At 53.6% G+C, this 69,583-nt stretch overlaps 2 protein-coding genes across 4 annotated transcripts in view; one reads left to right on the top strand and one right to left on the bottom strand.

Annotated features, from left to right (window-relative positions):
- Positions 1-14,004, bottom strand: part of NTN1 (netrin 1) — a 44,733-nt gene extending 30,729 nt beyond the window's left edge. The window contains exon 1 of the mRNA XM_015879925.2: positions 12,759-14,004. Coding sequence (XP_015735411.1) covers positions 12,759-13,782 — 1,024 coding nt within the window. The 5' untranslated portion in view covers positions 13,783-14,004. The remainder of the gene's footprint in view (positions 1-12,758) is intronic.
- Positions 14,005-24,737: 10,733 nt separating this feature from the next.
- On the top strand, positions 24,738-66,024 carry PIK3R5 (phosphoinositide-3-kinase regulatory subunit 5). 3 transcript variants are annotated; one of them, XM_015880160.2, is made up of 19 exons: positions 24,738-24,844; positions 46,404-46,513; positions 51,391-51,488; positions 52,371-52,439; positions 53,207-53,345; positions 55,259-55,328; positions 56,688-56,862; positions 57,116-57,269; positions 57,743-57,826; positions 58,553-59,306; positions 59,672-59,825; positions 59,950-60,075; positions 60,285-60,410; positions 60,858-60,951; positions 61,726-61,802; positions 61,957-62,050; positions 62,978-63,060; positions 63,289-63,401; positions 64,064-66,024. In XM_015880160.2, exons 2-19 carry the CDS (start codon positions 46,417-46,419, stop codon positions 64,203-64,205), a joined length of 2,649 nt encoding a protein of 882 aa, XP_015735646.1. In that variant the 5' UTR covers positions 24,738-24,844; positions 46,404-46,416; the 3' UTR covers positions 64,206-66,024. The 3 variants fall into 3 exon arrangements, with proteins under 3 accessions (XP_015735646.1, XP_015735645.1, XP_015735644.1); XM_015880159.2 differs by having other exon boundaries at positions 51,388-51,488; positions 63,292-63,401; XM_015880158.2 differs by having other exon boundaries at positions 51,388-51,488.
- The last annotated feature ends 3,559 nt before the right edge of the window (positions 66,025-69,583 follow it).

Raw genomic sequence — 69,583 nt, 5'->3', positions numbered from 1 at the left:
CTGAACCCACAGTCCAGACAAGAGACCTCAGAGCTCCTTCCCAACCTTTGTGTCCATGACTCCATAACGACATCAGCTTGGGATGGGGAGCAAGGATGGCAGAAGCCATTCAAAAGCAAGGGTTAATTGGAAAACTCATACCCTGCAAGCATTCTAGGATCACAAAATAGGAGATCCCCCAGCTGCAGGAAGGGGACTGCAGGCTCCTGGGTGAAGGAGCAGCACTGAGCAGCTACAGTATGTCATGCCCATACAGCAAACCTTGGATGGCCATGTGCCTTCCTGATCAACTCATGAGGATAGAAGCATTCCCCAGCCCTGCTCCTGTGGCATCCCCATCTGATTTTTATAGCTTATTGTCTGCTTCAGATCCAGACACCCTGCGAATGCAGTGGAGGTGGGTCTTATTGCTGCAGCTGGGGCCAGAAGCCTCCTCTTCAGATTGAACAGCGATAAGGGGTGACTGGGGCTCTTTATGACATTGCTTAATGAGCTGATGACATTTTTACGAATGAAGAAAGCCCCGAGATGATTAGACCTGTTGATTCTTCAGTGATGCCAAGACTCGTCCCTGACTAACAAACCCTGCTCACATTCTTCTCCACAGATGAAATCTTTGCAGCACATTTCCTCTTCCTTCCCTCCAGCAAATTGTCCCTTCCCAAGCAGCTCCCTTTTTTTTGGCTCATCCATCACACATTGTATGGGACCGGGGTGCCCATGACCTGAGATGGGGCACAGATCTGGCTGTTGGTTGATTTTTCCTTAAGTTCAGGAGAGGGATACAGGGTGAGGTGTGCACAAAGCCATCACTGTGTATGGCTCTGCAAGAGCCAGTCCTGCCTCCTTAGTGGATAAGATGGCTTTGAAAGAGCAAGTTAAGTGTGCCAGGGTATATGGAGACTTTGTCAGGGGCTTTTCTAAAATCCCACACAAGAGGCTGCTAAAGAAACCTGGTAACCAGGGGATAAGAGGCAAATTCCCATCTTAAAACCAGGCTTGGGTGGCAGAGACAAAGGGTTCAAGCCCTGCAGGACTTGGCATGCAGGGAGGTGAACGGTGCCCGGGGCATCCTCATAATTAAAAATAATAACAGTGAGCATTTTCAAAGCGCTCGGTAAACATGATTAACTAATTAGTCAACTCTTTACTAATTAACCAGTCACAGGACCAGTATGGCTCAATATGCTTAATGATCCGGAGAGCGGCTGAATAGCTGGGGGCAACGTCTGCAGAGCGGGAGCTGTGAAGGGATGGAGGGACGGATGGGGATGCTGGGATGTGCTCACAGCAGGGCTGGGGTGGGAGGGACCGTGGGCACAGCCATGCCCTGCTCCTCTTCCCCTGCCTTGCTCATGGGAAGGATTGTCTGTGCTCCCCCTGCCTGGTGGCTGCAGCACCACGCTGAGCCCTGCAGGTCACCTCCACACCTTCCCCTGCCTGCTAATGTCAACTGCTGGGGGTGACTTCAAGTAATTCCTGGCTTTCCAGGAGTCTCCTGTAACAGATGGGTACAGCTGTGCCCATGGTTGCTATTACAACACCAAATCACACACAGTCTTCAACCCAGCCCTAAAGGACTTTGCCAGGATGGATGTTTTCCATCAGCTGTCCCCAGCAAGGCACCGGAGCAGGACCTGGTGGCTGTGCAGAAGGTGACAGCACCAGGTTCTCTGTGTGTGGACATGGAGCAGCTCCCTGGATCTGCCACATCTGGAAAAAGGATCCCCTCTGCTTGAATGAAGTCCCACCAGTGGGTGAGCAGCCCCCTGCTGCACCGCCAGCTTGCCGCTGGGGTAGCGAAAGGATCCGACAGAAACACTTGATTCTGCATTACCAAGAGAGAAAGAAAGAAAATTCTCCCATGCAGAACAGTGTTTCAAGGTCAATAGAGAAAACCCTGTGGGCTGAATACCCAATCTGGGGAGGCTGGCAGGGAGGCTTGGGGTCTGGGTGTCTGCGCTGTCACACTTGTAGCCAGGTTACCATGGCTCATCGCAGTGCATCCACACCCTGGGGGGCTGCTCCTTGCCTGCATTCAGCTCCTCCAGCATTGAGGAGGACAGTTGATTTGCAGGAGAAAAAAACAACCCTTAGTGGTCCTGTCATGTCATCACCCCGGGGGTCCACAAAGGACCAGAGGGGTGAAGCCCAGGAGGGAGCTGAGCACATGGCCCTGGGCACAGAGCCCACCCTCCTGCAGGGCTGGGACCTGAGGCACAGTGGGTGCTGGATGGTGAGGATGGCTATGGGTGGTGAGGTTACATATATGGCCGTACTGCCTGATACGCATGGGTCAGCAGCATCACCCCACACCCAGGGCACAGGTACCACAAGGAGGTGTATGGGGGTGTGTGTGAGTGCAGGTTTCCTGCTTTTGGGGGTTTTCTTTCCAAACCAAGGCAGGGTACCCAGTGGGGATCCTCAGGCTGCACTCAGCTCTCTGAGGCTCCCTGTGCTGTGCTGGGGTATTCCCAAAGGCAATGGTTGCAGCTGGGGGAGGGGACCTGGGCACACACCCCCTCCTCCCAGGGGAAGGGGACTGAAAGAAAAGCTGCATTTCTTTAGAAAGCAATGCCTGACTATGGGAAGGGTCCCTGTATCCATGCAGCCTCCCAGTCCCCTTTTAGTAATCTCACTTCTGGGCCCGCATTCATTCAGACTCTGCAGAGGATTAGCTGACCTTTCTTTCAGCGGTTGGTAAGCCGGGGATGTTAAGACTTCCCAAAAATGAAGCTCTCAGGGTGCTGTCTCACAGGAGGGAACCCACGGGTCTGTTCAGACAGACCTCGTGCTGTCTCCCTGCTCCTAAACACAGAGGTTTGGGGATGCCAGGTGACATTAAGCAGCACTGCAATAGTGATGGGGTGGCACTGGCACACAGGACAAGCTGCTCCTGCACTGTGAGGGAGTGTTCACTCTGAAACCTAACAACGACCGGTGCCTTGGCCAGCGCTTTGCGGCAGAAAGGGCTCAAGCTGGGTCTGAGCATGAGGATTTGTGTTAAGCTCCCGAGCTCAGACGTGATGGAGTGACACACAAAGTGCTTCCCGCAGAGGGGGAATGTGCACGCGGCGGGGCTGCGCTCCCCCAGCCAAGTGGATCTGAGCACGGAGCAGCTGCTGGCGGTTCACCGAAACCCCAATGGGAGAACAAATGACACAGGGGGAAAGCAGGGCTTCATCCAAAGCAGAGGAGCTGGAAATCATTTCTCCTCCTCCTTCTTGCTTTCTCTCTTCCTTAAGTTTGAATTGAGACACTGGAGAGGCAGAAATAACTAAACAAACCCGAACACCGCAGCAGAAAGCTCTGAGCCGGACACAAGCAAAGCCATTGCTGTTTCTCTACTCTTTTCATCCAGCCCAACTGTTATTTCACAGAAGCTGCAGTGGGGTCAGGGCAGGGGATGCTGTTGTGATCCACTTAAATTGCTCGTTTCAATGGGCAGCCGGCTGCTAACGGGACTAATTTTATAGGCACCATAACCCGCCGTGAGAATCTGCTTTACGACCCTCCAACTCCCCCTGACTCGAGCTGGAGCACGGCTGCATCTTCAATGCAACACAGAGCCGCTGCTTGCACGGCCAGCAACATCGCTAATTCAGAGAATAAAACTGTCTTATGAGATATAAATTAGGTTATTGCTCAGGAGATGAGCCGCTCTGCTCAGCTGCTGTTGGAGAGCATCTGTTGCAATTGCAATAGTGGGTAGTTCCGGCCCCACTCAGTGCAAGTGACATCCCACATATTTTGGTGGCTCCTTTAAGTGCTCCATGTCCTGCACCCACTGTGCCCTGCTGTTGGCTGGGACCTGCACCCAAGGACACAGCAGGGGACCAGAGACACTGGGCAGAGGGTGAAGCCCAGGCTGTCCCATTGTGCTGGAGGCTTTAGGTTTGCAGGCCGCAAAGCACACCTCTAGTGCTGGAGCGGCGGTATTAGCAGCCCACAAGAGGAAGCATATAATCAGCCTGTGTAATTACACAGAAACTACCAAGAGAAATTAATTCCAAAAGGTGAACATATGGGTTGCAACTGGTTTTGCCTCTGGTTGCCGACACTCATAGCCGAGGGCAGAATCAAAGCCAAAACTGTGACTTCTCAGTGGTTTATTGCACCAAAGCGTGGCTGGTGCTGATAGCTTCACTGCACTGGACCCCAGGAACCTCACCCTGTGAGTGGGGATCCTTGTGCTCCATGATCCAACCACAGTTATGCTCCCAGTGGGATCCAACCCCACTTCTGAGGATACTCCTTCCTGCTCCGACCTGCTGTGTCCCAGCATATGAATGGACACACGGCAGTGGGACGCGTCTGAAGTGAGCAGGTGCAGGAAGCCAACTGGTAGCACAGGGACCCCACGGCCCCTCCTTGCCAACACAGGGCCACCGGTGGGAAAGCAGCAGGAGATGGCCGCGTGCCACGGCCGAGCCCCTCGGGAACTCATTGTCATGCCAGCGTGGTAGCTGGGTGCTGTGAGACACAGTGGGAGCATGTCAATGCCTCTCGGGCTTCTGTACGGCCCAGATCCCCGTGGGGAGCACACCAGGAAAAGGGGGGACCCCATGTAGCAGGTGACATAAAGAGACCTCAGGTCCCAGGGGTGGAAAAAAGACAGATCTCAGCACATGGCACCTGGAGGTGAATGTGAGTGAATGGGACCTGCTCACTGCCCAGGACCTGAGCACAAACAGCATCACCCCGGTCAAGGCAAGCCAGCCCACTAACTGGCAATAGGTGCATTAATTCCAAATGTACACCCACTTTGTATCCCTTTATATCAGACAGCTGCTCCAAGGGGCTGCTGGAATAAAGGAAAAACAAAGCCTGCGTGCCTTCATGCCTCCCCGCTTCCCTTAGCTGAGCTGCCGCTATTGGCGTTGTTGTTATTATTATTGTTATGATTATATGCATTTCGTTCTCTACTCAGTAATGAATAATTTATGGCTCCGTCTCCATCCCCTTTTCAATGGATTCACTATCCGGGGAGACTCGCTGAATAATTTGGATCATTCGTTTTCAAGTGCGTGGGCTGCCGACAAATTGTTTGCCTTTCATTCCTGGGGACGTCCATTGGTCACCAATGGGGATTTCTTTGGCCGCCCCACACACGTGATGGCCCGTCTGGGATTTTGTGGCAATGGGGTTTCTTTATTGATTGGGTGGAACGTGCTGAAGTGGAGCCTCCATGGGGGGAGGCCGCATTGCTGCAGGGATGGGTTTGCCAAATCGCCATGAGCGATGGTGGCTCTATGGAGGCTTGGGAGGAATGAATGCTATGGTTAAGCACTGTGTAATGTTTTAGAAGCTTGATTTGATCAAAACTATGATGCAGTGGATTGCTAAGCTTCCACAGTGCTAACTGCAATCCTGGGAATAGATGGGTTTTTAACAGGCTTGCACTGAGCATGGCTTTGCCTTAGAAAACAAGTGAGCATCAGGTGCGCTGTTAGCCCTGCTCTGCATACCTGGGCCATCTGATGGCCTGGTGATACCGGACTGCAGTCCATCACAGTGTGCAGCAGCTAAGTCCAGCTCCTCACCCAGTGCTGGGGCTCAGGGTGGAGCCATCCCCACAGGTACCCACAGTTTATCCCAGTGGTCATCCCCCAGACTTGCTGCCAGCACCCACAGCTCCACAGAAACAATTGGGATATGCAACACTTGGCTGCGTGATGAATCGATATCACTCCCCACTCCCTGCCTCATAACACCCCCGATAACCTCACAGCCCCTCCTGCCCCACACTGCTGCCCACCCCGATTTACGAGCAGCGTGCAAAGGACACAACAGGCTGCTGGGCTGAACCATGCGGGAATATCAGCTGAGTTACAAAAACAAACAAACCAAACCCCACCGGGAGCCCGTTTCATTTATCTTCTTTTGTCCAGCTTTGCTTCAGCGTGAAAGTCGCCCTTTCAATCCCAGCGGTTGTGTTCCAACCCCAGTGAGCAGCTGATCCAAAGCGCTGCACCGCGAGCTTCCCCGCGGCATGTTTGCACAGTTCAATTCATTTCTAAATATTCAGCAGTGTTTCCCTCCCTTCAACCCTCCCAGGACTTTCTGCCCGAGAGCCGAGGGTGTAAAGCACAGTGCTGGGGATCCTGGTGCACAGAGCCTTTGTGTGCAAACACAAGCTGCTGTTTGTATTTGCCTTCACACTGTCAGAGCCCAATTGTGCGCGTTGCAGTGCTGGCTAGCAGGCTGCCTGCAATATCCGCTCGGCTGTCCCTGCTGCCAGAGGGACGCTCCCCCTCCCCGGGATGCTTTGAAGCAAAGTGATTTCATTTCATCAGGCTTTTGTTAATCGCGGTACGATCTCCAACATTAAGCAGAACCAACTCCCTGTTGCAAGAGGATGGGAGGGTTGATGGGGAAACAGCCGGGCTGGGGGGTCCCGCATCCCGAGGATGCTCTGCTGCATCTCAGCACTGCAAAGGGAGGTTTATAAAAGCACCCCATTCCTCCCATCTTCCCATTTCCCCACTATCTTCCTGCAGGAGCGAACCAAGGTGCTATACTGGGCTGCTGGGTGTCAAAAATCCCCTTTTCCCATCAGAAGAATTGTGTCCAATCCCTGCACCCACTACATCCAGTTTGGACTCTAAACATCCAGGTGGTCGGCATTAAGGGACACTAATTCTTCCCTCGCTGCTGCCATGAAAATCAAGTCATATTTGGTTGAAATAAAGCAGGGATGGTGATGGTTCTTGTGGTCCTGCAGCACACAGCCCAATAGGGATCAGCTGTTGAAGTGACACAGGGAAGGTGGTACAAGCTCTGCATCTTTCCACCCAAATCCATGAGCCCAGTGTTCAAATGTGTGTGTGTTGGGGGGCAGTTGGTATAAGGGCAGGGATAGGGCAGAGCAGATGGGCAGCAGCTCAGTTTCTCTGCAACCAGAAAGCACTTTCCATCCCAGCACTTTCCATCCCAGCACTTTCCTGCCGCAGGTCAGGATGGATTCGTGCCACTCCACCCTGCAGAGCTCAGCTGCTCACAGCCTGCCTCACTGCAAGGCTCTGCTGCTCCTCACACTGCATTTACCATTTCCAGGTGAAACTGAAGTTCTCACCTGCACTGTCTCTGCCTATGGAGCTGTGTGCAGGATGTGGCAATGGGCTTTTCCCCTGCTTTTCTGCTCACTGCACTCTGGAGTGATGTATCTCCAAGGGCAGTGGGAAGGTAACTTTGCACAGGAAGGGCACAGCAGCAGTTTAGGCTCTGCTGGTGCCTTTCAGTGCAGCCGGACTGCCTGTGCCAGAGGAGACACTGGGAGCTGAGCACCATCCCCAGCACACAGCAATCTCCAGGTCACTCCATCAGTTCTTAAATTCTGGGCACCAATGGAACAAATCCATAAATCCACAGATCTATAAAGCTGCGTGCCTTCCCCATCCCTGCCCCCTTCCAACACAGATCCTCATGCCTTCCCAGCTCAGAACCCTTTCCCTCAACTGATATTCTGTACAATACTACATTCTCTCCCTGCAGGAGCGCAGAGCTGAGGGTGTGTGTGGCAGAGCTGCGCAGCTCCATCCCCAGCAAGCTGCAAGCTGACACAGGAACAGCCTCACTGCCTCCTTATCAGTCCCCAGGGCATCCTAATCCCCCTATAAATGAAAGCTATTACAGAGAGATCTCCTTAAGAGCCTGCCTGTCACCTCTCCATTGGGAGATGTCTTGGTGCATGGTTGGAAGGGAGAATTGTTGTGTGCTCAGGCTGTGTGTCCATCCCTTGTGTGCTTGTTCGGTGCAGTCAGGAAGATGCCAGAGACAGATGGGGTCGAGCCTGGGGATGGTGAAGCTCACTTGCTTGCTAAGAGCTTGACTCTGCAGGCAGAGCTGTCAGTGCTCGCTAGGAGAGGTTCACTGTGCTACCTTGTGGTCCTGGGGATGGTTTGGGTTTATTTCTGCAGTTTGACAGCAATATGGGGCTCACCCTGACCTGCACCTCCTCCACCCTGCAAAGCTGGCTGCAAAAACCTATCACAGCCCCAAACCCAAGGCCAGGGGATGGGCTCTGAGTGCTGACAGATCTGTGGTGTCCTCATTCAGTGCAAGGAGTGTGACCAGATGGCCTCTAAGGGTCCCTTCCAACTCCAGCCATCCTGTGATTCTATGATACATTTGCAACACAAACATCCTAAGCACTCACAGCCCAGCAGGAAGGTGTGAGCCTGGGAGAGCTTTCCATAGGGCTGTGTGCTTCTCGCCCTGCAGGGCTGGGAGCGCGTCCCTCCAGGCGGTCACAGGGAGACTGCACAGCGAGGACACTGCTGGCTGAATGAGGATGACATGCGTTGGCCCAGAAAGAGAAGGGCAGAGATTAGCCGTGGACAAGCTCAAGGGAAGGCAAGTGTCCAACCCTGAGTGCCAAGCCTGGTTTTGTTTTAGCCTTAACTGCGCTTTTTTGTTTGTTTGTTTGTTGGTGTAAAAACCTTTCTGTTGGAAATCAGTTTAACTTTAAGCTTCCTGAGAAGAAAAGCCTGTGAGAAAGCTCTGCCCATGCCTGGCTTGCTTGGGAGGCTACAATGGGAGTCTTGGTTGCTTATGGGCTCATATTTCTATGGCTACGGCACCCAGTGTGATTCCCCATGCAGAATGACCCATGAGAGCTGGGCACTGGGATGGGAGCAGGGTGCAGACCATGGAGGCTGCGTTCCAGCTGCTGGGGAGTGCAGGGATGCTGTGCTGCTGCTTCACACCTTTCCTGCACACACAGCCGTGCTTCGGTCTCATGGCCAGGGGAAACTGAGGCAAGGGGGAATAAGACAAATGGATATGAGGAATGCTGGGCATCCATTGTATCCTCTGAATGTAACAGGAGGTTTGGGCACAGAGCACTCCAAAACCAGCCTGCAGTTTACTAAGACCATTAGGGCTGAGCACAGCACAGGACTGTCCCGGCATCCCCAGGGAACATCTGTCAGCACCAGTTGTCTACTCATCCCATTGAGCGGCCAGTGGGAACAGGAAGGCCTTGGAGGGTTTGATTTCCCTGGCTGTAGTGAGGATGGAGGGGAGCCCAGAGGCTTCTATAGGTAGGACTGCCCACAAATCTCTCCCTGAGCTACCACTGAAATGAGAACGGTCCACCCCAGGTCTGCCTAGAGTTTCCCACTGGGAATGCAGCAGCCTGGTCCCTGGCAATTCCCAGTCCCAGAGATGATGTTTCCCTTCAGCAGGAGGAGAGGCTGGCTCACAAACCACTCTGACACAGGCACATCACAGCCTGGGATCCCACCACCGTGCACACCACAGAGCACAGCCTGACACCAGCTCCGTGCGCCGGGTGCCAAATCCCATATCTGAACACACAATATGTTTCCTTTTTCTCACTGCAGCCACACTCATTATTACTCAGTGCTCTCCAGGCATAACACAGGGCCAAAATCCGAGATGAGCCCAGCACCTGCAGACCCCATTGACGTCAGAGCCATGTGCAGGTGCCGGTGCATCTCCCCACGAAGTGCTCGGGGCGGCACTGGGAACAGCGTTGGGAAGAGGTTCCCAAAGCTCCTTCAGCCCGTGCCGGCTGGAAAATGCACTAGTGGCACTTTGTGTAAGCGAAAGGGGGGTTTCTGAAGGGTTTCATGGCAGTTCTCATCTGCATCATGAACGGCCCGTGAGAAATTGTGGGGAGGTGTTGATTGCATTGCATGGATTTCCCTAAATCTGGTTGAAGTCTGCATCCCTGGCTGCATCTGGTGCATCTGCGCCAGCTCACCAGCAACCGAGCTCTGAAGGCATTTCAGCTCAAGCCTTTCCCAGCTGCAGGCTCCTCTCATGGGGGACACAAAGTGTTGGCCGCAACCTGGGCTTTGGGCTGAGCACTGTGCAGGGGAGAGGGAGGACACAGAGCACAGCTCCCTGCCTGACAGTGATTGCAGCAGCTTCTCTCCAAGCCGTGTCCTCTCTGGAGTCCGCTGGCTGCCAGGCACCCAGCCAAAGCTGTGCTCAGAGGCCAAGCTCTTCATGGAGCAGCTATTTGCCAGGTAATGCTGATGGGAACCTGCCATGGTACAGAGTGCTGCAGGCAGGGCTCCTTCTGCCCATGGAGGACATCTCCTTGGGCCAACCCTTGCCCTGCATGGGGCTCTTGTGGGCAGCAAGAGGTGATACAGGAGAATTCAGTCTGGCTGTCGAGAAATGTTCCCGTGGGAAATTTTGACTTCTCATCACAAACTGCAGCATGTTTCTGTTTCAGCCCCCAAAAAAGCATGAATGGGAACAAAGGTTCCATTTTGGCAGGGAAAGGGGCTCACTGAAGTTAACACCCCAATCTTCAAGCAAAGCAGACATGTTCTGCCATCGTTCTCTTTGCTTGGAAACTCAATTTGTGCCCCCCAAAAAAGAGCAAAATGAAAGGAAACACCGTAACCAGTTCTCCCTTGATGGGCTGGGGGCAAATTCAGCACGTTTGGTGAATTCACCTCCTCCTTCAGCACAGGGCTCCTCTGTCCGTGCTCCCTTTGTGGGCTGAAGATTCCCCCACTGTGAAGGTCACCACCAGCCCCAGTCCCTGCCTGACACCCGAGGGTCAACGAAGGCTGATTTCCCTCTGGGTTCGGGAGAGAAACCAGGGTGGGCCGATGGTCATGAGCAAGTGGGTGGGAGCTGAATGGGTTTATTGTGATCTTTATCTAGGAGGATTATTCCAGGCAGTGTGGGCTTGGCAGGGCCATGCAGTTGTTTGGCTGCTGTTGGTGTTGCAGACTGATAGGTACGGCCCCAAGGAATTTGCAGCAGAAATGGGTGATGGAAAATGGTTTTACGGTAGTCTTGCCATTGTAAAACATTCGTATCCCAGCAAAACGTGAGGAAAGGGAAGCAAAGTCAGTGATTTTCGTTTGCAAAAGTCTGACCTGTGCATGGAATGCACGGCAGAACCTGGCACAAAGTCCTGCTTAACTGGAAACTGGGAACCAGACTGGAAATCAAGTGGAAGTGTGGGAGACGGTAGGTGTGCAGGGCCGGCACAGTGACTGAACAGATACATTCCGGAGATCATTTTGGGGCACTGCGGGGTAGCCCAGGGACCCAACAGTGCCCACGGGACGCTGAATTTCACAGCATGTTTTCTGCAACCAAAGAACCTGCCCCGGGCTGTGAGACAGGAGGTGAGAACGGTGCGAAACTGCTCTATCGGCTGCCGGACAGAGGAAAGCAAACCCGGAGACAAACGTGGCTCAGCGCTGTTTGCACACCCGGACACCTCTCTACGCCCCACACCTTCCCTACCCCGGCCGCTGCGAAACGGCCGCTCCCCGGAGCGCCCCGACGTGAGCCGCAGCCGAGCGCTGCCGGGCACCGGGACACGGCCGGGCGGACTCATCCCCACCCGATCCCGGTAACCCGCGGTCGCTGCCAGCTTTGGCCGAGCCTCCGCGTTGAAGGCGCCGGCGAAGAAATTACCCTCTGTGCAAGGGACACATCTGATTGTGATTTGGGGAAATAAAAAACAATAAAATAAAGAGGAAAAAAAAAAAAAAAGTCCAAGTAATTCGGCCGCTCGGTTTGGGGATTTCTTGGTTTCTCTTTTTTTGTTTTGTGTTGGTTTTGTATGTGTGTGTGTGTGTGTGTGGACTTTTTGTTCCCTATCGTCGGAGCTGCGAATGTTTGGGGAGACGGAGCCGTGTGTTCCGCGTTAACAAGGCGGCTGCGGGCGGCGGGATGCGGGGCACGCGGAGGGATGAACCGAGCCGAGCCGAGACGAGCCCGAGCCGCTGCCCAGAGCCGCAGTGGGTCACCCCGAGCCCACGGCACACGCAGGGACCGCCACGGCCCCATAATACGAGGAACGGCGGGGAGCCGGCAATCGGGGATGCAGAGAAACAGCCCCAATCCCCAGCCCTGCCCAGGGACACGCCGCCTCCCTTCGTGGACAAACCCGGAGTTCACTCTCAGCCCGGACGGAGCGGATTCTTCTCCCGAAACGGAGCGCACCCGCTCGGCCCGGCGCTGTCCGTTGGCCCCAGGGCCGGTTCCCGTCTCACCGCCGCCTCCCGCACCCGGGTGGGCGGCTGCACCGGGCTCGGGGCCGCGGAGTCTCTGCGGAGCCGTGCCGGGGCTTGCGGGCACCTTCCGCTTCTCGCAGCGACAGGAGCCGCTGCCCGCTCCGTGCCGAGCTGCGGATCCTCGTATCCCCCGGCCCAGCCGGCGCCCCTCCGGGCCGCTTTGCTTACGGACGGGTTTTTGACCGCTGTCCTCCGACTCCCCGCTCCCTGCGCTGATCCTTCCCGAGTCCCCTGCCCTGCTCCTCCCTCCGCCCGCTGTCCCTTGCTCTGCTCCCCAAGTGCCGCCAGCCGTGCTACCTCCCGGCCGCCCGGTGCCCTCGACCCGGCGCTCCCGGGTCCTTCCATACCCCCCGCCTCACACTGAGGGACCGTCGCTGTCTCTTGTCCCACACCGTCCCACATTCCCTTCCCCCGCCGTCCATCCACGCTCTCCCGAGGTCCCCGCTCTACACCCCTGGTCCCGCAGTTCCTCACCATTCCGCTCCCGGTTGCGGTGCTTCCATCCCTGCGCTCCCGATCCCCCGCTCCTCTCGCGTGTCCCCGAGCGGCCCCTCGGCGTCCCCTCCTTTGCCCCGCACTTCCGCTGCTCGTGTCCCTGGTTGTCCCCACGCCTCCCGCTCCCTTTGCCCGGCGGATCCACGCTGGGTCCTCCCCTCCCTCCCTCCGTCCTGGGAAGCCCCGCGCCCCGTCCCCGACCCCGTCCCGGTCTCCGTCCCCGCGCTCCCGGCCGCCACTCACCCACGCATTCGTTGGCCTCTCGGGCGGTCGCCCGCTGCCACGGCCGGTCGTAGTGGAAGGGTTTGCAGCGATCGCACTCGGGCCCGGCCGTGTTGTGTTTGCAGTCGCACACCAGGTTGTCGTCTCGGTCGCGGACGCAGCGGGACGCGTGCCCGTTGCACTTGCAGCGCCCGCCGACCTGCAGGTCGGACACGGCGTAGAAGTAGGAGTCGCGGGCGAGCTCGGAGTCGTCCTCGTTCTCGTCGCCGAAGGTGTGCAGGCGGCTGAAGGTCACCTTGATGTCGGTGGCCGTCACCCAGTCCTGCAGCACGGGGCTGCTGTCGAAGTCCTGAGCCGAGGGCCGCCCGTCCAGCGTGCTGAATGCGATGAGCCCGCCGGTGAGCGGGTAGAGGTCGGTGAGGCCGTCGGTGCACAGAGCCTCCTGCTCGTTCTGCTTGGTGATGGCGGCGCGGCTCGGCTTGTTGTAGATCTTACGGCACTGCGTGGAGTAGTACTGGAAGGGCACCCACGTCTTGCCGTAGTCCATGGACTTGTAGATGGCCATGGACTCCGGCCGGGGTGAGCAGAACTGGAGGCTGACGTAGGTCACCTCGAACTTCTTGCCGAGGGACAGCGTGAGGGTGACGTTGTGCGGGTACTGCACGTAGCTGTCGGACTGCCAGCACGTCAGGTTGTGCGGGTTGTTGAGGTCGGTGAGGAAGGAGGGCGGGTGGGCGCGCTTGGGGTCGGAGGCGTTGCAGAGGTGGCACGAGCGGACCTGCTCGTCGCCCTTCTCCGTCACCACGCAGTACCTCGACGGCGGCTTCCCGCAGGTGCTCGACACCTTCACCTCCTTCCCGAAGGCCGAGTTGACAAAGTCGGGGATGCAGCGGCGGGGCAGCCCGTGCTCGTCGTAGCAGGGGTCGGGCTGCGCCGTCTGCACGGCGAACATGTTCAGCCCGGGGTAGCCGCCTCGCAGCGGCTGTGCCAGCCACGCGGCCGCCAGCAGCAGAGCGAGCGGCCCCTCCGCGCCCCTCCGCGGCATCGTGCGGGGCTCTGAGCGGGGCGGCTCGGCCGGCGGAGGCGGTGCGCGGTGCGCGGCTCACGGAGCGCGGAGCATCGCCCGCCCCGCGGCCAAACCCCGCGGAGAAAGGGAGAGCGGAGAGGCGACGGCCCCACAAAAGTGCCGCTGGCGGCGGGGCTGGGTCCCGCCTGCCTCCCGCCCCGGCTCTCGCACGGAGAATGACTGGCGGTCCCAGCCCCCGCCGCGTTTGAGGTCATGCTAAAGGAGTGACATTGCGCTCAAGGAACAGAACAACGACATCCACTGGCGGCTCAGCCAGAGACACGCACAGGCGTCGGGGTGTGTGTACGGGGGGGGGAAGGGGGAGAAGGGGGGGAGGAATGGGAGTGAGACGCAGCCCGGGGGGCCTCCTCGACTCCACGGCGATGGGCGCCCCGAGGGAGCGGGGATGGGCCCGGCTTCTCTCTCGCCGCGGGTCCCCCCGCTCCACGGTTCATCCTGAACCCCGACGGTGCGGGGAAAGTCCGGGGCTGCACGCTCCGGCAGCTGGAAAGGATTTGGGAGGGACGCCGGGAGGGACGGGACGGGGCCTTCTGCCCCTCACGCTCAGCAGGATCCTCACTTCTCCCCGACCCCGGGACACAACGAACCTGAGACCTCTCAGCACGGCGGGGTCTACTCATGAACAGACTGAGCGCTGCCGAAGCCCTCCCCTTGCAGGTGCCCAGAGCTGCTCTCGGGGGCCTCCCGTCCCGGCGGGTCCCTGCCCAGAGTCTGGGAAATAAAACACTTACCGACCTTCCCAGCTCGACCCCGGGTGCTGGGAGACCCCGAGCCCCCCGCCCCCAACAAGCTCGTAGCCCCCCGCCGCCCTGACGGGCCGACGCGGAGCTCCGGGAGCAGCAGAGCATCCCTGAGAGCGGCCGCCCTGCTCGGCCCCCTGCCTCCCGCAGCCGCTCCCCTTCATTAAAAGGGCACTTTTATTTTTCCAACGGAGGTGCCCTTTCTCGGAGCGCTGCCCACGTCGTGTCACTCAAGCGGCCGAGTCCTGGCACGGCGACGCGGTCCCTCCGCTGCCAGCCCCGACGGGGCGGCCTGAGGGGACGGGACTGCCCGAGCAGCGGTGAACCCCACGCCGGCCTCCGCCCCCTCCCCTCCGCCCGCCCCTCTCTCCGCTTTGAATTCCTTGCCACCGAGCTGAATAAAAGTGGTTGTTGTAAATTGAATTAGTGCCTGATTAATCTGCTCCCGGGCCTGCTAGCCCAGCGGGGCGTCTTTGGCAATGCAACCGCCTTCCCTGCAGGGCAGCGGGGCTCCGCAGCCTCCCTGCCCCCATCGCTCCCCGTGCCCCCCCCCCGGCAGCCCCGCTGCTGCTGGGATTTGTTAACTCTTCCTCGGAAAGCGGCCCCTCTGCTCCCGACTCCCTCTCTCTGCTCCGGACCCCTCGAACCCACCGGGGTTCCGGAGCCGTCGGGGCACCCTCGGGAGGCGCTGCCCGGCTGCCCCCGCCAGAGCCGAGGTTTCCCACCTCCCCCTGTCTGCACTCTATGGGCGTCGTGCCTGTGTTTCGTGCCCGGAGCTTCTCCATCCACGCGTATCTGAGACCTTCCCCTCCGCCCCGGCACGCTGTGCGCTGTGTGTCCTACACCCCGGCGGACCCGGGAGCGGCCTGAGAGCACAGCAGGTGCCCCTCCGACGGCTGTCCGACCCCCACGGCCCGCGGTGCCTTCCAGTCCCATTTCCGGGCTGTTCATTTAACATTAAATCGTTGCCGAGCCGATGTCCCCGGTCGCGAAGCGCCATCCTGCCCGTCCCCATCCTCCCCGTCCCTCCGCGTGTATTCAGCGTTTCACAACCACCGGCGTTTCTAATGGCTCTTGAGGTCATTAACGTGATTTAAAGAGGCTTTCTTCTAATTACCTCTCCCTCGAGCTATTAAATACGGGTAAGCAGCGCGGCGGAGATCGAAGCACGTTCCCTGGGGCCGCTTCTGATGCTGCAGCACCCTCGGGGCAGGGAAGCCGGGGCCGAACCCACCGAGCGATGCTCGGGAGGGGCGGGCCGTGCCCCAAAACCCAGTTTGGGATTGGTTCTTTCCATCGTTAAGAACCAGTGCGGGGAACGCGGAGCTTCATAGACAGGAGAATCCCTGGGATCGGGACCGGGAGCCCCGACGGGACGGTCAGGGCTAAGCGGCCTTTTCCCCCGGGTTTGTCTGGGAGAAACCTGATGAAAAAGTGGGGCCAATGGTTTTATTTCGGCCAGGAAATGTGGAGATTGGAGCCTGTTTTAAAAGTCAAATCGCTTCGGATCCCTGAGCTCGTCCACATCCTCGGGAACAATGCGCTGCCCCGGGCCCACTCCCCCTGCCGCCGCCCGGCCCTCGACTGGAGGAGGGGAGGGGAGGTGGAAGCCGAGCGGTTCTTCTTCCCCTCCCCAATATCTGGGGCCGTCCCCCCGGCGGGATCGGGAGCGGCTGGAAAGGCAGAGGAGACCCGGGTTGAAATAATCAGGAGCGATTTATTCCCCCGGAGTGACAGTTCTTTTGAGCGGTTGCCGAATGGCAGTTTCTGTCTTTCTGAAAGCTTTTCTTCCAGATTCTGTTCAGATTAGGTTGGGGAGATGAATGAGGCCATTATCCAGCCCAGTAGCTATTCTGAAATGCCAAATTAATTACCAAGGGCTAAATCAAGGCCCTGGGGGCTGGAGGGGAGGGGTGTGTGTGTGGGAGGGTCGGGGGGGCCGATTGGGGGGGGAGGGGAAGCGTCGATTTGAGGTGTGAAAATATCTCAACGATCTTTGAATGCCGGGTACCGGGACACCCCGCCCTGCGTTACACCGAAGCTGCTGCACCGGGAGTGACCCTGGTGGGCTCATCTGTGCCTCCGGCCACTCCATCTGGCCCGGTCTCCTTCACCTCCGCTGCTCCCGGGGGAGAGTAGAGCCGGAGCCGCCTGTCCCGTCCATCCCGTCCCATCCATCCTGTCCCATTCTTCCCGTCCCGTCCCACTCTGGCCCAGGTGCTCACACTCCGAGCCGTGCCCTTGTAGAGGTGTGGAGATCCTCCTGCAGCGCTGCCAGGTGGGCTCACCTGGAGATGTGGCAATAAGGTGCTTCCTCGTGGCCCCACCAGCACAGTCTGCTCGTGGCATTTAGATCCCTCCAGTGAAAGCTCTTTGGCAGTTATTGTTATTACTACTGCTCTGATATTTACGCTTCTCTCCCAAGCAAATATCATTTGCACATAAGCCCTCGATCACATTACAGGTTCTCATCCCATAATCCACTTTTCTCTTCGGTTCCCAGGAAAGCACACCTTTAGCTCCTCTCACTTAAGCAGAAATCACTCTATTTAGGGAACAGTGCGTTCACCTTGACTGCAGGCAGAGATGGGGGTATGGCTGACACTAAGCCAAGGGCACACGGCTGGCACATCCCGGGTCAGCCTGCTGAGACCCTTAGCAGAGTGCTGGCAGCAGGGAAAGCAGAGCCAGGCAAGGCTTATCCCTAACCTACACAGTCCTTGCGAATGGGGAATAAGCAGCAGAGAGATTTCCCATGGGCTGAGAAGTGGGCTGTAGAAGGAATCAAGCCTTTAATGTAAATTGGCCGTGGCTGGCAGAGCCCACTGAACACTGGGCTATTCAGCATCGCTGTGAACCTCTAATGACCAACTTGGATTTCAATTATACACCCAGAATTGCCACCAAGTGAGATAAGCCCCTGGAATACTATATTTTCTCTTCAGACTGGAAAGCTCTGTGTGCTATACGTGATTTATTTGGGACTGAACAGGCTGACATGCAGTAGCTGAACCCTGTGGCTGAGCCCAGGGACTGGCAGGTGGGTTTGGTCCTTACAGGTACTGCCACAGTGCAGGCACCAAATGGACCCATGGGAACAGCAGGAGGTGGTAAAACTGCTAAGCCCTGTGATTTAGCTGTATGCTCCCCAGCAGATGCAATTAATCCATTTGGGTGGTTGCAGGTGCAGCAGAGCAAAAAATAATGCAGAATAGCCTGGAAATCGTGGCTGTCTTCTGCACATTGGGCATGTCACTGAGGTGCTGTCAGGTTGAAAAAGCAGCTGGGAGCTCAGCCTGCTGGGAATGCCCCAGCACTACCTGGATCTCAGGGAGCTGGGTGCAAGCCCACCCTTGGCAAAGGATTTTGCAGCCTTTGGACTTGCTGCTTGGTGCTGCTTGGAGCCCTGCATCACACCAGAACTTCCCAGTGCTCCCTTAAAATAGCCCATTGGGGTGGAGACAGCTCCTCACCGGTGTTGCAGGATGATCTCTGGGTACTATGAGGCTGGTAGCAGCTCAGTGTGTGTGTCTTTGGCTCTGGTGTAAGGAGGTGGCCCACATAGGGGCTTCTGAGTGCAGCGGGGGCCATCCAGGAGACCCTGAGGCCACGATTTCTTATGGGACCCAGGAAAGGCCAGGGAGCTGACACACAGTTCTGGATGGGGATTTTCCTCCCCGCTGAGTCAGAATAGAGTCGTGAAAAGGAATTTGATCTCCTTAAGCCGATGTCAGGCAGAGATCAGCCCTGGGCAGAGCTCTGGGTGGGAGGGGGCTGTGTGGGGCCGGACAGGAGGAGCAGAGTGGTTCATGGAGCGGGGTTATGGCAGTGTGCATCCCCACAGCTCCCTCCAGCATTTGTGCCCAGTTTGCAGAGTGAGGCTGCTGAGGGTGGCAATGTCCCCATGCACAGGGCTAGGGGTGACAAGGCCAGATGACCCACAGGACAGCAGGACATGGGTTTTTGCAGTGCTTTACAGCAGTCACTCTCTTTTTGGCAGCCATCCTAGCCTAATTATAATTAAGTATGTATTAAGCGGGTTGAAGTGGCCTTCAAGTGGCTATAACCTTTTAATAGGGGAACCTGTGGGAGGGCAGTAGGAATGCACTCTGGCTGAGCAGTGAGGTGCTGGGTCAGCCCTGGGCATGGCTGGGAGCATCTTTCAGAGACACCTGCCTTGCTCCAAGGGGCTGCAGCCCCCAAACCCAGCCATGTTCCCCCTACCTTAAGGCAGGTAAGGGACTGAATTCCCCAGATGCTCAGTAGGGCAATGCTGCTTGTACCCTGGGCAAGATTCTCTGATGTCTGCAGCAGGAAAGTCTGTGACAGGCATATGGCAGGTGGGGGCCACATTCCTCATTCAATCTATACCCACCACACTCTACCCTACCTACTTTCTGCCTTTCTCCCTTTCTTCATTTTTTTTTTCCTCTCCCTCTCCCTTTCCCTCTCCCTTTCCCCCTTCCCCTTCAGTTTTTCTCTTCCCCTTCTCTTCCTTTCCCCTTCCCCTTTTAATTCTCTCTTCTGTTATCATCACATTTAAAGATGTAGATTTGCAAATCCAAGTCTACAAATGCTGATGGGACCTGGGAGGATTTTCCAAACACAGAACGGCTTTAAAATAAATGGGAATTAGAGCACCAGAGTGAAACTTATCCCTGGGGGAGGTGGAGTAAAGCAACATTTAAGGATTTATGTAGGGCAGAACAGCCAGGGGGTTCTCCTGCCTGGAGGTCTCATGTTTGCTCTGATCCTCACCCAGCGCTGCCCTGTTTGCCCCTCACCCTTCCCCTCCTGCCCTGTCCCCCCTTGCATGGCTCAGGAGCTGCTCCTGGTGCTGTGCTGGGTCACCTGCACATTGCCTGGCACAGACAGCTTTCAGCTACAAAAGCTCCCAGTGCTGTGTGATCCCTTACAGTGTATTTTTGTAGCCTGCAAGAAATGTTGAATAGTGTTTCCTCTGCCAGAAGAAAAAAAAAATCCAACTCTTTTGTTCCTTCCCAGTTTGGGCCACAAAAGGCTCATATGGCACCTCCCCACCTTCCTGGCTTGTTTTGCAACCTGCCCTGGAACCTGAAAGGGAATCACAGGATCATAGAATCACCAGGGTTGGGAAGGAGCTCCAGAGTCACCCAATCCAGCCTCTACCATTTCCAACTAAACCACAGCCCTCAGTACAAAATCCAAACTCCTCTTGAACTCCTCCAGGGATGGTTCCATCTCCCTGCCACACCTCCTGCAAGAGGACAGTAGGTAGCAATGCCTTCCCAGCTCAGCACATCTACCTTTCCCCATCTACATCCTTAGGAGACATGTTGGCTGTCTGCCATTCCCTGTGTCAGCCACCACCCCTAATCTCACCCCCATCTCTATCCTTCTCATCATCTCCATTCCCGTTCCCATTCCCATCCCCATTCCCTGCCCTTCTCTTCTTCCCCTCCTTCTCCAGGAGCCGCTGGATCTGATGGAGATGAGCAGACTCTGGTGGCCCAGTTCGGCTCCTTTGCCGGAACCATCCGTGTCTGGTGCCGGCAGCGGGATGGCCCCAAACCTTTCCCATCGCAGCAGAGACCTCAGGTGACATCGCTCTGCCGCGCCCCCAGCAGCGCGGTGCGGACCCGCTGTCCTTCTGTCCCCTGCTGCCATCTGCCGGTCCATCCGTCTTAAAATGTGCATCCCGAACGTTCTTCTTTAGGGGTAAAGAAATGACGGCAGCATTCAGACACCTGTCCCTGGTGACTGTGCGGGGTTGGGGGCCAGGCAGGGGGCACTGATGGGAAATCAGTGATCCCATGAGCTGGTGCAGAGAGCTGCAGCTGTTCTTGCACAACGAACTCAAGGCTCGGAGCACCCTCCGGCTGCATCTCTCCTTGCACGAAGGCTCAGGGCATCCTGCAGCCGAGGGACTCATCGAGAAGTGTGGGTTCTAGGACACGGAGGATGATGGGGGCTCAGGGGGGGCTGTGCTAAAAGTCCTTATGAGCGCACGGCGGCACCCGCGGCTCTCGCAGCAGCTCTTCTTTGCTCCCATCCCGTGAAGCTGCTGTGCAGCCCATGGCTGGTTGCTTGCTGGGTGCACGATCGCTCTCACGGATGTCGCTCCTCATCCGAGCTGCAGTTCCGCACCAGGACACGGGGTGGGGGCCTCAGCCCATGGAGCTGCGCTCCCCGCTCCTCGCAGGGCTCTGCCTCTTCCCGGGGCCGCACCTTGCAGCAGGACGACACGGAGTAAAGCCTGGGTGCAGCTCTTGTAGGAGCGGTGGCAGCAGCATTCCTCTCCGCTCCTCTCCTCTCCTTTCCTCTCCTCTCCTCTCCTCTCCGCTCCGCTCCTCGTCGCTCTCCTCCTCCTCTTCCTCGTCTCCTTCTCTCTTCCTCTCCTCTCCTCTCCTCTCTCTCACTCCTCTCCTCTCCTCCATTCCTCTCCGCTCCTTCCCTCTCCTCTCCTCTCCTCTCCTCTCCCTCTCCTTCCTCTCCTTCTCTCCTCTCTCGTATTCTCCTCTCCCTCCTCTCCTTCCTCTCCTCTCCTCTCCTCTCCTCTCCTCTCCTCTCCTCTCCTCTCCTCTCCCTCTCCCCCTTCCCACTGCAGTGCTCAGCTCACCTGGAAGCCCAAAGCACGAAGACCTTCCAACCAGCCCCCATGCAGCTCTGAGTGTACAGAAAACAGAGACAAAGAATGAGATGCTCAGCTGAGTTGGGTCATCTGAGGTCATGTTTTCACCTCCTGTGTGGAAGGCGGAAGGGAAAGATCTGGGGTCAGAGATGCTACTACCAAAGCTTATGTCCCATTCTCATTTCTCAAGGGTCAGGTTCAGGTGGCACTGAGCAAACTTTCAGTATCCTTTAAACTGCACCAGAGAAATGAAAAAACAAGTGGCGGGAGGAACCAGAGAGAAGAGGCAGGTTCCCTTTTTGGTGGATCCTGCTTCCCCTTCCCTCGGAGGCTGAGGGAGTGGGGCTGCAAACTCCATCATTGCGTGATGTGAAGAGAAGGAAGTAAAGAGACCATCGAGAGCCTCTGCAGTCTTGAACAGAGCCACAGACGCAGCCTGGGTGCTCATGGGAGGGCAGCATTCACCATCCAGGATTCACCACACCAGGAGCTGATGATATCTGGTATCCTTTGCAGCTCAGTTATTCTGCTTTCAGTCTGTGGCTATGGAATCCCTCGTGCACACCCAGCAGCTCTCTAGCTATGAGAACATCCCACCCCATAGACGGTTTGCTCCTCATCCTGCCTGTTCCCTGGTTGACACCCAGCTGAGGCCTGCACTGCTGTACCCCAGGAGATCCCCAGGAACCCTCCAGCTCTGAGCTCAGCCATGAGCCCTTCCCACAGCTGAATGTGCAACACTGTGGTCAATAGGATGCCCCCACGTGAGCTCAGAATTTTGACGGCCATCACACAGTGAATAATAAATACACTTAGGTTGGGCTGATCACCACTGCGTTCCAAGAAATCCATGCTGCAATATTTAAAGCAGAACAACGACCTTCCAGGGGTTTATCACACACATCTGGGAGCACTCTGGGAACTTGGGCTGACTCAGTTAGGGCAGCGATGCCTGGTGGGAATGCGTTGGGCACTGAGAGGTGGAATTGTGGCCAAAATGGATTTCCAAGCACCCCCATGAGATGGCAGTGAGTGCCAGGTTGGGCTTTGGCCAGCTGTTGTTTGGTGCTGATTTGGAGGACAAGGAATGAGAACAGGAGATGGGAGAAGGAGGTGTGGGTCAGAGAGTTCGTATTCCTGGAAATGAGAAAGGATTTGGTGGAAGCAAATTGTCTGCTCTTTCAGGGAGTGCTTGCAGCCCGCTGCCCCACACACCACAGCCCCTTTGCATGCAACAGGAACCTGATTTGCTTAGAAATGTTCATCATGGAAATGACTTTCTAACAGCAAAAGCGGCTTCGTGCAACAATTACTTTGCTGATGAAAGCATCCCATCACAGTGCTTGCAAACCTCAGATCTCTGCTCCCTGAGCCGCCCCCACACCTGGTGTGTGTCAGTGTGGGGTTTCCAGCTGAGTTCTCTGGAACTCGCAATACCAAGAACCCAAAGCTCCAATATATGTATCAGCAGGGAACAACCCCAGCTTCCCCATCCATGGTTTGGTGTTCTACTGCAGCCTCCCAGCACAGGGAGTGTTGGGCAGTGCTGGGGAAGGGCTGAGCTGCAAGGCTGAGCTGCACCCTGTGGGCTTCATCCGGCTGGGTCACACTGTGTTGCTGTTTGTCACCTCATCCCTGCATGCTGTGGCACGGCACCTCCCTGCACTGCCCCGCTTCCTTCCGCCCCCCCCAGCCCCTTCGTTCACCATTTTTGGCAACTTCCTCAGGCTGCTCTGTGCCCCAAGGAGGAAAACAAACACAGGGCAGCATGCACAGGTGGGATCTGGAGGGACAGAAAATGAGCTGCTCAGGCACCCCAAAGAGTTTGGCCTCTGCTGATGTGTCCTGGTTCCTTTGCTTTAGGGATAAACACAAAGGGCTGGGAGGGAAACTGGAAGAAGGGCTGGGAGAGATCAGATCAGCATCCCAACAGCTGAACCTGGGCTGGTACCCACCATCCTTTCCCCATGCCATCATTGCTCTTCCTGGCAGTGCAGGACACAGCATCCCTCCCACCCTCCTGCTGCTCTGCTGGCTGCTGCGCTATTTTGTAAGGCAGGTGGCACCATGACCAAAACCAGACTTTCTCCACCCCGTCTTCTTCCAAAATGCATCCGCTCAGCTGGCAAAGGGAGATATACTTGGATTTCACCTGCTGTGAGCATTGGGGCAGCCATAGGGTGGGTGGCAGCAGAGCTCGAGGCAGGTGACACGCACCACAGGTGGTCCCAGGGGTCAGCACCCCATGGGGGATTTTGGCTCTGAGCATGTTTTCTTTTTTTGAAATTCACTGGAATCTCACAGTGAAACCCACAACTATTTCAGTGCCTGAAGCGGCTTTCGAGTCTCGGAACGCCGGCAGCAGCGGTCACTCTCATCTGATATATGAAAACCCACAAAGGAACCCAAAGCCAGATTGCTGGGACTGCGTGAGACATCAGCTGGGCTCAATCCGGCCCTGTGAGGCATATGGACTGCTAGGAAAATGTGGAGAGTGTTGGTCAAAATTGATATGGTACAGGCCATTGTGCTGGAGATCTCCCAAGGGCAGCAAGGAAGGACATTACCAGGTGCCAGCAGAGCAGAAAGCAGCAGAGTTGGATGGATAGGTGGGTGGATGGATGGATGTGTGAATGAAGAGAAGAGCAGTGGATGGATAGGTGGTGGATGGATGGATGATGTGATGGATTTGGATGGATGGATGGATGGATGGAATGGATGATGGATGGATGGGTTGGATGGATGGAGGATGGGTGGATGGAATGGGTGGATGGATGGATGGATGGATGGATGGATGGATGGATGGATGGGTAGATGGATGGATGGATGGGTGGATGGATGGATGGATGGATGGATGGATGGGATGGATGGATGGGATGGATGGATAGTTGGGTGGATGGATGGATGGATGGATGGTTGGTGGTTGGAGAGATGAATGGGATGGAGATGGATGGATGGATGGATGGATGGATGGATGGATGATGGATGGATGGATGGATGGATGGATGGATGAAGAGCCAGCAGTGGATGGGTGATGAACAGATGGATGGATGAACAGATGGGTGGATGATGAGACAGTGTTGGACAGGTTAGGAGATGGGTAGACATGTGAAAGGAAGGATTACTAGAGAAAGCTCTGAAGGGAGAGGTCAATGTGTGGAATAACATACTTGGAGGAATGGAAAGTGTGGGAAGGGCAGATGGTTGGATGAACTGATGGATGGATAGGTGGTTGGATAAATGATGCGGTAGTAGGAGAGAAGGATGTGTGGGTAAGTGGATAGAGGGGCTGGAGGTGGGAGGATGGATGGGTGGATGGAGGAGTAGGTGGGTGGATGAAGGGATGGATGGATGGATGGATGGATGGATGGATGGATGGATGGATGGATGGATGGATGGATGGATGGATGGATGGAAGGACGGGTGGTTGGTAAAGTCCAGAAGGACAAAGCTACCCTGCTGGAGGAATGAGCAGCCGGGCGGGGCGGAGGTGCGGGCTGGGCGGGTCCGGTCGGACCACACGTGGAGGGTGGGCCCCGCCTCTGGCCCCTCCCGCCCGCCGAGCCCGCCCCGGTGCTGCCGGTGCCGCCCGGCGGGGAGCGGCGCGGAGCGGAGCCCGACGGGGCGCGGCGAGGATGGGCAGGGGGCCCCGGCGGCTGCCGCCCTCCAGGTGGGGAACCTCGTGAACGGGGGTGCTGCGATTCCACCTCCTCCCTAAGCCCGGGCTGGGGGAGGGAGGTTCGGTGTGGCTGGGGGGCGGTGTAGCCGGGAGCAGCTTGTAACCGGGGTGCTCTGTACTCCTGGTGCCCCTGGGAGGGCTCCTTATAGCGGGAGCGTCCTTGTAAACGAGGAGCTGGTGGGGTGTGATGGCCTTGTAAAATGCTTTGTGGGGGTGATAATCGCTGTGTAATGAGGGGGGACCACAGAATCGAGGGCTCCGTTATCAACCGGGAGCGGTGTGCGCTGGCTGAGCCCTTGGAACCGATCCCCACGGCTCCATGCAGCCCCCGAGCAGTGGTGGGGTCACCCGGCAGCCCCAATCTCCGCCTCCTGCGAAGCGCACCCCCCGCGCCCCTCGGGATCCCCCATCTGAACCCGCGGGTGGGGACGGCCCGCACTGCCATTGACTCATTTCAGGACCGCGTGCTTGTTTGCCTCCCGCCGCCCCACCGAGATGCTGCCTGGGGCCCAGGTGTGGGGCCCGGCCCCAGGGGACCCCCGCAGTACACACGGCTCCCCGGGAAATCCCGGGGGCTCTCCGACACCCGGTTGGAGTTTTGGCTGCTCCGCTGCCGGGGGTGGCACTGAGTCACCACCGCCCGGTGTCACCATCGCGGAGCTCCCCCCGCAGGGACGCCGCTACCCCCGGCCCCGCAGCCGGGCAGGGCGGAGGTGCGCCCTTGGCAGCGCTCTGCTGTGGCAACAGGATGTGGTTTGGGATGTGACAAGCCCAGCCGCGTGTCATCCCTTCGGCGTCGGTGTCCGCACACGCATCAGCCCCCGAGATGTCCCCGTGCTGATGCTCGTGCTCGTGAAGGAGCATCTTGGTGCGGTGCCCCCGGTGGCTCCATTCGGTGGGCTGAGCTGCCCGGGGGGCACACGGACACAGCCCGGCGTCGTGTTCTGCTCACCGCTGCAGATGCCTACCCGAAAACATGGTTAGCTGCTTTGGATGGAGCAAGCCCTATAGGAGGAAAGGGCTCAGGGTGACTCAAATCACTAACGAAAGTGGGAGAAAAGAGATTTCAGACCTTTGTTTTCATGTTTATTAAAATCTCACTGCTCGCCCTCTGCACTCATTAACTTTGCGAGCAGGTTGTTTTCGGTGCTGCTGCTGTTACTCTCAGTGCAGAGAAAACATGCTCAGGCAGCTGCAGGCTGGTGCTGCTCATCCTGTGGCTGGTGGGGCTGATGCTGAGCAGCTGCAGTTTATTTAGTTGCTTGATTTGCAGTGATTTGCTACATCTTGGTTAGATGCAGGGGTTGCAAACTCCAGGGATGTGCAAAATGTCAGCACTTTGTGCATGCTGGGGAGGGCTCTGGTGTTTGGCTGATCCATGGTCGCAGCAAAGAAACTTGGATAGAGTTGCAATTTGTTTCTGTAACACGGCTGCAAAGTGTTTTGGAGCTGTGAGTGTTGCTCAGGTTAAAGCTTAATCCTGGAATGATGAGACAATAAAGAAAGAGAGCCCTGCAGCAGAGGGTGCATCCCTTGGTTGCAGTGACTGCAGGAGGCTGAAAGGTGCTGGCATCCCCTGGAGCAGGGCTGGGTGGTGCTCTGCAGGTTTGGGGATGGTGCAGAGCTGGGTTTGCTATGCTGTGAGCTGGAGGTGTGCTTCAGCCTTGCACCGTGATCCTGGCTGGCAGCAGGGATGTGCTGCTCTGTCCCTCATTTCTGGGGCTCTCCTGCAGCTCTGCAGGTCAGGGTGGAGGAAAGGGGATGGCAAAAGTGCTGGGGGTGTTTCTGCAGGAGGGGCAGCTGTAGTGTGGCAAGGTGGGTTTGGGACAGGGGCTCATTGCCACTGCTGCAGGAGGGTGCAGCTGGCCAGACCCTCCTCCCCCCTCATAGATCAGGCCACCCTCATTTGGAGAAAAGCAAACCAAAACTGTCACCTTGTGCCTTTTGTTGAACGTGAAAGCAAAGATGTGAGTTTTGAACCGAGAAAGAAGAACTGAATCCAGACAAAACGCTGCTGCAGCCTTCGGGGCTGAGGGATGTGGCAGTGACTGCCATCCATGTGATGCTCCAGCCATGGTGAGGACCAGGCTATGACACCTGTACAGCAATGCAGGGACTGCTGCAGCCTTGTTATCCTGTAGCTCACCTGGGGCAGTTTCAACTTCTCTTTTTTTGGGTGACCACTGAGCTGTTGTGGGTGTGCTGGAGCTGCCAGTTTTTGCATGATCGTTTTGCAGGGGGAAAATGTGCATGAGTTTGCTGGGGGAGAGCTGCTCACGTGAGTGCCCTGATGTTTTTGAGCTGTGGGAGGCTCCTGCTGCTTCTAAACTCCTTTCCCATCCTTGCTTCAAGTTTGTGCTGAGCGGTAAGTTAGGATATGTAAGTTTCCTGTGGAAACCATGTGTCTGCACAGGCACTGCATTGCAGCCTGACGCATCTTCCCTTGCTGCAGCTTTGCAGCCATGCTCAGCTGGGGAGGTGTTTGGGGCTGGAAATGCAGTGAAGGAAAAAGAGATGTGGATGTGATCGGGCTCTGCTGCTCAGTCCTCTCTACAAGACTTCCCTTCTGCTTCTTTAAGTGGATCAGTATTGCAGGACTGGAACTGATGTGTGGACATCTGTCACCAACCCCATTGCCAGCCGCTTCCTTGTGAGGTCCCCACCCACCCCAAGCCATCTCTGGAGGTCTCCAGGTGACCCCCCCACCCCCCAGCACTCTGTCTGTCTTGCTGTGTGTACCTCTCTTATCTCCTTGAAGGCACAGCTGGTTGTGGAGCTGATGATGCCCACAGGGCTGTGGTCAGGACTTGCACAGCACCCAGGCTGGGAGCCTGGGGAGCTGCAGCTCCCAGTGCATTTCTTAGCACAGAGACCTAAATCCCCCCTCCCAGAACAGCCTTCCCCTCTTTAGGATCGTGCTTTTTGCTGCCAATTAACGCAGTGAGAGAATTTGTCTCCCCAGTGACACGTCTGTAGGACTCCTCGGATGCTTTAATTGCAGGGCTTTCAGCAGCCAGATCGTGATGAAATGGTAATTGTTGTGATTGTGTGCTGTGCAGTAGCTAAAAGACGTGGCTCTTTGGCGAAGCTTAATTAGGAAATAGGGACACTGTTGGGAATGGCTCTGAGATGAGATTTTCCTAATGAATGCTACTGAATAGGCAGCCTTGTAATGAAGAGCAGGCTCATGGGGCTCTGCCAATTGCTCTTCTCTAGTGTTAATTTTGTATTTCCTCCCTATTGTTTCTAATACCCTCTTGGAAAAGCTTGAAGATAAAATGCTTTATTTTCATACGGTCTTGTATCCTGTTTGGCAAGCAAGTGACTACAGCGCGTGCATCTGGAATACAGGAGTGGACAGGCTTAGCTGCTTCAGACTTCTTCATCTCTGATTTCAAGCTCTGACGTTGGAAAAGAACAGCAGAAAAGCCACTTTGGCTCAGGGCTGGGTGATCTGCTCCGTGTTTGGCTCCCTGTGCAGATGTGAAGCAGGAAGAGAAGGCGGCACAGTGCTGCGGGATGCTCTCCTGCCTGGAGCAGCACAGCGTGGTGTGTTGTGCTTTCTTGCTCAGATGTGCTCCCTTTGCAAGTGGGACCGCTGTATTTAGCTGTGCTTCACCTGCTGAGAGCTTCCAGTGTCCTGCTGGTAAGAAGCAGCCCAGCAGTCACAGCTTGCCAGGCAGCTGCGTGGCTCAGTGCTCCCACCTGCACTCTGCTGTTCCCGGAACGGGGCCGGGCAGCCCCTGGGTGCTGAGTGAGCTCCAGAGCTGCCTCCCAGCTGTGCTGGGCAGTGGAAAGTGCTGCAGATGTTTTTGGCTGACAGATGTGAGCGCTCACCCCATGGCTGAGTTAAAAGTGGAATTAGAAAACACTCTCTGACTGAGCGATGCATCCCGTGGTGCTGAGACAATCACTGATGACCTGTTTGATGGGGATAGGGCTTGGTTTTCCCTCAAATGCCTCATTTTATTGCCCAAATTCCTATAGAGCTTGAGGTGAGGGCAGCTCCTGAGATGCTGCTTGTCTTTGCTTGAAGCAGAAGTGAGCAGCACATGTGATGAGGACGCCTGGGAACGCAGGGTATGCAGGAGTGTTGTCCTGCTGTGGTCACAGTGTCAGCTCTGAGCCTGATCTTGTGACTGTCCCCAGCACTGCTGCAGTGGGGAATCTGTCTCTTTTCTTTCTCTATTAGAGTTTTTTGTACTGTGACATCAAAGCGTTTGAAATACCTGGTACTCAGCCTTAGGATTAAAGCCGTGTCCATGTTCAAATGCAGTGCTGCATGGACTCACTTAGGAAGGACTGTGGCTGTCTCAAACTTGCAAAAGAGTTTTTCACCTCTTCCACACAACCCGTTCTTGTTTGGTCTCAAATTAGGATGAAGCGCTTCCCCTTTCAGCTGCTTCCCCCCTTGCTCTGTGTCTATTTAACTCCCCCTTCAACTCTGAGGCTTCTCTGCAAAGCAGCACTCATCCTTTCAGGTGGCATTTCCCTTTTCTCATTGTTTCTGGCAGTCTCTCCACGTGAAACTTGACAAATATTTCCTTGTTCTCGGTGCCTTTGTGTTGATCAGCTTTTGCACGTTGGTGCATGTGGGGCTGTGCAAAGAAGTTTCAGTAGCACTTGGCTATGGATGCTTTGTGTGTGACTGAATGATGTCCAGCCTGGGTAATGCTGCTGCTGCTGCCTCTTCCTGGGCATGGATCCTGCTCATCTAAGAGGCTCCTGTTTGAGGTTTGCCTCATTGGATTGATCAGTTGGATGGAGGCAAACCAAACAAGCTTCATGTTCCCACCCGACTGCTCTCCAGGTGCAAATTACTCTGGGGTTGATCCCTCAGTGCTACATCTCCATGGTGCTTGAGCACCTCCAGGGATGGTGACACCCCACCTCCCTGTGCAGTCTGTGCCAGTGCCTGACCACTCTTTCAGAGTATAAATTGTTCCTAATATCCAACCTGAACATCCCCTGGTGCAACTTAGTTCCTGGAGGCTTGGCTCTTGGCAATGAGTTGGGATGAGGGCATTGCTCATCATGGGAGGAATCAAGGACTGGAAGGAGCTCATGTATTTGCTGCATGGGGTTGTGCACCCTTTGCTCCTGTGACACACCAGGAGGGCTTGGTGACTTCTGCTTTGTTTGGGAGCTGGTTAGGGTGGTACCAGCCCCTCTGCCCAAAGCAAGCTCCATGTCTTGGTGAGCTTTGGAAGCGGGTGCCAGTCACTGCCTCACTTGCCATTGGCCCAAGTGTGATGGGGAACGGTCAAAACCATCCTCACCATCATCTGTCACATGTGATGTTGCCAGCGGTGCTGGAAGGGAACTGAAGTTTTTTGGGCAACCATGCTAGGGACTGAAAATACTTCTGGGTTCCCAGCAGGGCCTCCACAATGGCAGGAAGTAACTTCTAAAGCTTCCTTTGGATACATGGGGCTTTGGGGGAAAGATTTACTTACTTGTTTATGCTGTAAGTTAATCTATTTAGTGGGCTTGGCATAAGGCTCACATAAAGCCCTCTGGAATGATCACGCTGCCTGTGTGCACTGCTTTGTCTCTCACTTGCTTTGTTTCACAGCTGGAGTAATCAAGCGGAGGTGGAGCCAATGGAAATCTCACATGTAAACTTGTTTTTTCTGAATAGGCTGGAGGAAATAGTGTGGGCTCTTATTGCCCTTCATCCCGAGGGGGTTGGAGGAAAGGTTGTGAGGGGAAGAGATTGGGGTCTGCACCCAGAGGGACCCTTGGGTGGGTGGGCTCTGTGTTCTTCTGCTCAGCTGGGGCACAGGGGTGTTTTTTGGCCCCACCAGGGATGACAAATGGTTTTGCAGCATTAAAAATAAGGCATAAAAGGGAACCCTGAGAAATAGTGAAGCAGAGTAGGGAGAAACACGATGTGTTCCTGTGAGAGAAACAAGAAGTCTTAGGGAGTGGTTGGAGAGGCAGAAGAAAGTGCTGAGTTGGTGGGATGAAGAAGAGCCAATGGAATTTTCTCTGTTACATTGTGGTACTGCCACTTCCACATGTTTGATGCTGTCCTAAATACACCACGTGTGACCTTCCACTGTAAATATGTGGTATTTCCCTGAGGGTCATGCCCAAAGGAGCCCCACGTACCCAATGGCTGCCCTGGGATTCCCCTGAGTTGAGATCCATGCCCACAGGCAGCCAGTGCTGGGCTCCCTCCCAAGAAGAAAAAATAACTGTATGTCTTTGGGAGGTTCTTCCTGCTGAACATGGAAATATTTGGAGTCTTGTCCCCTCTGGCCCATGGAATGACCCTTGGAAGCCACCCAAAGGGGCAGATTATGATCCGCTCCCCTGGACTGAAGTCAGCCTGGGGAGCATTGGGAGGAACCACTCGACCAGCCGCTTCTCTGCTGAGCTTCTACCTTCCCTGCTGTGCTGATGACAGAGCTCAGCTGGGCTGTGCCAGAGCCCGGTGCTATCTCCAACCTGCATCTTTCTGGGGCTTCACTTGGCTCTGCCTGCCATCAGCTGTGGCTCTGGGTGAAACTTCAACCTTTGCTCTCTTGATAAAGGCTGATAGGAGCTAAAATTAACTCTTGCATCATGTGGTGAGGGGTTTTCATAATCGATGCCAGGAACAAGCACGTTTCCTCTCTGAAAAGTGAGTATGCCTAACTATTTCTTACTCAGTTCAGATGTGTGTCATTTCTGCTGGGTTTTGATAAGAAAAACAGAGGCTTTTCTTACACTGGCTGAGTTTTGGCCAACCCATGCAGTCCTTTGAGTGCTGATGGATGGGGCTGGGGGTGCTGATGCCTTCTGAAGCCCTCGAAGACCAGCTAGGAGCAGGTCTGAGTGCAAGGGAGTTTGAAGCTTGTCTTTCAGCATGGCCTTAGAGATCTCATCGCACCTAAATGATACGAAGGGTGCAGGCCACGCTTGGAGCTTGCTAAGGCAAGGTCTAGCCAATGGTTAGAACAACTGTGTTTGAAAGGAACTGCAGTGAGCAAAAAGAGAAATGTCTTTGGAGGAAGAAGGAAGGCATCATCGCAGCTTTTCTCGGTGATGGCTTGGTGGGACTAATTCAGAGATTCTTATTTCTTGCATCATGGCTTTAAAGGGGCAGTGAGTGGAATTCCCCTGCTGTCTGTTTGCCACGAGTACACCAGGTCCTGTCCTGAATAGTGGTGACTGCAAAAAAGAACATTTTAATCATAAGTGGTGAGGAAGTCTCAGCCTGCAGACTGGGCAGTCAGTGGGGAGCTCTGCAGACAGCTCTGTGTGGGACACTCACACTGCTGTGGTTTCAGTTTCCCATCACCATTGTTGTTGGGGTCTGATGCTGATGATTACTTGGAAGATGACAAAAGCATTGGGATAAGCTGTTCCGAGAGGTGATGGAGCCTCCTCCTCTGCAGATATTTAAAGTCCTCCTGGATACTTTCATGTGCAACGTGCTCTGGGGAACCCACTGTGGTGGGGGGCCTCCAGAGGTCCCGTTCAGTCCCTGTAACTGTGATTCTTTGATTCAAATCAGGACAGCTGCTCATCATTTTGCTTCTGAGATCATCTTCCTCTTAAATGGCTGAGAACTGCACAGAAGCTATTGGCAATGCCATCAGCTCTGCCACCTCTGAGGCCATTCATGTTTGGGTATCTGTGTGACTGTCTCCCTGCAGCTGGGAGCAGCCTGTTGCTCTGCATGCAGCCAGCTGTGGCCTCTAGTCAAGCACGGCTGCAAACTCAACTCATTTCCAGCTCCAGCACTGCGCTCTGCTTTGCCTTGGTATATTGACTCAGGCTTAGGAGGAGATTTTTCTCTTCTCCATAACATGGAAATGATCTTCTGCTGCAGCTCCCTGGAGCTGGAGGTTTGTCAGTAACACTGTGATGAGAATGAGAAGCTCATTACCAGCAGACATGGTGGTTTTACTCTGAAGTCACTACAATTTCACTGTGGTTGACTTCTGTACACGTACTAATGCATTTCATCTGTGAATGGCTCCATGAAATTGACCTTATTAAAGCACATACTTTGTTTTCAGAGGTCTCTGCTGTAAAAGCAGAAGGCCAAGTGACGTGCTGGTGAGGATTTCTTGGGTCATTGACTTACTGAGAGCTGCTCCTTCCAGCCCTCCTCCCCAGCAGCCAGGAGATCTCAAGAGGATAAAGTTTGCAGAAATGTTGACTTCTGCTTTTGTTTGTTATGAATCAAGTCTGAGGGTGAAAGACGTGTAAGCTAAGCTGAGTGTATTGCAATATCCATGTTCCCATTATTGCACTTTCTGAGCTTGTTGCAGGCTCTGAAACGTTTGGTCATGCAATTGCTGGGTAAGGAAGGAAATGTTGTTATCCCTGCTTTGCATGTGGGAAGCAGCTTTGGGGGATAAGAATGGGAGCTGTCTTGCACAAGGATGTCTGCCTAAAAACTAGGGCCTCTAAAGTCACTAAGCATGACGGCTGCTCATGGATGGGTTCAGTTTGGAAAGGATGGGATGGGATGGGATGGGATGGGATGGGATGGGATGGGATGGGATGGGATGGGATGACTGCTGTGAAGGTGTTCTGTTTGTCCGTAGCTGTTGGCCTCCTTGGAAATTCACCTCATTTTTGTACAGGTAAAGTTACAGGAGATGAATTCTATCTCTGGGATGGACCCAGTGTCACTGCAGAGCTTTGTGATGGAGTAGACGTGAATTCTCTAAAGTCACCAGATGAGTTTGTTGCTCAGTTGCCTTGCTTCATGCCTTGAATCCCATTGCTTTTTAACTGGATGATAACCCTGAAGTCACCAGCCTTAAACACCTTGATGTAAGAAACAAGATGCTGATTTTTGGCTGGTATTCCTTGCCTTAAAACGTCATTGGTTGTACAGCAGATTCACAGATGAATTTGTGGTGTAAAGGACTTCCCTCATTCACTGTGTTGGAAAGAGCCTTCATGGGGATGCCAGCAGGGCTGCTGGTGGGCAGAGAAGAGGGTGGAAACCACTCAAGCAGAAAGGGCATCGAACAGAACTGTTTTGCTTACAAACAAGCACAAGTTGAGCATTGATTATCCTGCTCCATCCACTCTGGATGTTTCTGATGTTTGTTTTTGGCAGATGGGATCCTGTGTGCCCAGAGCCCTTCAAGACATCCCACCTCGTGCTGGCTCCTCCATGTCCTGTGTTCTGAGTAACTCCCAATGAGGTGTAAATTATGGATGTTGCGTTATGACCTTGTGACTGTCAGCGTGTGCTTTGCTGCTAATTAATGCACTGTAATTCCTGTGCTAGTAGATATTGCCTCTAAAAATATCTGGAGGTGCCTCTCTGGTTAAGGAGGTTACAGCAGTAGGTTTTAAGCAGGCAATATGCTGAACACTTTCTGGCTGTACTGTAGGAAGAAGCTTCTTGTAGTGGGGCTTAGCGAGATCCTTATGGGGAGGGAGATGGGAGATTTTGTTCTTTAAAGATGACATCTCTGTTGTTGTCAGGGGAAAGCCGAGTTATTGCAGCTGTAGTGAGAACAGTGTATAACTGTTAGAGCGATCCTTGGAGCTGCTGTCCAGGTTGAAAGCAAGACCCAAACTCTGTGGGTGGGGTGTGTGATTCCTGGCCTTGAAATGCACTGGGAAAGAAAATGGAAACCAAGGAGTGAAGGGATTGAAGGAGACTTTCCCCCAGTGCCTGGTTGGTTTGTAGCTCTTCTGAGGGCTGTGTGAGCCCAACCAAGCTGCATTTTAGGAGCAGCACTAAAAGTCGCTGCTGAGATCTGGGCTGCAGCTTTTGCACATGGTTTCCACCCCTCTGCTTAAGCTGCTTTGCTTTGCACTTGCTTAAATGCGACTGTTAGGTTTCCTGGAACTCCGAGCCCAAACCAAAGCCCTTTGCACAGTGTTGTGGGTGCCACGTGTGGCCCTCGGATGTGGCAGGAGCGTGAAATCATTGTCCCAAATAGGAAATGGTGGCACAACTTCCCCCCCAGCTCCAGGGCACTTCTCCTTTTGGCAGCAGCGTGTGCGGGAAGGTGAGGTAAGAAGAGCTCCGTAGAAAATGCAGAAGTGCAGGTTGCTCTTGGAAACCATCTCAAGGGGCGAGAACTGAGATCCAGCCAGTGTGTGTGTATGGGGGGAGTGCTTCTGGGGGGGCTCATGGCTTCTACCTCAGGTGGGAAGGAAGGATGCTCAGTGCGCAGTGAGGTAGGGGGGCATTCAGATGCCATCAGCTGATGGGGAAGGACAGAGGCTGTCAGGGTTTTGGCTGGAGTTTTTTTTTGACCTCATTTGGTTACTGAGCCCTGTGCACTCAGAAGTAGGGAGAGAATGACAATGGGGAAAGTATCTTATGCAAAAACACCTAAAGCCAGTGCATTTCCAGATTCAAAGATGACTTTCCAAGGTCACAGGGCAGGTTCTACATTAGTCTCTCAGACACATCTGCAAAATCCTTGAGCACAACTCAGCCATGGCATGAGGCAGCAGATGGAGGAATTGAAACCATTGGGAGAAAGTCAGGATGGGGACAGTGGGTGTGTTTAAGGGATGTTATGGCTGAAGGGTAATTCACTGAGCTGCTGTGGGCTCCATAGTCCCATGTACAGCCACAGAGTGGCACAGAACTATAGGATGGCTTGGTCTGGAAGGGACTTAAAAGAATATTCAGTTCTAACACGTTGTTGTGGGCCAGGCTGCAACCAAAGTGTGCCTGTGCAGATGTGGTATTTCTGTAACTTGTGCTTTCCCCATGTGAGTATTTCTCCAGGGGAAGGACTGGCCTGGATATAAGATTATGGAACATATCTATGTGTATATATATGTGTATTTACATATGTATGTATACAAATATGCTAGATATAGAATGTTCACAGCCTTGGTTAGAAGTGTCCTACCTGCATGTGCTTGCTGGTGTTTTCCAACATGCCAAAGACTCTGATCTAGTTCTGCTACAAGTAGATGGCTGAGCTACCCGTAGGGCTGGTCTGCTCTACTCCAAATGGAAGTGGTTGAGCCCAGAGGAGGTGTTCACACCAAGCTGCTGGGGTGGATGCAGGATTGCAATCAGGCAGAGCAGTCCAAATAAACACGGCTATTTGGATTGCTTAGCCACTGCCTCTCAGCATCCAGCTCACTGCTGAGACTGCTGACCCTCTCAGAGGATGTTTTCACTTATGACAGCATGAAGGGTGCTGGTCTGTAGCACTGGATGCTGATCTTTTGTGTCCCAGTGGGCAGCTTAATCTGCAGAGCTATTAATCTGCTGACCTCGCTGGGGATGCTACAGCGGTGAGGAGCAACCCTGCAAGTTGAGGCCATCAGAGGTGAAGCAAAGGCTTCCAGTGTCGGAGTGGGGGGTTTCGCATGCACAGGGCTGAACTCTGTTCCCAAAGGCAGGAGGAAGGTGGGGGAAGGTGCCCATCTGGAGCCTGGGTCTGTGCTGGGTGAGCTGTGCCAGGAGATGGGCTGCTATGGGAGTAGAGAGCACTTCCAGCTTGGGGGTGTCTGAAAGCTCAAGGTTTCAAAGCCGTTTTCTTCCCCCAGCTCTAATTTTAACAGCCTCACTTGGGATAAGTGCTTTGAAGCCTTAATTGCAATTATGAATCTTCCTCTGTTCCCAGCTTTCCCCTAATTGGCTTCCTGTGAGAATTTACAAAGCTGGTAAAAACAAAACCCTCTGCTTTGGTGAGGGAGGAGGTGGTGTGAGATTGCTGAGCCCAAACACAGCGCAGCTCAGCCGGGACTTTGTGCTGCTGTGCCACGAGCAGACCCCGATCCGGGCAACTCACAACAGTGCCATTATACAGAGCGTAAGCTGATTTACATGCTTGCATTTGGAAAGTGCTAATCTGTTTAGATATTTCTCTTTTTTTTTTTCCCCTCTTTTCTCCTTTCACCCCTCTCTAATCTTCTGCAGTCCCTGCCAGGTTCCCAGCTCCTTTGGCTGGAATAGGGCCCCAGCTCAATCCTTTATCTGTCTATTTGGCAGCCCCTGGTGAAGTCGTTAACTAACGAATGACACTTTTTTTTCCTCCCCCCTGGCTCATTAATTAGGTTTGCAGAACCGAGCGGCTGCTGCAAGACTCTGAGCAAGGCAGTTCTGTGTTTTGTTTCTTAGGAATTTGGGTTTTTAAACCTCCCCATAGCTTTGTGTTGGTTCTGGTGCCGACGATCAGATCTGCAGCTCCGGTGCTTGTGATGCTGTTGGGCTCACGTGTCCACTCACACACAGCTTCATTCCTCCCATCCGCTGCTGCCTGAGCTGTTCTCATCCCTCTCCCATCGTTTCTTGCTGCTCGAGGATGGGTGTCTGGGTGCTGCGCTCCTGAGGTGCCCGCAGCAGGATATCTTGGTTAAGGCAAGTGGTTTTGTGGGTTGCAAATAACCTCTGTGACAGATCTCTGTTTCTTTTTTCATTTAATTATGCATTTCGGAGTGTCCTGCTTTGCCAGCTCTACCTGCCAAGGTTATAAATGGGATTGGGAAGGCTACATCAGGAATTAGAAATAAGGGGATAGAAGAACCACGGTGCCAATCTCATTCCTCTGCCAATGGATCCCAGGTGGGGTTGCTGGGGTGTGCTGCAAGCAGTGCCTTGCTTCTGCTCTGGGAGGAGGAAACTGAGGCACGGAGAGGTCACTCACCATGCCATGGCATTGGGCTCTTGGTTTCTATTGTGGGCTTTCGGTTCCTTTTGTAACCACTAGACAGCTCCATTGTCAGCTCAAGCTGTGGTACCACTCCATGCTGCCATCACTTTCAGCCTATTTACAAACAGGCAACTGGGATGCTCTGAGGGCGGTGCGACCACACTGCTGCTTGAAGTTAATTCCCCATGGTGACTATTTGAAGGCTATGAAGAGAGGAGGATTCTCAACGATGGCAGCCTTTAGAGCTGGAGAGCTGCATTTGCTTGTAAGAGCTGAGGGAGGGGGGCAGAAATAGCTGCAAAATGTCAAAGAAGAAGAAGAAAAAATAGCTGTGAGGGAAAGCAATTTGCACTTAACCCACTTGAGATTTGCCCTCCCAGAAATGATGCTATGCTTATCTACAGAGAGGTCCCACTGGCGGCAGTTTGCTGTTGGGGCAAATTGCCTGCTAATTTCTGCTCTAGCTAACCAATTAGTCAGCTCATTACACCTTCCCGACTGGTCTGGCCAGTGGAGCCCATTGCCAAAGGGTCAGGAACTTCCCCGGATCAGATTGCTGTGTCGTTTGATCCCTCTGGTGTCTGGCAGGCTTGAGATGTGAGCTCCAAGTGTCAGACCTGGAGACACACCTATTTGGAGCCAATGAAGCCAAAAACAAACAGACCACTTGGGGTTTCCCTGGAGGTCAGAGGGAAAGGGAATGGGTCGCTGACAGGTGGGGAAGCACTAAAGGGGAATCTGAAAGGTCTGTGCTGAGCTGTGAGCCAGCAGAGCAGGGATCTCACTTTACTGAGCCTCTGCTGTTTTATTTCTATTAGTAGTATCTATTTCCAAGATAATATTTCATATAATCCAACAATATGTTATATATGGTTATGAGAACCAGGGCATTTAGTAACATACAAGTCTGGGCTGAGGAAGTGAAGGGAGTGAATAATTACCAGATACTGTGGTTCTGGGGTGCTGGGTCCAGAGTCCTACTAGAGATGTATGTGCCCATCGCAGCACTGCCTGGCTTGGGTGCAGAATCCAGTGGGTGGCTGTAGTGACTGGGTACAGAGGTGGGAATGGAGCAAAAGGTGATGGGAAGGGGCAAGTTTGAGCTTGGCTCCCATACCAGATGGGAGCTAAAGATCCAGGCCACAAGCTCCCAATGATGTGAGTGAGAGGTCTTTTCTAGCAGCATCCTCCTGGTATCACCATTCCTACCCACCTCCTGCCTGGGACCAGGTGGGTCTGGTTGCCCATCAGCAGCAGATGCTGTGCCAGCTCCAGCAGTGTCCTTGTAGTTGCTATCTGCAATGAGGATTTGGACAGCACTTTGTGGATTGATTCATTTGAATAGGTGCTGGTGACAAATCCCATCATCAGTTAAACTGGTCTCCCAGTTTGGGGAGCTGGTGGCTTCATCCCGAGAGGTGGGTGAGAGCTTTGAGTCTGGGATGATGGTACATGGATGATGTATGCCCAGGGCTGTGCCTTCTCACCGGGCCTCCTGTGTGCCTGAGTTAAATCCTGAGTTAATCTCTGCTCCAAATTCAACTTAAAAGCTGAAGGGTTAAAGTCTTACTTTACAGCTGGGGTCTCTGTTCTTTAATTAGATAAGAAAATGAACAACACGAGGTATTGAGCTGGTTCCTGCTACAAAGCGAGCCTGTGTCATTCAGAGCAGGTATCAGCATTGCAACACAATTTTAGAACAAAGAAAGAAAACAGAGACAAAACTAAAAACAGGAACCAGCAGATAAACAATCCGCTGGTGCTGCTGTGCTGCGCCGAGCTCCTTCCTGCTCTCAGCCATCTGGCAGGTCAGTGTGGGAGTTCACTATGGGGTTCACTGGGCCAGCAGAGCCTGGTTGTCCTGCTTGGCTCTTCCCAGTGAAGAAGCCAGCTGGGAAATGGTCTGTGGTGTGAGCAGAGCACCTGACTCTCCTCTTCTATGTGTTTCTGGGAGGGATGCCACAAGTTCACCACTCTGACCTGGGTGAGATGTTTCTCCTGGCTGTGTTGTCAGGTTGGTATCTGGCTCCAGCCCTGAGGAAGCTGAATGTTGCCAGTGTTTCAATAGAAGGGATGCTTGTGATCACTGAGCACAAGTGTGGTCAGCACTTGGGGATGCAGCTGCCTGGGGCTGATGGGATGGGGCAACATCCCTGGTGGCAGGTGCCTGTTTGGGTACTGGTGCCCTACCCAGTGCTGTGGCAAACTGGTGTCAGACTGGGCCCAGGAGAGCTGACTCAGTGGGGTCTCTTAGCAGTGAGAACCAAAATACCTGTGCATGGAGGAAAATGTTTTATTTGATCTGAAGTTTGAACTTTCATCTACTTGAGGCTCGATTTTTACTTTCAGAGTCGCAGTCAGATGAGCGTGACTGCTCTTTCAAAATGATGGGCTGGCAAGTTTCATTCTGAGCCCTTGACACAACCCCCCCATCACCACTCCTCCCCTTGTGCACCCTCCAAGCAGATTCATTTTGCTGAGGTTCAGACCAACTCACTGAGAAGCTGGCTCACTCTAAAGCAGTTTATCTGATTCCTTTATTCTTTTTGCCAAGTTTCCTGCAGTCCTCTTATTGCTGCTACTGGCATTTAGCTTGTTAAACCCTCAGCCCTCTGAAAGCTTGACCCTAGGCAGCATCTCCATCATCACTGGGGCGATGGACTTGGTTCTGTCAATGTGATTCTGGTTCCCAGTGTTGTGAAACACAGCTGAGGCTCCATCAGCTCTAAGGCAGCCTGTCCCAGGGCAAAGACAGAAGAGGTGTGCAGTATTAGGGCTGAGCATTTTTATTTATCTTTGAGTCTGAAATGCAAAGCAATGGCAGTTTGCTGGAGGTTTTTCGCCTCTCTGGATTTTACTTTCCTGGTGTTTTCAGCCTCTTCACCCCATGAGCCTCAGCCTTAAGCTCCAGCTGCTAATACGGTAATCTTAGGGATGGAATTTGGGAAATCCCATTAAATAATTCCCCTTTGCAGCAAGGCGAATGGCTCAGATGGAGGCATTAGCACTGAGCTGACGTGTCAGGCATTCCTCAGCTTCCTCTTGGCTTTCCCTCCTCATCACCTGAACTGGGCGAGCTTAGTGACGGCCGAGCAGGGCAAAACTGCTGCAGGGAGCTGCATTAACAACCACAGCCCCGAACCCAGTTGTCAGCAGAGGCTCAGAATGCTCCTCCCCATCCAGCAGACAGCAGCCCGTCCCCTGCCCGGCTCGCTCTGCGGGCTGCGGCTGTGCAGAGCCGCGCTTCGAGTACGCCGCTACCCACGGCTGCACCGCTTGTGCTTTCTATGCACGGGGACGGGACGGGCGCTGCGTTTCTTTATTTGGTGCTGTCGCTCGGGGCTACGTGATGCTGAGCGCTGCTGGCTCCGACATCACACACCGCTCGTGTGGGAGCTTCGTGGTTGGGATGTTCCCTTCCACTTCTACCCCTCCCTGCTCTTGCTTGGTCTCAGCGCAGCCTCTGTACTCAGCACTGAGCAACAGCCCTGGACCTTAATTCCTCCCTGGCCTTAGTTCCCCTGCCCGGCTCTGGGCATGAGATGCTCCCTATCTCCAGGTTTTGGCTGTTTGATGACATCTGGGATGCTCTCTTGGTGGGCTTGCTGTTGCAGACAGAAGACTGGATGCGAAACCGGAAGCTGCTTGTGATGGGAAAGTGGCTCTGCCTTCATTCTGCCCCTCCTGAATGACTTTTTCTCACCCCCAGTGAGGATGATGCTTCAGCCCTTGGCTGTCTTGCTCTTCCTATCTCCTTTCTGGGCTGAGGACCTCCACACTCTGACCAGTGATGTTTTCTTTTACTGCACCGTGTTGTGCTGTACCCCTGGGCCAAGAGAGCAGCAGAAGTGCTGACCATGCAGCTGCTGGGAGCTGCCTAGAACCTGAACCATCCTGCAGTTTGCTGCTTAAGGATGCTGAGTCCCAGCTGTGGGTTTATGAGATACCCACAGAGCCATTTCCTTTTGCAAATCTGTGTCCTTGTCTGGACTTCTTTCTGTAAAGAAGCCAAAATATTCTGCAAACACTTAATGTCTGGGTCTATGGTTTGCCTCATCCAGTCCAGATCTGCTTAGCTACCTTCTGAAGGTGCTCTTTAATATTAAAAGGTCTCTGAAACCACTGTTGCACGTTAGGTGCTTCCCCTGTCTGTGGTGGGAGTCTCTCATTCAGCCCCGTTCTCAGGCACAGTGAAAGCAAGTTGTGAGCTCTATGTCTTAGTAAGCTTTCCAGTTCTCACGACTGCTGATGGAAATGAGCCTTTGCAGCTCAGCAGGACATCACTGTCCTTCAGACATGGGCTGCTCCAGATGTTGATGGGCTCTCAGCACAGTCCTGTCCTTCCCAGTGATATCCCAGTATCTAGAAACCTCAAAGGTGGAGTTTGTCAGTGATGGAGGGATGTTTATTCCTGGCTGCAGTTCTGCACACTCCTTGCCTCCATGTTTTCCTGTGTTGCTTGTTTAATACAATAGCTATTTCATCTTTATGTGGTTTTGGCTGTCTCAAAAACTCCCTTATCTCGATGTCTCTATCACAAGTTCACCGCTCTGTCTGGATTTTTCTCCTTTGCTTTGTGCATCCTACTTCCTCAGCACCAAATCCCCAAGTCTGCATTGCTCCTTGAAGCTGTTTCTGCTCTGGTTCATCCTCTGGTACCCTGATGGCAGCAAGTATTCACATCAGTGGCCCCACTTGCATTTGGTCACTCCTCAGCCTGCCTTTCCAGCCCTGAAAAGGAGGGAGAGGATAGCAGTACATCCTTTTTCCTGTTGTTTTTTTGTTTGCCTGTTGGTTGTCTTTCACTATGTGTAAGTACAGCAGATAGCATCGGGGGGGGGGGGGGGGGGTGGCTTGGTGTGATTCATGTTTGTCATCTGCCCTAAGTAATTCAGCTCCTTGCTTCATGGGGACCTTGGTGTCATTCATGTTTGTAGGCTGCCCTGAGTAGTTCAGTTCTGTGCTTGATGGGTGAGGGTGGGCAGTCCTGCAGGGTGCACTTCTCAAGTAACCCAAGGGATCATTCTCAAGCCTGTGCTTTTACTTGGCAGCAGTAGAGGTGGTGCTCTGGGCAAGCCAACATGTAATGGGTGAGTGTGTGGGTGGTTTGAAGGGATGTGGGTGCTGACACCCAAGCAGATCTCACTTGCGTTTGCCTTCTGTGGCCTCATCAGTGGTTGGTTTTATTGGTTCTTCTATGCCAGGATTCAGTAAGATCTCGGTTTGGGTGTTGTCAGCCAGTTTTTTGACAAGATTCTCCATGTCATTGCATCACAGAATGGTTTGGTTTGGAAGGAACCTTAAACGCACTCAGTACCATCCCTCTGGGCAGGCAGCCTGGTCTTGGGCACTTCCAGGGATGAGGCATCCACAGCTTCTATGAGTAGCCTGTAACCACAGCTTCACTGCCCTTCCATTGCTTCTCTGCTAGCGAGGCTCCCTGCAGGTGAGGTTTTGCAGCCCAAGGAGTGAAGGTCAGTCATCATCCCCACTGTGGCATGGAGTGCTGTTGCTTCTTGGGCTAAAAGCAGCTTTTGTGCTTGCTCAGCAGGACAGGAACCTGTGGATCTGTAAGGAAATAATGTGGTGTCAGGGTGTTTGCATGGTACGCCGTCCTTTACAAGCACCCCAAAAGGATGTTTGTCAAACCAGTTGCCTCCAGGATCTTCTGATATGCCATCTCTGTGCGGTTCGAACAAGCATCTTATCACCTCCATCTTGCTGCTCTTTGATGCACAGCGCTCACTTGAGCTGAAAATACATGATGGTTGAAGTTTGAACCTTCAGACTCGCAGGTTCCTCCCCCCTTTGCCCTGATTTCTACAGAGACTTCCTCCAGCTGCTCCCTCTCTCGGCTCTGAGTTTCTATCTTTGGTTCCTGTGCACGGGGTAGAGGTGGCAATAAAATCTTGCAAGCTAAGGATAGTTAAAACCAAAAGCTCAGTGTAATCTAAGAAAAGCAGACGTTGTTGTTGGTGGAGCAGATACCATGCGGGCACCGGCTGCTGCAGTGCAATGGGGATACAACGCCCATGGCTCCAGTGTGGCTCTGCTCCCATTGCACTCTCCAAGGAGGCAGCAGGCTGAAGTGTTGCTTGAGGGACATGACCTTGCCCAAGGTCCCTGCCAATGTGCTAGTATGAGGGCCTTGCCCTGAAAAACAGCTCTGCTTAGAATCCAGCCGCTTTAATTCCCAATTAAGTGCTTTTCCTTCTATTACAGCATCAGCCCAAGCTCTTTTTCCCTTTATCCTCACCAGAAGTGATGCCCTTTTGTCCCCAATTGCCCTAAGCCGTGCAGCAGCAACAAGCCAAGTGCTGAGGTCCCTCACTGTGCTAACCCATGGGTCAGCAGCTTTGCAAGGTGGTCCACATCTGTCCTTCCACTCGCTGCCACTGCCCATGGACCTGAGCAGTGTATTCATGACCTGCTCCCGTGGGTCAAGCGCTTGTTTTTCCTTCCTGTTTCCTGCTTGGGATGCTTGGCCAACAGCCTCAAAGCAATCAGGGCAGGAAAGGGAGTTATCCTGCTGTGAAGGTACCCAGGGGCTTTCTCTGGCATAGCGCCCCAGGATCCTTTGCCCCGTGCTCGTGACATTGCTTAAACTGTTGTTCATTTCTCCAAAGCACAACAAAGCCATGAGGCAAGAATGCTGTGTTCTGAAGGAAACCAGAGGGCTTCAGTGTTGTCACAGCAGTAATATTGCTGGTGTGATGCAAGGCTGACAGAGCCAACTGTACTCTTGTTGCGAGGTCCTGTGCCCGGATCCATGCTGTGGTTCCTGGTTCTGCTCTTGGTTTGTGTCAGTTCCTCCTGCCACTCTGCTGGGGCAATGATGGAGGAGGTGTTTCTATGGGCAGATGTTTGTCTCTGCTGAGCAGCCATGGACAGGGTGATGGGAGGCAGAGAGGGCACCAATTGGATGAGGTCTAGAAGTGCTGTGAAGAATTCCAGCCCCTTCTGACTGCTGATGTTGGGGGGGACATAATGGAGGATAAGGGGTGTGGTTGGAGAGCTGAAGGTTTGCCTTCTCCTCCCAGCTGTGCCACAAGTCACTGTGGAACAGCAGAAAAACTGCTCCGCGTTTCCAGGCATTGACTTCTCTCTCTCTTAAGCAGTGATGATGGCTTGCCCAGTGCTGGGAGGCTGCTTTCACTGTTACTACTGGAGAAGGGAAAGCAGTCTTGTCTTAAGGACATCTCATTGAAGTCCCATTGTAGTTGATGCTGTAGGGCAGGCGTCCAACCTGTGAGCACAGGGCAAGAAGGCAGGGAAACCCACTGCTTCTGCAACATGCTGCTCTGCTTAGATGTGAGCCAGGCAGCGGCCAGCCTTGGTGATGAGAGTTTTGGGACACCCTGGGCGTGCTGTAAAACATGACCACAGCTTTCAGTGTCTGTGCCATCCCTTCTAAGCACTTCACATTGACTGGCTGGCCTGCAGCGAGATCAAGATCAAGATCCCAGCTCTGCTGCTAGGAGCCCTGCTGGAGGGGGTGGGGGGGAGAGGACAGATTTCTGTTAGTTTTCTTTTTTAATCAATGCTTACCCACCCTCCCACCGATCTGAACCCTTGACCTTAACCCTGGTTTCTTCCCAGCTCTGTGGGAAGTCCGATTACATCCAGAACTGTCCCCTGCCTTGTGTCATTTTGCCCAGTGTGGGTAGAAAGGAAGGGAGAGTTTGGGGAATAAACAGCAGAAGAGGTTGAAAAGTTCCCTCTTGCTTGTGGTGAACACGCAGTGCTCTCCCATGAAAGATGCCTCTGTAAGCACCCCTTGGGTTGAATCCTTGTGTGGTCCATAGCACACCAGAGGGGAGAAAACAAAGGCTCTGTGTTTTCTCTGGTTTAGAACGTAATGATAACATCTTTGTCATCCTTCATCCTTACATTCCCTGCCTGCTCTGTGCTGAGGCATTGGGAAGAGGCAGCTGGGCTGGCACAGGGCTCACCTCATTGCTCTTTCCCTTTGAGAGCCAAGCTGTGCTCTGGAGCAAACTGACGTGCAGGAGGTGTATTTCTGCAAGCTGGGTGTTGGAACGGTGCTGGTGAGTCACGCCGTGCTCTTAGTCACTGCTTTCACCACAAGTCATGACTAAGGTGCTGTGCTGCTCCGCTCTCATTCAGTCCCCAGCACCGCAGCAGCGCGATTCGCGGGCGTTCCTCACACTGTGGATGTGCAAAGCTTTAGTAGATGTAATAACAAACCGTGGCAGTGGCAGGCAAGGCAGGAGCCTGGGAGCCTCCTCAGGGCAAAGGAGAGATCTCCCGTGCAGAAGGTCAGTCCTTCCCTATGGCTTCACTTTCATCTGCTTGGTGCTGAGGGATGAGTGAGTGGTGAGACCAGAGCCTCAGCCCTGGGGGAACTAATTGGTGGCAATGAGGGGCTATTTATTAGCAGACTGGGGGACCCTCTGCTGAGATCCCTCAGTTTTTGCTCCTGCTGTTGGGGAGGTGGCTGCTGAGTATCGAGTGTTGACCAAATAGCAGGAAATCAAACGTGTTGGGGTAGCTTTGGGAAATGTATGACTGTCCTGGCCAGGAATGGAATCTCGAAGTCTGCCATTGCTTTTCCCCTGCAAGGTGCTGCAGCTGTAAGCCCCTGCAGTGCAATCTCTGGTGGAGGCTAACCCACAAATATTTAAGTGAGACTCAATCTATCCCATAGACGGAAGCAATGAGGCAGCAGATACGCCTGCAGTGGGTTGGGCTGGGTGCCTTGGTGCTACAGCCACTCATGGTTGGTCATGGATGTGTGCATCTCCTTTTCTTTGCCATGGTTGGAAGAGACTGGGAGAGAAGAGGACAACGAAAAGTGAGTGTCATTGGCTTTGGGGTTGGAAAAGGTGCCAGCAGGCAGTAACAGCAGGATGTTTTACCAGGGGCTACAGAAGTGTCACTGTGCTGTCTTCTTTGCTCTCAGTTAATGGCTAACCTTCTTCCTTCTCTTCCCTTAGGAGATGAATTAAAATGCAGCACACCACGTGCACAGAGGACAGGATCTACCATGCACTGGAGAGATGTCTGCACGGGCTTAGCAGAGATGCTGTCTCCAGCAGATGGGCTGGTAGGTGACCTGTTGATTGTGAGTCCCCTGGCAGCCTTGACAGGGAAAGACTCTTTTGTGTCTGTATGCTTTACCCTCTTGTTGCTGACCTACCTGGACAGGACAGACCTGCTGATGCTCCTGGGGGTTTGAGTGGCCTTTTCTCCCTTCCAACATTCAAAGTTAGAGGTGGGATCCAACCCGGTCCATCTTTCCGAGCTTCTTATAGCAGTAGGAAGTTGTACTCAGTGGCTGAACAAGTCAGGTTAGGTCATACAGAGATGCACACTGAGCAGAGCAGCCATGTGTTCTGCCAGGTGCCCATGCATGAGCTGGCAAGAGGAGGGTTTACTCTCTCCGAGGTAAGGCCCCTTTATGTAATCAGCCAGGAATACCATGCTCATACCTCAGAACCTCTGGGCGTATCCCTGCTGCATTGTCAGAAGCAACTGCTGAGATACTGCTATCAGCTGTTTAATCTGGTTCAGATGCCTTGCTGGCCATAAAGATGGGAGCCTCATTCAGAGCACTGGGACAGGATTCCAGGTGGCAAAGGTGAGGGAAGAGCAGCAGTGAGCAGAAGCCATTCTTATATATCACATTTTGAATTCCCATCCTCATTACTTGCACTTCCAGGCTGCAATTAAATCACTCCTGTATCCACCTGGGGATGAAATAAATGAACATGAGTGGTTGTTTCTTTGTGTCTGTGCAATTCTTCTGCACACCCCTCTGCTTTTCCATCACGGGTCAAGAAGGAGCTGCAAACCATCTGCTGTCTGATGCTGAGTGCTGGACCCATAGGAGCAATGCTGGCTCTGCAGCTGTAGCATCACTGCAGGGCCTGCTTCATGCAGTTATCACCAGCACAGGAGCCCTTTGGGCCTCCGCACATTCTGGGCACCAGTCCCTGAATTATGACCTACATTCCTGGTTCCTGGAAGTGTGGCTGTGCCCTTAGCAATGCCTCTTCCCCGGGCAACTCTTTGTGCCACGCAGAGCTCACCTCTTCCCATCATTACAACTCATCAGTCCCTGTGTCACTCACTAATCCCTGCTCCTCAGCGCTGGTGGTTGCATGATGCAGCCTTTTGAAAACCACTTTGTAATGTTTCCAGCTCGTTAGCAAAGATAAGGCCGACTTGGGTGCTGCCCCCTTCGTGTCCTACCCGCTTGCGGTCGGAATAGGAAGTACTTTGTTATTGCAATAAGGTGGTTTAGGGAAAACAGGGCATAATAGAACATATCCTATTCATTTTCACAAACAGAGTGGGGATTTTTTCATGTTCTCCTGCCTTTGTTGTGCAACAAGTGCCGATTTTATTATGGTTGCCCCGTGTCAGGGCTGTGCTGCTATTTATGGCAGGGCTCTGTTCCTCCTATTTTCCTTGAATCTCTGTCTCATTCTTAGCCAGGCAGCATCCTTCTCCTTTCTCATTTTCAACTTCTTATATCGCTTTTGTTTCCCAGTTGACTTGCTCTCCCCTCCTTTTCCCCAGTGCAATACACCAAAATAAGGTGTTCCACTCTGCAGCTCATTGGGGTTGAAGCACTGCTGGGGTTCTGTTCGGCTTTAAATTATTGGGGGTTTAATGTCTGCACAGTAACTTTGCAGGAGGTTGCTCTGGAGAGGATGAATAATCACTTCCGACGTGACGTTTTCACCCTCGTGAGTGACTGAGCTGCTGAGGTTTGTGGAATCAGCAAAGGGCAGAAGTGAGAGTGCTTTGGCATCGCAGATCTACATCCCAGAGCACATGCTGGGCTCAGGGGCCTAAACTGAGCATCCCTCCTGAACTGCTGCATTTATGGGGGGAACCAAGAGGGAAAATGCTAGCAAATGTGATGTGCTTTCCTTCATGGAGATACATTTGGACGCAGCTTGGTTGCCTTCTTCCCTCATTGCTGGGGATGATAGGAAAGTCCTGGTGTGCTACAGGGAGTAAAATGGCAGAGCAAAAAAAGGGTTTGGTGGAGGAGTGCATTGGGTCTGGCTGCTGCGGGAATCAGAGGTGTGAGAAGGGCTGCAGGGAGGATGAGGACCTCAATGGGTGGGGAGATGCTGAGGAAGCTGTAGGGCAACCCTGTGCCCCAAAGGTCCCAGGGAGAGGTGGGTGCTGTGTCTCTATTGTGGGGTTGCTTGATGCCAGGAAGGATGGAGGTCACTGGAGAGCCTGATGAGTGTCCAGTGATGCAATAGCAGGGCTTACTTTGGTGTGCTCAGCTCTAATGAAGGGAGACTGAAAGCACTGCTAGAATGCAGTCATCTAAATATCAGTATGGGGAAAGACCAGCAGTGTGTTTTTGGGGTGCTGTGGTTTAATAACTGAACTAATACCAGCTCTCACTGTGGGCTTATCAGCCTCACAGGTTGTAAACCTGGAGCTGATCTCACAGCCTGGTATGGTGTTTCATGACTGGGATCACTGCCTTCCTCACCCCCTGGTTGGGTGGGAGCACCACGGCTGGACCCAGTGCAGGATGTGCTGTGGGGCTCCACTTGTGTGGCTCTGAGCCTGGAAATGGGGCTGCAGGGTTCTGCTTTTCTCTCCCTCCAACTGCATCAGTTCTGACAGCACCAGGATGCTTGTGCTGACCACCGTGGGCAAAAGTTCTTCTTTTCCTATCTATCTATTTATTCCCATTTGAAGCTCTCCCCATCTATGAGCAGCGCAGGGGAAGCAGAAGCCACAGCAGCTGAGGTCAGGAAGGAGATGCTGCAGGAGGAGGCGGCTGACAGTGCTGCTCATAGAGCCTCATCCTTCCGAGGCCGCCCACGGGGCCAAAACTCGATAGAGATCGAAGCCTCCTGGGTCTCTGCTTGCTATGGGCATATATTCCTATCTCCCCCCACCAGTGCTTGCACAGCTCCACTGGGAAAGAGATAATGGGGAACAAGACTCCAGGATCATACAAGGGTGCCCCCAAGCTGCACCCTCCTTGCAGATAGCCAGCCTCCTTTGCATCTCATAGCAAGCAACGTGCTTCTAGTGAGTCAAAGAGCATGTGCAGTGTGCAGGACAGCCTGGTTGGAGCTTTCTGTGGGCACTCAGTGTGCACCCTCCCCTTGTCCATTTGCTGGGCTGCACTGAGACGGATGAGCAGCTGCAAATAAACTTCTGGATGTGGTTTCCCACCTGGCTGCAGCCTGTCCCTGTTCTGCTCATAAACCGAGTGCTGTTCTGCAGTTCATAAAAGCTCTTTGATGCCACCGCAGTGCCCAGCTGTGTCCTGGCTGCCCACAGGGCACCTGCTGAGGGATGGAGGTGACACTTGCAGAGCAGGTGGCTCATGTGCTATTCATGCCATCTGGGGCTCTTGTTCATGACCTGTGCATGTGAGGAGCATCACCTTCAGTGCTCAAAGAGCCTTTATTTTTCCCTGCATACAGGGTTGAAATCTGCTCCCAGTGCTCAGAAAGGTGCTACTTGTGACCAGGAGCGTGCACAGACCAAAGGGAATTCCCACCCAGCGTCCTGACCGATGCTCTGCTGCACAGTCTTTGTTTATTGTGACCAGGATTTCCGAGCTGCTTTTTCTGCTGGAGAATATTGTTAACAAGGACGCAGCTGTTTTGGTGTGTTTTTGGTTACCGCTGTGTTGCCAAATTGAGGAGCCCAGCCCCTGCAGCTTGCTGCTTCCCGGCTCTGTTTGCTTTGCTGTGGGTCACCCCAGCACCTTGCCGTGGCTGTGAGCCTCACATGAGTTCCTCTGCTCAGAGCAGTGTTAACTCAGCCTTGCTGCATCCTTGTGCTTTAGCTCAGATTTCCTGTAGAGTGCACAGAAATGGGTCAGAGCCCTCAGCCCCATGTTGTGTTGGCACGGTGCTTCCCTCCAGCCCTGCTCTTGTCCCTTCCTCCTTCTGCTACTCCCAGCTCGCTGTGCATTCAGCCCAGCACATCTCCAGGGTTGCATCCCAGTACCTCTCTGCTGAGCCACTGCTGCTTCCTCCTCTGTGCCAGGAAGGAAAGGGTTCGTGCCTGGCACTGCCCTTCGTGCTCACAGCCGTGTTCATGCAGGAAACCACTTGCCCCGTGGCTGGTGCTGCACTGCTCAGCTCTGCTGGGTACATTGCATCTCTCAGATGCTGGGTGTTTCCCTGGAGGATGCTGTGCTCTAAGACACCATTGTTTGGTCTGCTGGGGTCCTCCGGAGCAGAGCCATGGCTTTGTGCCATTGTACTGACTTGTCTGAAAGGGAAATTCAGAGCTGAATTGCTGTCCATTATGGGTATGCCATCGCTGGTCAGGTGCTGCAACAAAAGGTTGCATTGGAGAACATTGATTTATGGAAAATAAAACATACATGGCAGCAGGGAAGCTTTGCAATGGGCAACTGCCCTGTTCATTCAGCTACAAACAGGGCATGAAGCCAGGAAAACCATGGGTGTCCCAGCACCTGTCCATGAGGGACAGAAGGAACTACAACTCCTTCTGCACTTCTCTTTCAATATCTGGCTACTCTGGATGGGATTATGTGTATTTTGTGACAGTTTGTAGGTGCTGAGGAGGCGGGATAAATGCTGGGTAGGCTTAGCAGTGATGCTGATGTGTTCACCATCTGCAGTGATGCTGCTATGAGCTCTGACCATGCAGCTTTGGGGCCTGGGAAGCTGTTCAGGGAGTGAGCATCATCCCTTGGCTTCAGAGAGACTGGGATCTGAGCTTTGCCTCTGGTGCACTGTGCTGCAAGATGAGTGCTGAGAAGCTTGGTAATAAGTGATGCTGCTGTGACAAGCACTGTTTGGAAAGCTTAAATCTGTCCAGATTTGGGCTGTGATTATTTTTCCCCCATAGTAATATGACCCAGACATCAAACACCTCCCCCTGACCCCTTCCTGCTGCTCATCCCTCCTGTGAGCATCATTTGGTCATGGTGCTCTGTCTCCCTTTCAGCAGGGCTGTGCCTGAACTGCTGGAGCCTGCAGGAGCTGGTGAGCAGGGATGCTGGCAACTACCTCATCCTGGTGGAGAAAATCCTCGGCAAGGCCAGGGAGGTGAGTGGGGGCTGCTGGTTGAGGGGAGGAGCTTTGCAGGTCCTGGTGGGCAACTCAGGGTTGTGTTCAAACCCCATTGGAATGCAGGGTGGGCAGTGCTGGTCCAGCAGCTCCAAAGTGATGGAGATTTTGTTGAGGCTCTGCCCAGCTTCCTGCAGTGCAAGGGATGGAGCTGGGGCAGCTGAAGCATCAGTGGGGCTCATTGTATTGGCTGCCATGCCCAGCCCTGTGTGGGAGAGCTCAGGGCCGCCCGGGGCTGCAGGACTTTGGGGAATGCCTTGATGTGGGAGGAAGCCTGGGGTTCATGTGATGGGGTAAATGCTGCCTTTCATTTCTGAGGGAAGAAAGGCTGCCTTGCTATTACATTAACCTGATTGCTGCTACTCTGTTTAATTGACAAGTTGTTTGCAGTGGCTGGGACTGATCTCATTACGATGATGTTGTATTATGTTATGCTGTATGTAAATTTTTCTTGCACTTTATGCCATGCTTGTAAGCAAAGGGAGGCAGTGTCTGCAAGCCTGTTCTTGAGCCCTCCCTACATCCCTTGCTGAAATAATCCTGCTGAGGTTGGGACAGAAGTGCGTGCTTTGCACTGTGCTGTGCCGTTTGCAATCCCTAAGCAGGGCTGTGCTGCCTGCATAAAACTTCATGCAGCTCTGCAAGGATCAAGAGCATCAGTGGGTCAGGAACTCAGCTGAATGCAGCTTCTCAAAGGCAGCGTGTGCCACTGCCTGCTGCTTCTGTGGGTGTCTTAGGGGGGTTTTCCCATGGAGATGAGCCGTCCCCACCTGCTGCGGATGGCAGCACATGCACTCGTGGGGGAACATTTGGCACCCCCATGGTAATGCTCATCCTTCTCCCTTTTGCTGTTTCCTACAGGTGCAGGAGAAGTGTGACTACGACCTGGTGATGCCCCTGGCTCTGCTTTTCTACTACGCAGTCCTCTATGTAAGTCTGCACTCAGAACTCCCCAGCCCCCAATAGCTGCCATGTGCAAGGTCCCACTCTGCTCCCATCTGTTCCTCTCTGAAGATCCCATACGAATCTGCAGGGATGAAGGGCAAGGAATGGTTGCATGAGCTGTGGGAGATGAAACAAAGATGCACTTTGGTGCTTTTAATCTTTGCATTTAAAGATGGGTCATTCAGAAAGGGAGGCAGTATCTGCAGAGAAGGCAGATTCTTTTCCTTACACCGTAGAGTTGTGCAGACAATGCTAATGAAAAGGAGCAGAGCATTCACAGGAAGTATTTTTTATTATCATTATTATTAGCACAATGCATCATTATCCCGAGGAAATCATTGCTGCCAGGTCTTGAAAAAAGCACAGACTTTCAATGTGATTCATCTGCATGGATCTGTGGCTGTTAAAAGGGAATTTATATATAGGCTGTGGCATGTGAGCCTGGGGAGGCACAGGGGAGGAAGCTGTTTTGCAGCTGTGCCCAGTGAGGTGCTTTGGCTCTTCCTTGGAAAAGGATGGGGTGTCACAGGGTGAGCCCTGATCACATCTGCTCCTCCTCCCATCCCGTCCCATCCCATCCCATCCCATCCCATCCCATCCCATCCCNCCATCCCATCCCATCCCATCCCATCCCATCCCATCCCATCCCATCCCATCCCATCCCATCCCATCCCATCACCCCCTGGGCTTTTTGCAGAGCTCCAGCACCGGCTCCTTGCTCCCTTCCTCACCAGCCCTCCCCATACCTGCAGGCTCCCCACATCCCACCAGACTCTGATCTGCTCCTGAAAGCTGCCAGCATCTACCACAGCTTCCTCACCTGGCCTGTTCCCTACTGCAACGTCTTCCGTGAGCTGCTCACCTTCATCAGTGATGAGCTCAAGGCACCAGGTGAGCACTCCTGCCCTGCCATGGGCTCTCATGTGACACAGGTCATGAGCAAAAGCCCCCCAGTGCATGGAGAGTACAACCAGGTTTCTCTGGAGGAGCATGGCAGGATTTTGGGGATGTGTTTTTGGGGTGCTGCCTTGTGGGCAAAGTAGTGGGAGCATCTGATCTCAGCCCAGGGCTGGTGTGGATGCTGCCTTGTGATCCAGCTTTGGGCATGTTGAACGGCGGCAGCAGCAGCAGCGCCCCAATTAATTAGGGACTCTTTGCTGATATCCTGTTGTTCCCAATGGAGCGGCTCTTCCAATTATTTCTCAAAAGCCTTTTCTCCTAATCTCCCCATCTTTTTGTGGCTCATGGAGAGCTGTCATTGCACAGAGCAGATTTCAGCCCTTGTTTTTGTCTTGCACAGGGCTGTGATCTGCTCTGAGCAGAGCTGGGGAAGGCTTGGAAGGGGATGGGAGCTGCAGCTGAGCCTGGTGATACCTCCCTGTGTCCTTGATACAGACAGCTGGTCTGGAGATGGAATGTGAAACACAAGGTTTCTATCCATGCAAAGCCCCAAGGGGCACATTGTTAATCTTTTAATGAGCCAAGGGAAGACAGGGATGGATGCCCACCATTAAAACCCCCTTTGCAAGTCTCTAAGGAGACCCTGGCCACTTGGAGAGGTGTGTCTGGGCCATCACACAGCTCCTGGTTTCCAGCAGGAGCAGCAGGGCTGATGTGGTCACAGGGATGCTTGTCCCGTGCTGCAGCTGCAGGCTTCCCAGCTACTCCTTGGCCACTTATTGCTGTGACATCACTTGGGACCCTGCTATAAAGACCACTGGGAAAGCCCCAGCACTGGGGATGTCGCTACCTTCTGCCCTTAACATGCTGTCACAAGTGCCCAAGTCTGCTGAGCTGGGGACTTTGATCCAAGGGCTTTTCCCCTCCTACAAATGGGATTCCCCCACCACTGCACAAAGCAGCTGATGGGAGGTGTTGGTGTGTGGGGCTGGGTGCCACAGAGCAGCCAAGGACAGTGGAAGTGAGTCCTCTGCTGGAACACTGACCAGGACCTCACAGCCTCTGTGACCTGACAAGAGACTGAAGCAACAGTTTTGATTGAGATGGCGTAAATATTAACTGAGAACAAGCTGCTGTCAATATTTGCCAAGAATGCTATAGCTTTTATCTCTTTTATCTACAAGCTGGGGCTGATGTCTCTGCAGGATTGGTGAATGTGGCTGCAAGCTGAGGGGGCTGTAGGTGCTGCTCCCATGTTGGTGCAGCTCTGGGGCTGTCAAGCAGCAGTTAAGCTTGGGATATGGCTGCCCATGGAGCTAAGGGTGCTGGATCTTGTTGATGCCATAAGATCTTTCCCAGTATGACCCTTCTGCTGTTTAGGGGTAGGGTGGGCTTTGCTGTCATCTCCCAGTCACAAGGACTATGACTCCAGGTCCAGCAGATGTCATCCTGATGGCACCATGGGGACAGTCCTGGGGGAGGCAGCTTGAGGACAAGGGCTGCCCACACTGGACTCATTCCTACCAGAGCCATAGTGGGCTCTGTCCCTGAAGGAGGGACAGTGGCTGTGACCTGCTGGCCATAGGGACATCCAGGACTGGGAGGATAAAGAAAGGGGCAGAGGCTGCTGGTGTAATCCACAGCAGCAGCAGTGGATTTAAGGTGGTTTTAAGGGTCTGGACATGGAACTGCTCCTCCTTCCCACCTTCTTGTTCTTCTCCCACTGCTCCCTCGTTCCTGTGTTCATTCCCATTGCATTCAAGTTGTGCTTTGTGTCCATAAAGACTTTTGCTGCTGCTGTTCCTGCTACAGCTCAGCCAGGTCAGGACACATTAGGAGACAGCACCTGGGGCAGGGCAGCCTGTGGTGCCCCCATTGCTTATGTCTTCTGCTCTCCCCTCCAGGGATTTCCTTCCAGAGGTTGGTGAGAACGGAGCAGGGGCTGCCCGTGAAGAACTACCAGAGCTCCACTGTGTAAGTGCAGGCACTGCTGGCCTTGCTCCAGCATTTCTACTATCCTATACTATTGCTACTTTTGCAGCAGCAGCAGCAGAGTTGCAACAGTCAGCATCCCAAAAGTAGTGATGGTCACTGGGGAGAAGAGCTGGATGGCAGAGCTGGGCAGTGGAAAGGGAGGGGAAGGTTGTGGCATTTCCACAACTACATATTTGGGTCTGCAGGCATCCTGTGCTGGTTATCCCCAAACAGGGATGCAGATGTGGGGGGCAAACAGTCATGGAAGGCAAAGGCTTGAGCCACCAGGCCAAAGCAGAACAGGAGCAAGTTCATGCCAGTGCATCATTTCAGGGCTCACTGGTTCAGTCAAACCTTGCACCTTACTTGAGGGCTGAATGTTTCTTCCTGCCCTGGCACCTCATTTGTAAATAGGGAAATAAGCCCAGGAGGTACGTGCCCATCCTGGCTGCAGGGACAGTCCTTGCACAGCCACTCCTGCTTGGGATGGGAGGGCTGTCCCATTGCTTTGGCTTCCCTGTGCATGCTGCACAGCTTGGGATCTGCACCAGTATCCCAGCCAGCTGCACTGGTGCTGTTGTGCTGCTTTCCTATTACAGCTGCCCTGCTCTGTGCCAGTGCAAGTGCAATCACCTGTGGCTTGCAGCGAGGTGGCTGCATTTGCATGAAACCCTGAAAACTTGGCACAAGGCTGCACACAAGCTGAACCTCAGGCTTTGTAAGCTTGTGCCCTTTGCCTGAGCTTTCTAGAACTGGCTGTACTTAGGCCCATCCTGAATTCAGAGCTGGTTTTGCTCAGTTATGTGCACTGTCCATAAATGTAAGCACATGACTACGTGCTCTCCAGGATTTGGGAATTTAAAGCCTGCTGATACTCATGTTGTGGTCCAGAGCAAAAACCCTTCCCAGCTGGAAGATGTGGCTCTTCTCTCCAGCAACAACACCTTCATGATCCTTGAGGTCCCTTCCAACCCAGGCCATTCTGTAATTCTGTGTGATTCCACGATGCTGTGATGTTCACCTCACAAAAGAAGATGTTTTCTGATTTTCTATTCCCCTCTCCTTCATCATAAATGCTGAATGGCTGGTTCAGGCAACTGGCTGCTAGTCTGGAGCCCTTCTGGGGCTGGTGATATTGCAGATATGGCAGGAGGGATGATGCCAAGGATGCATGGAGATGCAGGACAGAGGATTCCCACCCATGCTCACACCCAGCAGCATGGCTCTGGCACTCATGCACAGCCACAGCTGCAGCTCATGTGAGGGGACGCTGCCATCTAGCGTGAATTTACCTAAGGTTGCATGTCCACCAGCGTGCCAGCCACGCTGCCAGCTCTAATTGCCATCCCGTGTCCCCAGGACGGTGCTGCTGCTGAACCGCTCTGAGGTGCAGAGTGAGTTCCTCTCCATCGCAGAGAAGCTGAGCAGCACTGAGCCCCCCCGGCACGCCACGCTGGTCCTGCTGCTGGAGCACCTCTACCAGGTCACCTTCGGCACCCGCTGTGACTTGGGCAGCCTGCATCACAACCTAAAGGTAGGCACGGCCTTTCCCTTCTGTTCTCTGGTCTGGGTTCTGGTGCTGTATCCCCAACTGGAGAGAGGGAAAGCCCCCTGATGTGAAATAGAGCAAAAATATTCATTGCACTCTACTCCTTTGGCTCTACTTATTCTACTCCATTCTTGTTGTATTTGGGTACGATTTGGAGGGGTAGTGGAGGGAGAGAGGTGCAGTGATTTAGACTTGTGACCACCCCTACAGACCTGTGCTCCCTTCCACCTCTCCCCAGGCCAAGACATTGGAAGAGCTCTCTGAGATCTACACCAGCGCTGCTGAAGCGCAGGAGATCGCAGCTGCCAGCAGTGACCCTGTGCTGGCCAGGGAACGGCTGCAGAGTGTTCTGCAGGACATTGCTGGGGCAGCTGCACTTCCTACCATTGCAGGTGAGAAGCCCTGAACTCTTCTTGCTTCCTGGGTTCGGTGCCAGTTTGATCCCACCATCAGCCATGGGTGGGTTCCCCTTGTGCTGTGAGCTATGCTTGGAAGTGTGAAACCCTGTTTTGAGCACAACTTTAACTTGGCACAATAAGAAGGGGACTGGGTTTGGTTTTTTCTCTTTCATTGCTTCATGATGAGCCAGATGTTTGTTCTTGTCAACCAACAATAAACCATCTCCAGCCTTTGTGGCTGAGACAAGAACATTCAGTCAGAAAACCAGCTGTAGCAGCAATGTCTGCTGCTTGACCCGGTGGCTCTAAGAGCTGCATGTGACTTCATGGTTAATGACAGCATTGTTTCTCTGCATTACACGAACTGCCCATATCACCAGCATGGGGTGGGCAGCACCTCCCACTGGCTCTGACCATTGCAGCACAGGGAGGGTCCCCACAAGCTGACTCCTCTCCTCTCTCCACAGGAGATGCACAGCCCTGCAGGCTGCAGCCCATCCCCATCCCTACATCACGCTGCTACACTTACAGCTGGGACCAGGATAACTTTGGTAAGTAGAGAGGGGTCCCCATACCCATGTGAAAAGCTCCTCTGCAAGGCGTAGCACGTGCTACAGCCCAGCTGTGCCAAAACGTTGTCCAAAAACTGAGCAAAAACTATCCCAACCCATAGAAGGGTTTTCTATCCCAACACCCCTTGGACACTGCATCTCTCTGGAGTGGCCACAGTATCTGGCTGAGCAGGTTTTGCTGTGCTCTCAACCCAGCCACAGCAGTTTTTCAGGGGAAGCACAGCTTCCCTTTTTGCTGAGTTGATCTCTTTGGCTTCCCCATTCCTGGAAAACCTCTTCTGGCTCCATGAATGTTAAGCATTCGTTGCTCATTGGCTGCAGTGTGCTGAACCTGCTCTCTCACTTGGGCTTTGTCACCTCCCTGATGGTCCATTGAGGGTTTGAGTATCTTTGCATCCCTCTTCTCCTCTGATTTAACCCAGATAGGATGCAGGGTGCGTTGGGAACTCTGCATGGGAAGGAAGCAAAACCCTGACCACTGTTTGTTTTTAGAGAACCCAAACAGAATGTGACCTCAAACCAGTTTTGTTTTGTCATCAAATCAGGGCACCTTATGGAAACATAAAAATGCTCAGGAAGAGGTTTTTAGCTCTTTGTTTGAAGCCACGTGGGGTTAGAGAGAATGCTGGCCATGCTGCCATAGGGCTGTTGCCTGGGATGTCCGTGCCCTGCTCACATTCCTCATCTCCCTCCTGTGCCTTTCAGATGTCCTCAATGATGTCCTCAGCAAGGAGTGCAGCGTTGTTGAGCCTGTGGCCTCAGAGAATGAGGAGGACGAGGAAGAGGAGGAGGAAGAGGACGTGGAAACAGATGGCTGTTCCCCAGAGAGGGACTCGCTGCTGTCCCCCATATCCTCCATTTCCAAAGGCTCCGTGTACTCAGCTCTGTCAGAAGAGGGACCCAAGCACTCACGCGTGTCCCTCTTCAGCAGCTCCAAGGACTCCATCTCAGAGCTGACTGTGGTCTCCAAGAAGTCCTTGAGGTCTTTTGTCTCCAGCCTGAAGGACTGCATGGACAGCGGGTACGCAGAGGACAGCGACGAGAGCTCTTTGGACATGGTTGGGAGACCAGAACTGAAGGTGGAGAAGACCCACTACAAATACAGACACACGCTGACCAACAAGATCTACAAACTTTTCAAGAGCAAAAGCCATCTGGTCCTGAGGAGAGACCTGAAGGACTATCCGGATACAGGCTCACTCCCCCTGCGCCGTGCTGAGAGCCTGTGTCACCCCCAGGCCAAGCCCCGCATCCCGGCACGCTCCCGGCGCGCTCACTCCTTGCCCCAGCACGGGCTGGGACAGAGGCTGCAGAGCCCACAGACCCCACAGCTGCTCAGCCTGCCCCGACGGCCCTTCCTCAGCTACGATGAGGATGCTAAAGTGGCCACCATGCGTGTGGTGGTCTTCGGCTCCGACCGCATCTCAGGGAAAGTAGCCCGAGCCTACAGCAACCTGAGGTGAGTGGGGCAGCGTGGGGACGTGGCTATGGGATGTGATGGGGCTCATGCCTTGATGGTCTGCTGCTGTGGTCACCAGGGTCCTGGTGTGGGATGGCTGCTGCCTTCAGGGCTGTCCAGTGCTGCTGGTGTGGCAGGGGGACATCCAGCTGCTCTTGTCTGACAGTAGGGACACTGTCATTAAGTCAGTGTGGCATACAGATGTTCCAGCCCACTTCCCATGTGTTCCTTCCATCACTGCCTTGTGCTGAGAGGAGGCAGGATCCTCCAGCTACCACTGGAGTCTAATTCTGCACATCACGTCCTGCCTTGCCAGGCTGTACCAAAGGGCTTTGCTCACCCAGCCCTCTCCCCACTTCTCCTAGGCTGAAGGAGAGCACCTGCCCTACACTGACAAGGTACTTCAAGCTGCAGTTTTTCTATGTCCCCGTGAAGAGGAGCTGCCTGCTTCCAGCAGCCCTGCTGATGCATCCTCCTCCATCCCCAAGCGACCTGCAGCTCCGCACCTCGGTGCAGGCGGTACGTGTCCTGCTCATCCCATAGCAGTCCAAGCAGCAACAGCCCTGGTGTCTCTTCCACCAGCCCTAAGGCAGGGAAGAAGAGCTTGGGGGCTCTGGGGTGACCCCACCATCTCTGGTTTCAGGAGCCCACCTTGGCTGGGGCAGAGAGCAGCACCAACGACGTCTCCCACTACATCGGCATGTTGGACCCATGGTACGAGCGGAACGTCCTGGGGCTGATGAACCTGCCCATGGATGTCCTGTGTCAGGTATGAACGTGTTGGCTGGGAGAATCTGGTGTCCCCTTCCCTGAGGTACATGTGCTGAACACTGTGTCTGAAGCTGCCCAGCAAACTGGGCATGGGATGGAAATGGGTGGTTCTGATGATAAGGAGGTGGGTTTCCATCCCTGAGCTGGTGGTGCTGGGCTATAGGTCCCACATATCCATCAGTGTTGTGACTCCCCTCCTCACTGCAGTCTGCCAAGCCTGAGGCTGAGCCCCAGGAGGACTCCCAAGAGCAGCTGCCCATCCTGGCCGACATGATCCTCTACTACTGCCGCTTTGCCACGCGCCCCGTCCTGCTGCAGCTCTACCAGACCGAGGTAAGCACAAGAGCTCAGCAGGGGTCTTCTGCCTGTACCACCAATGTGGGGCCCACCAGGGAGGCTGTGTGCTGGTGGGGTTGAGCTTGGTCTCCTTGTATTCCCCTGGGGACCTGTGCATATGGACCCACAGCACTTGGGCTGACACTCTGGCTTGGGGGTCAAGGGTTTGCATTGTCAACAGACACAAGCAGTTTTCCTTCTCAATACCTTTCTGCCCCACACAAGAGGGACTCCAGTCAGTGCTGGCAGATCGATCACATTGTTGGAAGTCTCTCCAGTCAAGTGCCACCCAAGGCAGTGGTCGAAATGTGTATTTTGAAAGCTGAAAGAATTTGCCCAAACTTCCCCAATTCCTGTAGAAAGGAGTGAGAGGGGCGGGTTACATCTTCCAGCTCCATGGCCCTGTGAGGTCATTTAATCCCCACATCTCCCCTCTCCTGGCAGCTCACCTTCATAGGGGGGGAGAAGATGACTGAAGTCTTCATCCACTCCCTGGAGCTGGGCCACTCGGCAGCCACGCGGGCCATCAAGGCATCAGGTCTGTGACTGTTCCTTCTTCCTTCTCCCCATTTCTGCAGCTTTGGGGTGGGCATCCACACACTGCCAGGCTGGGAGACGTCTGCCAAGGAGGGCTGCAGGGAGGGTGTGGGGAAGGGAAGGGGTTTGGCCCCATTGTGGGCTGCAGGAGGGCTCTGAAGCCAGGCTTCAGGTTCTTGTGTTCCCCTTCAGGAGTAGAGCTCATTTTACTTCTGTAACTCTCCAAGTGTATGAGCTGCAAATCAGTTTCAAGCCTGCAGCTTGCAGGACATCTCTTGGCCAACCATTGTACTGCATCCAAGCTTTTCATCATGTTTCTAACCTGCAGCTTTGCTGACATCTCTCCTTGTCCATTTGAACAGAGCTCACAGAGCACTCCCTCCCCTATAGGCTGCCACCACCTCAGTCCCCACAGAGGCCAAGACCTATTCCCAGTAATTCAGGAAGCCACCAATCTTTCTCTGACTGATCCTTCCCTTGGGCTGTCTGGTGGAACAACACTGAACATCTGCAAAAAATTACCCAGAAAAAGAAAAGGGAAAAAAAAGCCATTACAAAGTGTTGGGCACGGTATTTCAAGGTTAATTTGATGTGGGCACAAATATGCCCTGAAAAACAGGAGCTGGGTTAGCCATGTATCCTCTTATTGCTTTGTGCCCTGCCCAGAGCGCTGGCCCTGCTGCACTGCTCTTTGCAGGGCTGCTTGTTGTGCTAATAGCCCTGAAGGTTGGGCAGAAAAGGCCAACCGGTGATGTTTGCTCCTTGTTTTGTACAGGTCCAGGCAGCAAAAGGCTGGGCATAGATGGAGACAGAGAAGCAATCCCACTAACACTACAGATCGCCTACAGCAAGGTGAGCACATGGGGATTGCACTGCACAGATGTGGCAGAAATCCAGTGCTGTCTCAGCAGGGGGCTAAAAGAGACAGGTACTGATGGAGTAGAAGTGGGAAGCAGGGTTACAGCCTGAAGCGTGGCCTCTCACAGGCTTCACTTTGTCCCTGCAGACAGCCATCAGTGGAAGGAGTCAGTGGAACGACGTTGAGAAGGTCTGCACATCTGTTAACCTCAGCAAAGCCTGCAAGAAGTACGAAGAGCTGGGTGGGTACAGCTGGGCTTCGGGGCTCGGGGTGGGAAGCAATGGGAGGGAATGGCGGAATGGCTCCTCTAGGCACAGCAAAGCAGGGATGTGTGACTGCATAAAACACCTGGGAGGTGCCTGTTGTTCCCTGGGGCAAGAGATAGGGCACCCTTTGGCTCTCCTTAGCACCTTGCCAGGGTTGTAGGACATTTGATTTCCATTATCCTTTAGCTTCAAGCTGGGGAAATCTATTGCATTGGGTTGCCTATTAGGAAGAGGTTAACCTTGCTAAATAAAGAAGAACTTGTACTGGGTCCTGCCATCGCAGCAGCCGTGCCCTATATCCAGCCTTCTGCAGGCTCTCACTGCAGCTCCATTTCCTTCCTGCCCTCTCAGATATCTGCCTGCCATGTGGGTTTGTTTCAAAATTACCCTTTTTTTTCCTGTTCAGGTTGCTTTGGGGGGGGGGGGGGGGGGGGGCATGAATAAGACTTTGAAGCTTTTAAAGGCAGCAAGACTTTTAGTCTGTTAGCTTGCTGATGGAGAAGCAACACCCCATCACATTCACCTGGTCACCTGGGGGTCTCTGTTTTCACACACAGCAGTTTGGCCACAGGATGTCACTGTAATTCCAGACAAGCAAGAGCATCTCCAGGCAGAGTGCAGGAAGGGCCGTGCTGGGAGAGCTCATGATACTGGGTCCATTGCTTTTCTCCTGTTTAGGGGCTAAGATACTTAAATGCTCTTTGCTGCTGTGTTTGGAAGATTAACCCTGTCTCATTCATTGCCTTCCTACCATGCAAGTAGGAAAGCTACAACTATACTGTATTTCGCTGCGAGTGGAGTCTTGCTGAGACCCATTTGCTTTGGGACGTGTTGTTGGGCAGGGGTACCAGCTTGGTTCCTACCAGGAGCTCCAGGTGATAACAGTTCCCTTTTCATTACAGCCTCAAAGACAGAGTGTCTCAACTTGACCATGACGGAGGTGGTTAAAAGGCAAAACTCCAAATCCAAAAAGAGTTTCAATCAGGTAATTTAAGTCAAGGGGCTTTTACATTTGGTAATGGGAGCTCATCCTGACTCATCTGGGAGGGAAGCAGGGCAAGAGAATGAGACCTGTGGAGCTGTCAGTAACTCCCTGGGGGATCCAGTTCCTGTTGGCCACCAGCCCCAGCTTTGGGATGCCCTGTTCCATTCCCTGCATAAGGATAACACACAGAGCCTGTCAGATCCTTTACTTGGACTCCTTTTCTGTCAGCAGCTCAGCGTGTCCCAGATCAAGGTAGACAAGGTCCAGATTATTGGTGTCCAATCCTCCTTCGCTGTGTGCCTGGATCAGGATGAGCAGAAGATCCTGCAGAGTGTAACCAGGTAAGATCTGCAATGTGGCACCGACCTCCCAGGGTGGTGCATCCTCTGTGTAAGGACTTCTCCATGAAGTACAGGTGACCAAGAGGGACAAGGTCCCAATCACCATGGGGTACCTGTGCCAGATGCCCAAGTATGACATGGCTTCAAGCTCTGTAGTGCAGTTGTGTTCATGTGGGATGGATGGTCCTGCTCATATCCCCAAAGCATTTAACCTTTTATGACTGCCACAGCCTAGAGGGTGACCCCTAGTCAACTGTTCAGCTCCTTGAAGAGCTCTTCCAGCAAGACCAGTCATAAGTCAGAGGAAAGTCATGCATTGTAAATGGGGACTTGGAGAGCACCAGGTATATATGAGCAAAGCCTTCAACTTCTTAGTCTCACTGGAGTTCTCCATCACCTTTGGCATGACTATTCATCTCCCACTCGTGATTTCCATTTCCCCAGGACAGCAGGGGTGCAGAAATCCTCATTTTCTCTAAATGGCTCCATATGGATCCTTCTGCTCAGGATCCCAACCTAAGCCAGCTTATAGGACCTGAACCCTAACACTCAAACTCCAGTCCTGTTAAAGACTGCACTGATTCCTGTTCGCTGCACACCATGACTGTGATTTTCAGCCACATACCCGACATACATCTTGGTTTCTTTTCGCTCCCTCGCAGGTGTGAGATCTCTGTGTGCTACAGACCCAGGGACAGTGATCCCCACGCACTGAGAAGGTCTTCTTTGACTCCCCAGGACCCCTCCGAGTTTCATTCTCTCCTGTGTTTACCCATTTCCACCTTCAGTGGAGCACTGCCATAGAAGAACCCTGTGCCCTTATCAGACCAGACATGCATCCAACACCAAAACGAAGCTGTCCTGCTGGGAACCAGCCACTCTTGTCCAAGACATCCTGTGATCTGAAGTCACAGTGTGGTGATTGAACTGCTCCTGGTGTGAGCTTAGCCCAATCCTTGGGAAATGATGTTAGTGTCAGGCTCTGGTACAGCTCAAGATTCCCTGGGAGGAAAGTGAGATCTCCACCTGCTGAACCAGGCTGCCAACAAACTGAGTGGACAAGGCAAGGACAGTGATGTTTTCCTGCCAGCAAATGGTGCTGTGGCCATACTTGCAACAAGCTGGCAATGCTGGGGATGGTTCTCTGGGGATAGGGATGGGTTTTCTCAGGGTTTGCTTTAAATTATAAGAGATGGGTGTCTTGCAGAGAAACAGCACAGTGCAGAATGACCCAGCTGGGGCCCAGAAAGAGCCCAGCATAAGTTATGGACTGCTCTTTGTGTTCCAGTAAATCCAGTGCAATAGGCCATACCAGGGCATGGGCAGCTCATCACACTTATGTGTTGGCTGTAAATCCAGGACCTGCAGGAGATAACCTTCCATTTCCTGCAGAGTTTCAGAGTTCATCCAGGAGGGAGATGGAGCTGCTGTTCGGCTGGTGCTCTTGCATCCTGCTCACCAGTGCCGGAGACATCCCAGAGGCTGAACGCTCTATAGGTGCTTGAGATAGAGCAGAAACCATGCTCACACTCATAGGAGGGAGGGAAGTACTGAGTAAGGTGCTAGGATGGCCTTGCCTCACCTCAGGGTGTGGCTTTGGTAGAGAAGGACCCAGCACCAATAACACTAGTGATGCTTGCAGGCAACGATAGGTTCTGAGATCCCCTTTCCCCTGCAAAGAGAGGTTCCTCCCCACTTTTCCTTCTCTCTATGAGGCCTTAGGTACAGAAATTTGCAATAGCTGGGAGCTTTTAGAAGTATTTTGACCCCAGGAACAATAATTGAGGCTAGAAGTGCCTTGCTTGGTTTCACAGCCCTCAGGTTGTTTCTCATTGGCTGGTGGTTGCAATAACGATAGCTGGCAGAAGAGCATGCTGCCTGTTGCAGGTTAGGAGTATGCCAACACCAGGGATGTGATCCCTGGGAAGCATCTGGAAAAGAGGAAAGGACCTCCATCCTGCTGAGGCTGCAGGGCTCTGCTCCATCTGGGTCCCCAGGTCCTCCAGCAAATGGGGCTTGGGCAGCTCTTGGCATTTGGAATGAGACTGGGCTCCATCCCAAGGGCTGTGGGCACAGCTAATGTGGTGCCATTGGCGGAAGCACTTCAGCATTCTAAGTCCAATAGGCTCCAAGGAACGGGAACAGAATTTAAACCAGTTTTCTCGTTGACTTTTCCCATTTCCCAATTGCCTCAAATGGGGCTGAAATTTGACAGCTGTTCTTTTTCTTTAGTTGTTGTTCAATTCATTAAAATAGCACCTTATCCTGTCAAAACAGTGCTATTTGTGAGCCCTATATCCGTGGCTAAATATATCCCTGCCGCTGTCGGTGGTGCAAAGCTCTTTGGTCTCAGCTGGCCCCATAGAACTACAGGAGAAGAGTTTCCACACTGGGGAGGAAAAACAAGCACACCCTCTGGGGACTTGTAATCCTGGCTCATTTCTTGACCTCTGATGCTTACTGGAAATGAAAAGAAGGAAGTGGAAGGTTCCTTCAGGCCGTCCTTGTATATATGTGCAGCCTTACCAAACCCGTGTCACGTTTGTGCTGATCTGTATAATAGAGTTCAAAGGACTTTTAAAGTAACTGTAAGATATTAAAGGAGGATTTATTTCGAGTACAAGCGTGGTGTTTGTGTCAGTGTTCCCCAGCAGGTGGAAGGCACAGCTCTGTATCTGTGCACAGAGGGCACCCGGTGCTTTGCAGGGCAGGAGAAAGCCCATTGGGTCACCATGGCTGGGTCCCAGAGGGCACAGCACTGAGACCTGCAGCAGCAAATTGAGCTCAAAAGCAAGTTTCAGTGCTGTAACTCCCGCATCAGCTTTGTTCTGAATTAAGGGGAGAAGCTTGAAGAGCTCATACGTGTGAGACCTGTGTGTGCCTTTCCCTTCTTGAAGAACATTCAAGGATGAGCTGCTATGGGTGAGGGCCAGGGTATTGTATAGACAGAAAAGCCCTAACCCACCCATCTGCCACAGATGGGCTGAGCTGGTGCTAGGGTGGGTGCTGTGGGTCATGCCCTGGGTGCAGGGACTTGCCCATAGGCGTGTGCAGCTCAGCACCTCTCATCCCTTCCTCATACTCAATGTGCTGTTTGTTGGCAGTGCTGGTGCAAAACCTTCCCCTTGTGCTTCCTGGTAGAAGTCCCAGCCCAGCAGTGCTGTGCCCCCCATTCCATGTGCACCCATTGCTGCATCTCAGCATCTTCAGCCCAGCTGGGCTCCCTGCCCACGTTTCTATGTGACCCTATGTTTCTATGTGACTCCTTGACCTTGCAGGGGTTCACCAACACAATTCACATCTTTTCAGGAAGAAAAAGGAGAAGCAGAGGCCCAGCTCCCTGCCCTGGACAGCTGGTTTCCAAAGCATGGTTCAGCTTAATGCTTTCGAGCATTTGCAGGTAGAACAGAGCAGAAGTCTGCAGTGAGTTTTGCTCATTTCTGAAGGGTTTTGGCTGAGAGTAGAGCCGGGAAGCAGGACACCAGAGGCTGATGCTCACCTGACAGTGTCTGCTGCTCCGATGTCCTTATCTCTTTGTGCTAATTAACGATCAATTAAAAGTTCATGAGGCTCCCAGTGCCTGGATGAAGAACAGTTTTCCAGTAGGGAAAATTCACTTGAGAAGAAGAACAATGTGCCAAGGACACAAAGGTGCATAAGGAGCAGTGTGTGTCTGACACAGCCCTTGTGTCAGTGCCTGCTGTGAGCACGAGGACAGGGGTGCAGTCAAAGCAATTTACTCCTTGCTGATCCCTCTGCTCCTGGCTTAGGAACTTGGTGGCTCTTAGAAGGGGCCAGACATGGCATGGCAGCAACCTGGCAGAGGACGCAGCCTCTCCTTGCTGGTGAGATGTGCTCAGTGCACAGCACCCATGCACTGACTGCAGTGTTTTTCCAGTAGGGCTGTCTGAACCTCAAAGGCACTGCCCATGTAACCAGAAATGTGAGGACTGATCTGTCTGCAGAGCCAGGACTCGGGCACTGCCTCACTCTGAAACAGCCTTTCCCCATACAACAGTGCTTTTCTTTCCCATAGTTGGTTTCTGTGTTGACTTCTAACCAACCATAGCCCTAAGCCACCTGAGAACAGGACACTCTTGTGAGAGGTTCCTCAAAGAAACTGCACAAAGCTCAGCCCATTGGGATCCTCCCTGCCCAGGAACCCAGCTAAAATGGGATCCCAAAGCAGTTTTGCTGCTGTTTTCGGGGCAGTTTTGATGGGGCACAGGGCACCGTTACCAACAAGAAGCAATGGGGTAGCTCCAGCTGCACCCCTTCCCTATCATACAGTCCCCAGGAGCTGATGCAAGGGACAAAGGAAGGGGCAGCACCTATATGTGCACACCTGCAACCCATCATTAGCCCCTTCCCATGCAGCAGGGTGACCCAGGGGTGCATGGCCCTCTGAGACGTGATGTGCTGGGGCTGGCATGAGCATTCTGCATACAGCTGAGGCCAAATGAGAGCAGGGATTCCTCCTCTGCATAACTTCACAGCCGTCACAGAAGGAAATATGTGCCGACCTTCAGTTTGGGGCCAACTTCTGCCCCTGTTAGAGAGCCATCTGTGCTACATCATGGCTGAAGCCTGCGTGCTGCCAAGACACCTCTGCACGCAGATGTGCCTGCTGTGTTATTAATGGTGAGTGCTGATGTGGGCAGAAGGGTTGCACTGAGCTCCCTGCTGTGGGTTTGGGAACAGCTCCCCATGTGTTAGGGTAAAAGAGTGGGTGGATCTGAGTGCAGCACCCATCTCTGTTACTCAAACAGACCTGCCCAAGTGCATCACTGAGCACAGCAGTGCGACACGGACACGGTCTGCAGTGCAGAAGAGGCCGGCACATGGGGCTGGGTGTTGGTGGGGATGCTGGGTTGCAGCCTGGCTCTGAGCTGCTGTGGCTGTCCACAGGGCAGGGATGCTCACCATGCCCAGTTGTGCCCTTGTGCTGAATGGGTTCTGGGCTCAGTCCAGGCCATGTGAGCAAGCATAGGGTTAGGCAACAACCTGCCCCTACTCTGCCCCACCCCATGGCGTGGAAACCTGAGCTCGTGCAGCCTGAAAATCCACTGTGGGAGCAGCCCTGCTGCCTTGGCACCCACATTGTTTCTGGGAGCAGAAATGCAAGCCCTTGGTTTACATTGCAGTGCTACAGATCAGCATAAAAAGCCAGATCTGGAGGCGGTGTCCAGCAGCTGATCTTGGTGCCAGCAGCACAAGGTGGCTGCAGCACCCACACTCACCTCCTGCTGCCTTGGCTGCTCCATCGCTGTGTGCTGATGTGATACCTGGTACAGTGCTTTCTTATCAGCTGTCTGCTCACTCTGTTTGCTATGATTTTCCAGCCTGTATTACCCTGAAGGTGAGCAGTCATCCCTCCTGCTGTTAGCACTTGTACAGCCTTTATCCACCCGTTTCCACCCTTGCAAGACATGCTGATGCTGCTCAGACTTGCAAAGCCCATAATGTGTTATTATCTTCTGCTTGCTTCTTACTGTGGGTTTTTCACATAGCCTTGAAGGTAGCTCAGTTTGGACAAACCAAAGAGGCAAACTAAGGCCACAGATGACCAGGAGGGAGCTGGTCCCAGTGGTGTGCTGTGGGCCACTGGATGTGCAGCACCGTGCCCACTGGCTGTGCAAGTCCATGCTCACCATTGCTGGTGTGCCACTCCTCAGCAGGAAAGCCCCAGGCTGGGCAGCACGGTCCTTCTCAGCTGGAAAACCCCTCCTGAAGTGGCGCTTCAGGTGAGTGCTTTGTTGCGTTGCTTGGACAGAGTTCTTCCATAGAGATTGTTATGGAAAACACGGGGAACCAACTGCTTCCTCCCCATAACTAGGGTTGCCATGAGCTCACAGGAGGGGGAGGTTCACATAAAGGCCTTTGAGTGAAATGAATTTGGGGTTGGAACCCCTGGGGTGGTGGCACTGAGGGGCTCACCCCCCACGCTGTGACTTTGGCAGCTGTGTGACAAACACCCTCTGCCTGCAGCACATTGAGTGCCTGAGCTGCTGCAGGATGGATGGAAGTGTGAATGAACCCAGAAGAGGAGAAATGTGGGTGTTATTGCCCCGTCTGTGTGGGGCATGCAGGGCTGAGCCCCTTTGGCACCAGCATGGCAGGGGGCTGTGAGCAGCAGCAGGCGGCTGAGCGGCCGCCTCCGGCCTTTCTCTCCTGGGCAGGAA

This window comes from Coturnix japonica, chromosome 18, assembly GCF_001577835.2.
Source record: "Coturnix japonica isolate 7356 chromosome 18, Coturnix japonica 2.1, whole genome shotgun sequence".
In the NCBI taxonomy this organism is placed as follows: Eukaryota; Metazoa; Chordata; class Aves; order Galliformes; family Phasianidae; genus Coturnix; species Coturnix japonica.
Note: the sequence above shows the minus strand (reverse complement) of the source record. Positions and strands in the feature narration are given on the sequence as shown.

Excerpts from the sequence above, each read along its gene's own strand:
- PIK3R5 (XM_015880158.2), top strand. The coding sequence starts at position 46,417 with ATGCAGCACACCACGTGCACAGAGGACAGGATCTACCATGCACTGGAG. Across the intron at positions 53,346-55,258 it reads TGATGAGCTCAAGGCACCAG|GGATTTCCTTCCAGAGGTTG; the intron begins GTGAGCACTCCT and ends TCTCCCCTCCAG. Across the intron at positions 57,827-58,552 it reads CTGGGACCAGGATAACTTTG|ATGTCCTCAATGATGTCCTC; the intron begins GTAAGTAGAGAG and ends TGTGCCTTTCAG.